At 38.6% G+C, this 72,089-nt stretch overlaps 1 protein-coding gene across 2 annotated transcripts; it reads right to left on the bottom strand.

Moving 5' to 3' along the window:
• Positions 1–22,936: 22,936 nt before the first annotated feature.
• On the bottom strand, positions 22,937–64,542 carry MTPN (myotrophin). Of its 2 annotated transcripts, none has more exons than XM_059816439.1 (4): positions 64,408–64,542; positions 39,855–39,968; positions 38,595–38,678; positions 22,937–26,143 (listed from the first exon to the last, which is right to left on the bottom strand). In XM_059816439.1, the coding sequence occupies exons 1-4, from the start codon at positions 64,477–64,479 to the stop codon at positions 26,057–26,059; spliced, it is 357 nt and encodes a 118-aa protein (XP_059672422.1). In that variant the 5' UTR covers positions 64,480–64,542; the 3' UTR covers positions 22,937–26,056. The 2 variants fall into 2 exon arrangements, with proteins under 2 accessions (XP_059672422.1, XP_059672423.1); XM_059816440.1 differs by having other exon boundaries at positions 64,429–64,542.
• Between the last annotated feature and the right edge of the window lie 7,547 nt (positions 64,543–72,089).

Raw genomic sequence — 72,089 nt, 5'->3', positions numbered from 1 at the left:
TGAACTTTCAACTTCAAAAGTTCTTACCTGGGAAAGAAAGAAGAAGAATGAACAAACAGATCAACAGCAACTGAAGTGGACAAGGTCCTAAGATCTTCCAAGGACATGAAGATGTAGGCCCAGAAAAATGTGTAGGGTACCAAAAACTAACTTTGTGAGGCTCCCAGAGCAGACCGCTGAATGAGGTGCCCAGATTTCTTGTACAGGCCCTGGTGAGCTCAGTAGTTCTCTGTAATTCTTTTCTTTAAGGCATTGTGAAGAAGAGGTTAGTATCATTATTCCCAGTTTACAGATGAGGAAACTGAGGCACAAGGAGGAGCCCTGACCAGGCCCTGATCCACCTACAAGCTTGCTCAAGCTTCTCTTCTCTCGTGAAAACAAAGGAGAGAACCATGCTGTTCAGGGTTAGGCATGCACAACTCAAACTCCCTTTAGGTTGTTCATCAGCAATAAAAACTGCAATGTCATCAGTATTGCTAATCTTTTCTGAAGGGTATGGTTTGAAGGGATGGGTAAAATGTTTTCTAAAATCAACTGAGTGCATTAAGAAAGAAAAAAGAAATAAGATCCAAGACATATAAATTTCCAACCAGGTCAGAAGCGGACAGAGCTAACGCTTCTACATCAACTGAGAAGGGGCAGAGTACTATCCTGCTAAGAGATAGTATGTTACTATATTAAACTTAACAATTTCAAAGAGGAATGGAAGGTAAGGTGTTTTCATTTGGTCCATGGTTTTATTCTGCAGCAATGCTATGAATGTAGGAATTCCTGAGCTTGTCCTGATGTCTCTGCAGAGTTGTGGCTTAGAGGTTAGAGATGGAGAGCTTAGAGGTGGAGAGCTTAGAGACGGAGGGCTGCTTTGTGCAAACTGTTCTTTCACCAGATTCTGGGTGTTGCTGGTTTCCGTTGTACTGGTTGTTTGGTTTCACATACCTCTTATCAGAAGAGTGTTGTCTACTCTGGCAGTATATGCAGATGTATAAAAAAGATCAGATTTTTCAAAATTAGTGTTCTTAATTTTTTTTTCCAGTATGCACATTGAAAAATACAGACACATTTCTGACTTCTAGTGTAAGTCAGATGATTCAGAACTGGAGCCAGGCTTTAATTAGAACATTTAACCTTCAAAAATGCCATTATATCAATATCATATCATTGCCCTAGGATATTTCCCAGAATGACATGAAGTTTTGAGGTTTTGAAATTACATACATATATACACATATATATATACACACACCCCTTTTTCTTAGGAGGGGTTCACTGTCTACACACTGTATATATGTCAGGAGAAGCATTCATTAGTGAAGATGTAAATGCTGAAAAATGAATGGAAAATGAGGGTGTCATTGCTAGGTCTCCACTTTTTAAAGCCAAGCTGGAAGAGAGATACCAGTTTCCAGGTAATGGTAATGGTGCAGAAAAGGGTGTCTTACGTGAAAGGCCTCTGGGGAGCAGCAGCAGTGGGTAGGGTGTTGGAGAGGTAAAGAAGTTGCCTCTTCTAAAACCTCTCAACCTAAATCACAATTGTTTTAATGCCTGTAACAGATTCTGCAGTCAGAACAGGAATGAACAACCTACTCACTGTTTACATTCCCTGAAGGTAATAGTGCAAACAACTCATTTTAATGTGGTTTTGCCTATTAATGTATAACCTTGGACCAGGATGTTACATACATAACATTACTCCCACAGAGAGATGTTGTGATATTGACATGCTAATTCTGGTGTCCTGCCAGGGAGGTGCTGAATCCACTTTTTAGGAAAACAAAGGGAGAGGTAACTTTAAAATATGCAAGGTTTTTGTAATTTTCTTTAAAGGCTGAAGAATCCCCAGGGGTTTATTTAAGCAGGGAGACAATGGGCAAAGCCATTTGAAATGCACAGAGGTATCAGTGCAGAATGGGAAATGAACAAGCAGTAGCTATAGGTCAGTGAAGGTTGCAACAGAAAAAACCCAAGTAATTATACTTTCTTTCCTAATTAACCCTTGCTTTCAGTTTCTGCCCAGCTTTCCAGCCCTGAGGGAGAATGTGTTTGCAAGACATACGCCAGGTGATCCAGTTCAAGGTGTCCCATCACTTCTGAAGCACAAGCAAATTGCCTGAACTTGAGAATAAGTTAGCAACTACAACAAAATCTGCTGTCACTTGTTATTTTTAGATCAAGGGAACAAGATATGTGACCACAAAGGAAACCCCACCTGTACACTTCACTTCTAAGCCTGAGGACACTTTTTTTCTCTTAAAAGGCACCACTCCTGTATGTAAGATAATTTTGACAATCTTTCAGAAAGGCAAGCTGCCCTCCGCAAGCCTGTGCAAACACTCTACTGAGTAATACTGAAACTTAAGTTTAGAAGCTAGCTCTCGCTGGTCTTCATAAAAGACAGCCCGTAGAACTGTGCTTTTCTGTGCTTTTTAACTGACCTCTATTTTTCTCTTTCCTTTAAATGGTCCTATCTAGCCAAATCACTGAGTTTTTTACTTACATGGACGAGAAATTCTTGTCTGGCATTCTCTAAAAAACACCAAAGCTTTCTGCAGAAAGAGTAACAGGCAAATGTGACTCGTAATTTACCAAATCCATGTTAGGCAGGAGCCAGCTATCCTGCAGGAAAAGTGGCAGTCAAAGGTTGATCTAATCTCCACTAACACCAGTCAGTGCATAAAATCTTCCAGCACCACCAGAGGTAGATTCTGAATCAGCAGAAAAAGGACTTTTCATGTTGCACCCAGCCTCTGACTTCATAACATGGAAATAATTCTTACATGTCACACAACATCAGAAAGAATAGCTTGAAAAAGACATGAAGCAATTAATGCTACAAGCTTTTTACAGCTGTCCACTTCTCAATCATTCCTCCAAGCCAAAGCCTCCTGGAAAAATTCAAATTTCTTTGCCATAGCTCAGACACGTATTATACAGAGCAGAAAGAATGATGGGAAAATTAAATCCACACATAAAGAGTGATGGGAAAATTAAATCCACACATTAGACTAAAGTGTTTCCCTGCTTGAGGACGATGTGTTACATCCACAACAGAAGAACAAGCAATTGATCACTGTGCGTCGCAGGGCAGGATGGGGCTGCTGAATTACTATTGAGCTGGAGTGTTCCTTCTCCTGCTAGGAAGCAAAGCTGTATTTCACAGATGTTGTTTATAATGAGGGACAAGATTTGCATTCATCTGCAGGTCAGGTCTTTAATGAGATTCACTTTCCTGGTCTATAAGTCACAATGAAATGACTAGAGGTCTCCAGCAGACAGTACATTAGCTCCCCAGCCACAGACCTTCCAAACGTCAAATGTAAAGTGCGCAGCGAAGCACCCTCTTGCTTTCCCTTATCATCACTGATTCACTTGGGATATGGCACATACTGTCACCCATACTGTCACTGCTCCTGCGCTGCTTATTTCTAGCATTTGCTGAAACAAAGTGCTGAAATATGTACAAAATAAGCTACACTATTTCTAGCCTAGCCAAAAATACTTGGAAATCAAAGCTTACCAAGCAACACTGTTGTCAGTAACCTCAGATGAAGATTAAAATCAGATTCAGCTTTTGGGAACCTTACTCAAATGAAATCTCCAAACCTAACAAAGTTTACTCATTGTCAGATATTCTACTCAAAACCATGGCAGTGGTGAAACTTCATGAAAAGACAACCCAAGATCCACCTTGCATAGAAAAATACCTGACACTGCAAATACAGAGATTCCTCTCCAGATCAAAATACGAGTTTCTTTGAATATAAGTTATTAATAGAGCCCACGTAGTTTTTCACACAGCTAACAGAGTTGTAGAAATAAAGTAAAATCTTAAAGTCAGGTTTTGTTTTCCTTATTTTGGTAACCATGGGTATGAGATGTCTCAGACACTTTGAGAAGTAGTCCAGACTTCTTTCACCTACAGGAATAATAATAATTAGTAGAACACCTGGGGAAATAATAATAGTAGTAGTAGTAGTATAAGAAGAAGAAGAAGAAGTAGTAGTAGTAGTAGTAGTAGTAGTAATAATGATAATAATACATAACAACACCACTAATGGCTTTTTTAGTATTGTATCTTTTTCAAAGAAAGAAATCCTAAAGCTTTGAGGTATTCTAAGGTTTCCTCTTGCCTTCCCCCCCTCCCCACTTGTTTCTTTTAATGTTAGTTATATAAAAAATGTCCATTTCAGCAGGTAGGACAGTTTACATTTCCCTAAAGCCCATTAACCAAGTGAGCTTTTTGCCCTTGAGGTATAGGAGGTCCTTTCTTCAGTTTCAGTCTTATTTGATGTCTTTTAGTGCCCCCACAGAGGCCTTCTGCAAAAGCAAACTAAATGTGTCTGAGCTAACAGGAAGCAAAAAACCTAGCTTGGGATAAACAAGGTAACTATGGTACCTTTGAGATTTTCTCTGTGTGTTTTTAGGAGGGCTCTCTAAAAATGAAAACAGCTTATCTCATAATAACTGAAACAGAGAACTTTCACTTCAGAACCATCAGACATTTAATATCACAGCATTAACTATTCATTATGAGGGTATATGGAACAGTTCAATAAATGATGAAATAACTTCTCAATACACCAAATCAAGAATACTGGAAAAAACATTCTCTTACACAGATCAACCACTGACAAGTCTGCTGTCAGAGGCCAAAATACTCTCAGCTCACTGAAGACTGTATGCGTATATCTAGGGTCTCATAACCATTTTTCCCAGGTTATGGGAAATGGGTTCCCCATTTTTCTCTTTGCCTCTCCTTTTGTCCCCTGTCTCTCCATTGATCCTCATCTCCTTTGTCAGCTTCAGAATGAAGAAATCTGTAATAAAAATGACACTGAGAGCTAGATGATTCAGATCATTCACTGTGTATCATGTGTGGCATGGAACATGTACACTAAAACGTTGCATTTTATAACATCAAGAGACTACAGTTACCACAGGCAAGTACAGCACAGAAGATCATTATTCTAGGAGGGGAATATGTTATAGCAGTGATGCTGTTTGGTGTTGAAACAAGTGTTTTATGTGTTACCAGTTGACAAGCAAGGTGAGAAGATGCTTAAAATTAAGTACAGTTAAAAGTCTTGCAGAATCAAAGCTTTATCATGTTTCCTGGCATTCCTAGAGCTGTAATTATTTGTATTTCTCTTTTGTAACTTAATAAAAACCTAGTAAGCATAGAAGAAAAGGAGTGGATTTGCTTGTAACACAATGAAATTAAGAATTAACTGATATTTTGTTGCAAGTACAGGAGAAATTACCTTTCTGATTGTTCACAGCTCATCTTTTTCTCCCTAATAATGCAGGAATAGCTTAAGGAAGCCACTTTTATGGTTGATGTGCTTATTCATATTGGAGCCCGTTGAGGATATGATATTTATTTGTAACCAGGGTTGCTCTTCAGGTTTTTATATTGTCTTATTATTTAAGAAACAAAATATCCAGAAACCTCCTGAATAGCTTGTACCCCACTCTCTTGTCTCTCCAGTAAACACTGGGGTGGTTGAAGTCTCCCATGAGGACCAGGGTCTTGATCATGAGGTTTCTTCCAGTTGCCTAAAGAAGGCCTCACCTACTTCTTCCTGTTCAGATGGGCTGCAGCAGACACACACCACAACATTGCCCATGTTGATCTCTAATCCTGACCTATAAGCTCTTCACTGGCTCATCATTCATCCTGTGGTATAGCTGCATGCATTTCCACTGCTTTCTCACGTAAAAGGCAACTCCCTGTCTCACCATGCTGGTCTGTCCTTCCTAAAAAGCCAGTACCCATCCATTGCAGCATGTTTCAGTGAGATCAGAACTCTGCAACTACTCGCGGACATCTAGTCCCTCCTGTTCGCTCCCCATGCTGCCTAGAGTTCCTCTGGAGTTACTGGTTTTAATTCCCAGCACTAATACCTCTGCAAAAAATTTGCAGCCCCAGTCTCTGAAATGTGTGTACTGTATGTATGCCCTTCTCCTGGGAGTACCTGGATAGCTAACACTGAAATAGAGTGGCCACATGCATCTTCCCATGCACCATGGAAAATAGATGCTTTTTCAAGCTTCTTCTGCCTCTGCCTTTTTGCCTCCTCTTGCATTTTTATGTAGGTCTTGGAACATAATCTTTGAAAAGAAATTGTGTAACCCCTTAGACAAATCTCTGGTCACTCTGCAGAATTAGGCAGGTGACTGCAACCAGTCAAGCCACTGTCATTTGCCAAAGCCCTTTTCAGTGGCTGAGCTATAAAAGCAGAATATAGGTTGGGTCCTGGCCACTTACAGTTACAAAGTGCTATTTAAAGTAATTGTGATCGTTTCACCTGTAAAATGGACAACCTGGATTAAAACTGGAAGCACATGTTTGACTGACTGAGCATGATTTGCACCACTGTAGCCCATTTACAAAGGACTGCTTTCTCAGCTGTAACAGTAGGATTTTTCTCTAATCATCTGATTATAATCTGCATTTTACTTGAAGACCTGGAAGTATACCATCCTACAACACATGAAGAAAGATTAGGATGATCAGGAAAATCTTACAAATTATTTCTTTTCTATGTGTATGAATTCAAACTATAAACAAATTAAATGCTAGCACTCCCTCAAAATGCAACATATAATCTGAATTATCCTGTGGGTCTAAGGGACTTCAGGAGATCCAGTCCAACCTCCATGAGAAACTTCAAACTACAAGCTGATGCAGCTGCAGCTTTGCAAACAGGAGGGATGTGATCTCTAATGGACATATTTGTCCATCAAAGCTGATGAAGTAAATCCTACCATACCAGTCCTTTTGCTGGTTTTGTGGGTTTTTTTTTGCTCAGGGTGATGGTTGGACTGATACAAAGGATAACTTTCCTATTGTAGCTGTGTTCACTCTTGCAGCATTTTTCTAGTATAGCACACTAGTAGTCCTGGTAATGTAGACATGTCCTGCAGCTAAAATTATCATCTTGGTTTCACATTCGAAAAACGTGAAGTTTACATGCAGACCATGATGTTTTTCTTTTATTTGCTCATTATTTGTTACAAAGACAATAATACTATTGGATTTGTACCATAAGCACAAACGATAACAGAAGATAAATTATCCTGAAATGGTATTTTTTGTAAGTCAGGGAACAATAGTCTTATAGCAGAGAGGAAAAAGTCTATTACAACCCAAATGTGTTTATCAAAAGATACTACAATACCCCAGGCCATGTTATTTCAAATTAATGGGGCCTGCAAACACACAAATAATATGTATCAAGAAAAGTATCTGCTGAAGTCATGTACAACTGTGAAGCATCGCCAGAAGTGGTACTCTGCAGAGAAATCTCTGCTTAGGAAGCTGCAGAATTTTCGTAATTTTTATTAACTAAAATGAATGGGGGAAATCTCTAAAGCCATTTGATAAGTGGTTTGTTTTGTATAAATCCCATTTTCCTGGGAGGAAAGATCCATTAATCAGCAATGCTACATCATGAAGCATTTAGTAGCATTTCATGCTACTAAAATCTATTTAAAAAAAAAAAAAAGAATAGCCCTATCTAGACCTGTATAATTACAGATGCACAATCTTAGTACTGTGGATGCAGTTAAATATGAAACTAGTGAAAAGGGGCTAGTGATGGCAGATAAAATTTCTAAGTGGGAATGGAAATAAACTCTACTGCTATAAGCTATTTTCACACTGGAGTACTAATACAGCTAGTGTGGAAACAAATAAAAAGAAAAAAAGTATTACACTTTTAACTGAAGTAATTATAGCAGCATGTAGCCTGTGCCTACGTAATGCATCAGAACTGGACTTCAATTGATTGAAGAGCTTTGTGATTTTGACACTATTCAGCATCCAACAATGCTCTCAGAGCCATTTTTTTATATTTTTCAGGCTGTTTGCAACTTCTTTTTCATAGACTGAGCTGTTACAGAGACTCAGTAGGATTCTGCAGAGTAGTCAGTGTTAGGATCAATACAAATAGTTGCAGGTGATGTGTCCTTGGAAAAAAGAAAAAAGACCCAAGGGTTTTTTTAGAATTTTCTTTTTAGAATTTCAAGCCTTTATTATTTTTCTTACCAAAGTCCATTATTTTTCAATAAGCTGTACAGAGGTGTTGCCTTGAATGAGCACAACATCTGATGAAAACACCTATGAAGTATGCTGAATGACTCCGTTTCAGAGGACACCAAATCCAAATTCATCCTTTAAATCTCCCAGAAAGACAACCTAACTAATCATTCTCAATATGACTAAAAATATTTAAATCCATATAAATTGCTTAAATATGTATTCCTTGTATGCATTCTTTTGATACACATGCATTTTAATGCTTTTTTCAGATATACTTATCTGTATTAAATATATATACCCCTCAAGTAGATGAAACTTCACAAAATTGCAGGCCTAGGAGGAGATTGGAAAAAGTGATCTAGACCTCACCATGTCCCAGAGGTTTACAAGAGCAATTTCTGACAAAAAAAATTTCACCGCATATCTGTTTTTAAAAGCATTTAGTGATGGACACTCCATGGACCTTCTCAGAAATCAGTTTCAGAACTTCACTGTTTCTTGATGTCAGACTCCTCGCTATAGTTTATTCCCATTTTATCTTGTCCACTGCAGACATGGAGGAAGATGGCTTCCCTTCCTCTTTGCAACAGTGTTTTACATATTGGAAGGTCTGTTATTGCATCTGTTTTCTGGACCTTTTATCATTCTTGCTGCTCTCCTCTGTTTGTGTGAAGAATGTTCAGACTTTATCTTACTGAAATTCAGGATTTTTGATCTCTCAGAGCTATTTGAAATAGCAGAAGATGTAAAACATTAGCTTTCTATAGCCTTTTTACCTGTTTGCATTGTATCACAGAAAAAAAGAGATGCCAGTCTTTGGCTGGGGCTTCTGGACTCCACCATAATACATTAAATAGATTTGGTAGCAGCAAGCTCCAGTGGACCTTCAGACTGAGACTTTGGAGATGTGAATTTTTCTTCTATTTCTATCCTTGACCATGACACTTTTATCTCAAAGTGTCTGCTTCCTCTGTAAAACCTCCCACATGCAAATGGTGTGTAAGAACCAGGCATTACTAATTATATTTTTCAGCTGTTTGCCCATGCTATCATTGTAGTGGTGAACTCTGGCAAAGATTATACATCATTTGAAGTGTTTGTTCAAATTCTAAAGGACTGTCTAGTATATTCACAGGATGATGATAAATTGAAATACAAGACAATCTGATGGGTTGTCACAGGCTGTTTGAACTGTCAGGCTGCTGGCAAAACTTGGATTTTCACTTGCAATGGATTTCTGAAAAACATTGCAGAGATGCAAGTTCACTCCATTCCTGGGCCTGCATTATTAACCATCTGTCCAAACTTAGTTTAGATGGAGATGAAGTCGTGTACTGAAGTTGCCTTAACAGTAGTTGGTAATTTGTTGTTTGCTACAAGAGGCAGGGGCAGGGAATTGATTAATTCATTCAGAAAAGGAATCGATTACTCCCCTAAGCTTATGTTTACCCTTGTAAAGAGCAGTTTATAGAGTAGGATGCTTCACAAGGACTTTGGGGAAAAACAGAACTTCTGGCTGGATTTTAATTGCCTGCCTATTTACGTGTTTGGGATGCTTGCATCCTCTGTTTCCTTTGAAGTTAGTCTAGAGCCCTGAAGAACTGTAAAGTTACAAGATAATTACTGATTATCAAGGGACTATGCTTTCTAAAAAAATTGCCTATATTGTTTCTTCTTTATTGCAATCCCCCCAATATCCAATTGATTTTAAATAGAGAAAGTTCTAGATAGAAAATGTTTAAACTTTCTAAAAACTTTTTACAACCTCCTTCACAAGAAGCTATTGAAGAAACCTGGCAACCAGCATGGGGAAAAGTCATGGCACAGTTTAAAAACTGAGCAAGACAGAATTAGACATAAGTAGCTATTTCTCACTGTTGATAGAGGTTAATGCTAGAATGACCTAGGGACAGCCTTAAGCCTGGACCAAGGACATTCAACCCACATATTAATGAACTGAAAGAGAAGGTGAACAGCAAGGTGACTATATCCCCTTAATTTTTCTAAATTTTTGTGGCCAGTGAGGATTACAAGAAACTTTGGAAAGACCTAGCAAGTCTGGGGAATGTGCCAGATGCAATGAATCCATACATAGCTATGTACAATTTTTGACACTGATGTAAATTAAGAAATAAAAATTTGCTTCTTCTCCCTAAGAAAGCTAAAATATTGTCTCAGGTTTATCATATTTTTGTTATTGCTCTTAGGCTACATTTTCTGCTGTTTCAACTCTCTTCAGGACCAGGTGAGCCTTAGTGCTAATGCAGGAAAAGAGTCTGGGGCTCAGCCCAAGACAGGGGAAAAAATCTGCCTTTTCAGCAGCATTTGCTACTTTTATTGTTCTGTCAAACTGCAGCATAAATGATTTGTCCAAAGATTAAACAAAATCTGTCACACAAGGAAATCAGCTCTCCTGAATCTGGAGACAGCCACTTAATCATTTGGAACATCCTCTTCTCAACAGGGGAAAGCAATGAACACCAATAATCTACTGGCTGTCCACTGTGTCTTTCTGTACTGTGGATATCTGTAATTCTCCCAACACTGCTGCAATGACAGCAACACACTTGTAAAAGCCATGACAGCTTACACCACTGTATCTCATACCACTTGCATAAGGATCCTTTACATCAGACCCCAATACATTACTCTTTGAATAGACACTTTCTTCCTCCGCCACTGTAGTTCACAGAAGCTCATCAACCAAGGCCTGCAAGATTATATACTAAAAAGGTGTTTAAGAGTGCTTAAAGCAAACCTAGAGGTGACAGCTGTGAAAAATGAAGTCATTTGCAGCCAACCTACACAGGCTTTCCTGCCACTGTCAGCTAGAAGACAGGAAGCTGCCTCAAGGACAGGACCCTAGCAGGAAAACCCAAAGCTTTGTCACACTGGATTAGCTAACCTTCAGCCAAAGAGATTTGTACTTTCCAACCTCTATCGGGATTGCTTATTACAAAATGGAAAGAGTTTAGTGCTTGTTTATTTTGTTGAAATGTGCATTTATCTTTGTTATTTCTGTATTAAGGATTACTGGATTGGGTGACTGGTTCTCAAACTTTTCTGTATGAGGAATCTACATCAAAACAGAAGAAAGTTTCACAACTTCCAACCAGCTATAAATAAATAAATGGAACTTGGTCATTCACAATAAGAAGAGAGACAGAGCCTGAAAGAGCAGAAAGTCTGTGGAAAGTAGTGCTTGGTAATTGTTGTTCACTTATATACTGCCAATTTTAAACACACTTTTGCATTTTAGAAGGGCTGCTGTGTTTGTTTATTTCAGGAATAAAAATTACAACTGCTTTCCTGTGCTTTTTGCAACACCATATTTCACAATACTATTTCAACCCTGCAGAATATAGTGGTTTTACAGTTTAAGATTAAATAATAGCACCATTTAGAAATCAAATATTGAGCCAAAGAGCTTCAAAGCTGCAACATTCACTTATTCAGCTTTCATGTATTTAAAACTGCCACTAAAATAAAACAAAAAGAAAACTGAATGAAAAAGCATAATTCATTAATATGAAAATAGGTTCCAATTAATATCCTCAAGTTTTGGCTTATTTCTTTCGCTCTCTCCTAAATTACAGCATAAAAAAACCCCTCAAACCTTTTTCACCTCTTGTATTACTTACTGAGCTAATGCCCTCTGGAGCAGAAACTATTGGGCTGAGTAAACCTGAAGTTTATCAGTGAATGCATTGCAACAGACTTTCATTGCTTTCCTTTCCTATAGAGTAAAAACTCTTTCTGCTGCCCTGGCCATAAAGATAGCTTTGCTGTAAGAATCATGGATATGAATGCTGGCCATATTTTTCCATTCTGTAATTTTTTTCCAAGTGTTGTTGCAATGCATACCTTGCATTATTTTTGCTCTTTCTTTATGTCACCCAATAATTTTCTATGTCCCCTAATAATGCTAAAAATATCCTGCTTTGCCCCTTTTATGTGTTACCTTTAGACATCTTCTTTGCAGCTGTCACTTTTCAATGTCATTTCCTCCAAAATTGACCAATTCATAATCAAAGAGAAAGAAATGGTTTGGACCCTTTCCACAAGCCAGGATGTCCATGTTTATTTTTGTGTTCCCAGATCTCACTGGTCTGAGTGAGACTCATTTCCACTCAGTCCTACATTTTTCTTCCTTGATTAGCAGGTACAATGAATACAGCTGAATGACTGCAGTCCTGGTACAATCCTTAGTTCCGGAAGGACGTTTACTCTCAGTGACAAGAGTCACAAGTCATGAAAAAGTGATATTCAGTCTAACCACCACCTACAAAGCACAGCTACTTTGACAGTATAGCCACAGGCACTGCATGTGATCTTCATGATTCTTCAGCTTTTTCTCTTGTGCTTGTCGAAAATTCCTCCCTGCCACTGGCTCCACTGTTTAACCATGTTTTATTTTCCAGCCAAATACCATTTCTTGGCATGCAAGCAGGACAAATTCAGAATTCTTCAACTTGGTAGCAATATCCTGGGCAGCTGTACTATGCAGGTTAACAGTGCTTAGACTCGTGAGTATTTCTTACTTTTGACTATCTCTTTCCAGATCGTAATTATAATTGGCAAGGTCAAACCCAATGTTTTCAAAGAGTGACTTACTAAATAACCATGAAACTGAAGGATGCACAGATTTTCTGAGGACTTAGCTTATTTGTATGTTGGAGAACCAAAAAGCAATAAAGTTATTTTTTTTCCCCCCTACATACTTCTTAGCTATGTTGTATCAGCCTGAGTTCCTTTACTGCAAAAATAACTTCTTGCAGGAACAACACTCAAAGCTCAACTTTAGTTTTACAAAAGCTAAACACTGCAGATGAAAAAGGTGAAACTATTTAACAGTCTCCCTAATATTTTCCCCTAACATTTCTGAAGAAAGGGAAGCACTACATCTCACAGAAATAGAATACAACATATCAAAGTTTTTGAGAAGACTTGGCCTCCTGTAGACACTTGGCCTGGCTATCGATTGAAAAAATGCCATGCGGAAACATTTGCCTGAAGACGCTGTGGAAAACAGAGAGCAGATTGCTAATACACAAACCTTTGAAGCCTAATATCTCATGATTCTGTGGCATGGTCACGTAACTTTGGGAAAACTGGTTTTAAGATGCTACAAGTACCAGCATAGGTATGGAGACTACGAGACCTTCTATTCATCATTCAAAACATATCAAAACACAGATAAGAAGCTGAGTAAATTGCGATTCTCAGCTTGGTGGACAAGACATTAATCTCCCAACTATCTCAGTCAGGAACAGAGAGCTCATTTTTGCTGTTAGGGGGGTTTTTTTGGTAGTTTTTTTGTTTGTGGTTTGGGTTTTTTTTTTTTGGGGGGGGTGTTTGTTTTTGTGGGGGTTTGGGTTTTTTGGGGGGGTTGTTTGTTTTGGGGGAGTTGCTTGTGTTTGGGGGGATTTGTTTGTGTTTGGGGGGTAGGTGGGTTGTTTTTGGGAGAGTGGTTTGTTTTGGGGGGGTGGTTTGTTTATTTGGGGGTTGGGATGATTTATTTGTTTGGGGGGTGTGGTTTATTTGGTTGGGGGGGTGTGGGGTGGTTTATTTGGTTAGGGTTTTTTGTTTGTTTTTTTAAGTTTTCAGGAGTACTTCCAGTCAGGCCTTCTCAAAGAAAGTGGAAGATTCCCATAGCTATTTCCACACCTGCTTATCAGCTGCCACTCAAAGCCAAGTACATTCATTTAACTCCTCATGACAGAGAAAGTGTTTGGAACAAATTGCCCTGAATTCTTCAATTCTCAAGAAGAAATTCTTATAGATTAGGTATCAGTTGTGATAACAAGGATCCATTTATGTAGAATTCAACTGGCAGAAAAATTCCATCAGTTGTTCTTGTTATACTAACCCTGCCAAAGATACACTAATGAAGGTATCAATTTTTAATCACAAAATTGTATCAAAGACCAGGGATCAGGGAAATGCCTACCTCTTATTACCTGGTGATCAATGGTCCATGACTAAGATAAATTACCTCTCTCTCTCTCTGAAAAGAAATCAAAGTAACTAAAAAAAAAAAGAAATCAACTTATATGCTAGATTTTACTCTGCCTCTCAGCGTATTTACATATACCAATGTTTCCCCCAGGCTACAAGGGATTATTATATTTTAATCAAAGGCCATACAAAGCATACATCCCAGCTTTAAAACAGAGAACTGAGAGACAGAATAATCAATTCATCTATCATTATGGGTAAATGAATTTGTGAACACAAGGAAAAAGCTGAATGAATGAATTTCTCATTATGACAAAAGAAAGCCTGAAAAAACCCTAACTGCTGATAAGACGTTAAAAAGTGTCAAAGTTTCTTACTATTAACCTGTCAAAAATAAATTTAGTGTAATTTCAAAACCTCTGTAAGACAAGCTTTATATTTTTATTTAGTCAAATACCTTAATAGGACAACACCCTTACTAGCTATTAGCCCTTATCACTGCTGCTCTTACACTAAATAAAACTTAAAAAGAAACTTGCTACCCTCTCAGTCATGCATCCACAGCAAGTATCATTGCTTTTCTTAATATGACTGCCATCAAGAATCGCAAAGGCAGCTTCAGGCTGCTGGTTTCAGCCATCAGCTTTTTAACAGCAGAATACAGAACATTTGAACAAATATTCTAAACCCTCAGTAAATGGATCAGAATACGTGACCAATCAGTAGGTGCATATAGCTACTACCTGGCAATGGTTTGAAGATTTCCTTGGGAGAGGATGAAGTAGAATACACTTTTTTCTATAGAAGGTTTACACTAGACAGGTCAAGCTCATATTACCTCTTTCAAATCATCCCTTCCTCACTCTGCTAAGTTGTCACTACATGAAAAGAAGAACAATCTGGTTGAAACCTTTTTTAAAAGGTGACAGTTTTCTGCCTAGATGGTCATGAAATTATTGATGGGTTTTCACAGCCACCAGTGGGAAAAATGCATTTGGAAGTCCACAACGTGTCACAGCTGTTCCCTGCTGCGAAAACGCTTGTGTGTGCAGCAGGCAGCTCTGCATTGACATGGGCCTCTGCTTCATAGCAAAACTCCAGTTCAATAGAACAGCATTTCAATAGAACAGCATTTCAAAAAAAAATTGAAAAATAGTAAAAAATTTCATAGAGCATGTTGCATCTATCATTTCGTAGCAGGAAGGCAATAAGCAACGTCTTCAGCATAAACACACAAAAGTGTTACAGAACATTGTAAGTCAAAATATTAATGATAAGAAAAGCCAACAAGTGTCAGTCATTGGGATTACAGATTATATCTCACAAATGCACACAAAAATCTTATTCATTAAAATCCCAAATGCTCAGGAAAACAGGCTGGTTTGTTGAACACAAAAACTGAATGTAATCCCTTTCTTTGCCTTATCACCTCAACAGCTATTACCTCCCTGCCTCCAGTCTGAAGCTCAGATGTTTATGAACTTGGCTTATAATTGTTATTGAAAAGTGTTTTGTCTCCAGTGGTAATTGTGAAGAAATAAGCTCAAAATAGAAAATGGTATATGAAAAACTACTCAGTCACTATGGGATCTTATTTTTATATTCTTCATTTGCCTGCCTTGTTTGTTGGTGCAAAATTCTAAAATACTGCACAGCCTACTCCAGCTCCTCTCCGGCTTCTAGATCTGTCTTTTTACCCTTCTGTATTACAGCTGGTCTTTTAAATCCTGATCTTTACAGTTTTGTCTAGTTAATTAAAAATAAGACATCTGTTGCTGAGTCAACCTGCTACTAAAATGTCTGATCTTGGAGGGGTGCATTTGCCCAGGTATATTTTGAATTATGCTGTATCACAACTAACAAGAAAATTGGAGTTGCAAGGCCAACCAACTACACTGTAAAAAGCAGTAGGACCAAAACACTGATAATGTCTTCTACTGCTGCCACCAGTATGATGTATTAACCATCAGCAGTTCAGTATGTAAATTAAGTACCTTGCAGGTTTAAGAAAATTATCTTGCTCCAAAGGTTGAAACAAAATAAAGAGTCATTTACATTTTTCCTACCAACCTGTAGCATTATGAAAGCAGTCAAAAGGGCATCAAGAACTCATTATTTCAGGGTATCACAGACTCACAGAATCACTACGGTTGGAAAAGACCTGTAGGATCATCAAGTCCAACCATCAACCCAACACCACCATGCCCACTAAACCATGTCCCACAATGCCACGTCCACACATTCCTTAAACACCTCCAGTGAGGGTGACTCCACCACCTCCCTGGGCAGCCTGTTCCAGTGTTTCACCACTCTCTCAGTAAAGGAATTTCTCCTAATATCCAGCCTAAACCTCTCCTGGCACAACTTGAGGCCATTTCCTCTTGTCCTGTCACTTGTCACTTGCGAGAAGAGACCAACACCCACCTCTCTGCAACCCCCTTTCAGGTAATTGTAGAGAGCAATAAGGTCTCCCCTCAGCCTCCTCTTCTCCAGGCTAAACAACCCCAGCTCCCTCAGCCGCTCCTCACAGGACTTGTGCTCCAGACCCCTCACCAGCTTCGTCGCCCTTCTCTGGACACGCTCCAGCACCTCAATGTCCTTCTTGTAGTGAGGTCCCCAAAACTGAACACAGTATTCGAGGTGTGGCCTCACCAGAGCCGAGTACAGGGGCACGATCACCTCCCTGCTCCTGCTGGCCACACTATTTCTGATACAGGCCAGGATGCTGTTGGCCTTCTTGGCCACTTGGGCACACTGCTGGCTCATATTCAGCCAGCTGTCAATCAACACCCCCAGGTCCTTTTCTTCCTGACAGCTTTCCAGTCCACTCTTCCACCAAGCCTGTAGCATTGCATGGGGTTGTTGTGGCCAAAGTGTAGAACCCGGAACTTGGCCTTCTTGAACTGCATACAATTGGCCTGGGCCCATCGATCCAGCCTGTCCAGATCCCTCTGCAGAGCCTTCCGACCCTCAAGCAGATCAACACTCCCGCCCAACTTGGTGTTGTCTGCAAACTTACTGAAGGAGCACTCAATCCCCTCATCCAGATCATCGATAAGTATATTAAACAAGACCAGTCCCAAAACTGAGCCCTGGGGGACACTGCTCGTGACCGGCCACCGGCTGGATTTGACTCCATTCACCACGACTCTTTGAGCTCGGCCGCCCAGCCAGTTTTTCATCCAGCGAAGAGTGCACCTGTCTAAGCCATGAGTCGCCAGCTTCTCCAGGAGAATACTGTGGGGAACAGTGTCGAAGGCTTTGCTGAAGTCCAGGTAGACAACACCGACAGCCTTTCCCTCATCCACTAGGCAGGTCACCTGGTCATAGAAGGAGATCAGGTTGGTCAAGCAGGACCTCCCTTTCATGAACCCGTGCTGGCTGGGCCTGATCCCTTGGTTGTCCTGCACGTGCCCTGTGAGCGCCCTCACCATCAACCTTTCCATAATCTTCCCCGGCACTGGGGTCAGGCGGACAGGCCTGTAGTTCCCTGGATCCTCCTTCCGGCCCTTCTTGTAGATGGGCATCATGTTGGCAATCCTCCAGTCATTCGGGACCTCCCCTGTTAACCAGGACTGTTGATAAATGATGGAGATTGTCTTGGCAAGCTCCTCCGCCAGCTCCCTCAGCACCCTTGGGTGGATGCCATCAGACCCCATAGACTGGTGAGCATCCAGGTGGCATAGCAGGTCGTTAACTGCTTCCTCCTGGATCATGGGGAGTTTATTTTGCCCTCCATCCTTGTCTTCCAGCTCAGGGAGCTGAATACCCTGAGGATACCTGGTCTGGCTATTAAAGACTGAGGCAAAGAAGACATTAAGTACCTCAGCCTTTTCCTCATCCTTGGTGACAATGTTCCCGCCCGCATCCAGTAAAGGATGGAGATTCTCCTTGTCTCTCTTTTTGTTGTTAATGTATTTGTAAAAACATTTTTTGTTGTCCCTCACGACCGTGGCCAGATTGAGCTCTAGCTGGGCTTTTGCCTTTCTAATTCCCTCTCTGCATGTCCTAACAAGATCTTTGTACTCTTCAGTTGCCTGCCCCTTCTTCCAAAAGTGATAAACTCTCCTTTTCTTCCTGAGTCCCAGCAACAGCTCCCTGTTCAGCCAGGCCGGTTGTCTTCCCCACTGGCTCTTCTTACGGCACATGGGGACTGCCTGCTCCTGCGCCTTTAAGATTTTTTTCTTGAAGAAGGTCCAGCCTTCCTGGATCCCTTTGCCCCTCAGGACCGTCTCCCAAGGGACCCTCTCAACCAGTGTCCTGAACAGGCCGAAGTCTGCCCTCAGGAAGTCCATGGTAGTGGTTTTGCTGACCCCCCTCCTTACTTCATCAAGAATTGAGAATTCTATCATTTCGTGGTCGCTAAGCCCAAGACGGCCTCCGACCTTCACTTCTCCCACCAATCCTTCTCTGTTCATAAACAGCAGGTCAAGCAGGGCACCTCCCCTGGTAGGCTCATTTACCAGCTGTGTCGGGAAGTTATCTTCCACACACTCCAGGAACTTCCGGGACTGTTTCCTCTTGGCTGTGTCATACTTCCAGCAGATGTCCGATAAGTTGAAGTCCCCCCACAAGAACAAGAGCTTGTGATTGTGAGACTTCTGCCAGTTGCTTGTAGAATGCTTCATCCACCTCTTCATCCTGGTTGGGTGGTCTATAACAGACACCCAGCAGGATATCTGCCTTGGTCGCCTTCCCTCTCATCCCTACCCATAAGCACTCGACATTGTCATCACAATTTTTGAGCTCTATACAATCAAAACACTCCCTAACATACAGAGCCACCCCACCGCCTCTCCTTCCTTGCCTATCCCTCCTGAAGAGCTTATAGCCATCCATTGCAGCACTCCAGTCAGGCGAGTCGTCCCACCATGTTTCTGTGATGGCGACTACGTCATAGCTGTCGTGCTGCACAACAGCTTCCAGCTCCTCCTGCTTGCTGCCCATGCTGAGGGCATTGGAGTAGATGCACTTGAGCTGGGCTACCGATTTTGCACCTGACATCGGCATGCCACCCCTAGGGCTCATCTCTAGGCAGCCTGGTTTCATCCCCTTCCCCCTTCAAAACTACTTTAAAGTCCTTTCGATGAGACTTGCCAGCTCATAAGCAAGAATGCTTAGGGCAGCACCAAGGATCTCTGTGGCACTACTGATATTACTGTATTTTGCAACTCCTTTGTCTTCTAGTAGCTTTCAGAAAAAAACAAGGAGAAAGTAAATCATATTATTCCAATCCTACAACTATTCAGTGTACATCTGATGTGAACAAAAGCAGTAAGGAGATAAAGCATCCAATAAAAGAAAAGGAATAGGACTTACTACCATAATATTTAAAGTGGAGAACAAGCCTGTTGTAGCAAGGAGATATGATGGAAAAAGTCTTTAATTTACTTAATTTCTCCTCAGTCTTTCCTCCTGTGATTTTAATTCCTCCTTTCCTGTTGTAGATGACTGACAGATGGAGTATTTTCCAGTAACATGTACAAACAAGTTCTCTGCCTACTTTCAAGGCACCTATTAAAAAGAGAAAGCGGCAATGGGGGTACAGTACAGCTTTTGAAAGCTATACATTCAGGAAGGGGAGATAAAGGTGAGATAATGGAAGCATGTGTCACAGGCCAGCTCTGGCATGTGGAGAACAAATGCGATTGACAGAATGTGATCTTTAAAAACCACTCAGGGAAGTTTTGACATTAATTTATAGTACATTTCACTCTCTGTACATATTTGTAAATCTCACCTCTGACAGTAAAAAAACCTTCAAACCCAAGCTCTGAGCTTTGCAAATTGGGGAAAAAGGGAATCCTCTTTTCTCTAAAGCAACCATCTGCTAAGTGGCAATTTCTTTTTTTTAAAAAAAAAAACAACAGACAAGAGAGAATGGCCTATATATATCCAGCTGTTTGTAATGAGAACACAGCCTTAGAAGCACCTCCTTATTAAGTATACAGGTTATGAAACTTTATTGCTGTAGGCTGGGTCTTCTTTCTTCTGAGTTGTTTAATGTATGTTTGTAAATATTTAACTTATAACTATCTTCAGAAATTTCATTAATTTATAAGCTTAGGTTTTGTTCCTACATTTTAAACCTCTGACACTGGAAAGTGGTGTGCTTCTCATCTGTTTCATCTCTCTTTAAAAAAGCTCTTTTGTGCTTTTGAGAAGGTTATTGACACTGACTACAAAACACACAGGAAAAAAAACCTTTAAGGTGTGTCAGGTCCTGAAAGATAATCCTTCAATCAGTTTACAGGCTAAGTGCACAAAAAACAAGGAAAGAAATTAAGTTTTCCTATTGAGAAGTGAAATACAGAGAGGTTTGTGCACGGTCACAAAACAAATCTGTTGCAGTTGTATTGATCCCAGTTCTAATGATATCTCATCCAATGCCTCCCATATTCTACTCATGCTGACTGTTCAGGATTTGCCTACATGTAGATATTGGCATCAGGTGTAGGACTAGGTTTTCATAGCAATTTATCAAAAGTACAGGTGGGAAGTATCCTTCACCACAAGTGTCTTATTATATAAGACGACACAAACATTATTTTTAATGAAAAACATAGCCAACGTAAAAGATACGTTTCTGCTGTAAAAGGTAAATTTACAGCTTTGCTTTATGCATAGGAGCAATGAAAGAAAACTAAAAAGCATTCTTGTTTGGGGAAGCTTCCTAAAGCACATGCAAGACAAAACCCCTCCAAAATAAAATATATACAAGTAACAAGAATAAACTTTGGGAAAGAATTTTGAAACCTAACATTAGAATGTATTTGCTCTTTCTAGAAGGCTACCATATTATAATGGCCATAGCTCATCCAGTATAATGACAAACTGCTGTTTAACAGTCTTTAACAATGGCAGCTATCCTCACTCTCTGCATGACAGGAGATAGATACTGGCAAGTCTTCTGCATTGCAGAAAAAAGTAATTTTGTGTCAACCTGGAACATATCTGTTGGTTTTCCACTGAAAATAAAGAAACGGGTGGTTAAGTTTTTGTCACAATATGCTGCCATTCTTTAAATACAAACTGAAGTTTCTTCTGAATGTACTGAGGAATTATTTTCAGTTAGAGGAAAATTATAAGAAACACATACGAAGAAATGTTTGAAAGGTAAATAATCTTATATATGCAGCAAACTTGAGTTTATTGTAGGTCAAGAAATGATTTTTGAGACTGAGTTTTGTATCCTTCAAATTTATGCTCAGCTTAAGACAACTGAAAGAAATTTTCCTTTAATGAATTTTAAGTTTGATAGACAAATTGAAACACGCAGTCTATTGTGGTTTTGGCACACTGTCCTGCCTCTCAACATTAATGGCCATGGGGTGAAACTCAGTGCATGAAAAGGCCAGCCTCTATTCATAATTTTGAAATGTTGCAAAATTAAGGTATGTCTGTGGAAAACAGGAACTCACTGAAGAGTACAAAAGAATCCTGTATCCTGTAGCAGCCTGCAGTATTCCTGAAAACAGAGACATTTAGGACACAGGAGAATGCAGATGTGCACACAGGTGCTTTCCAAATGCAATTTGAAGAGTGAAGAATCAAGAGATTCCAGGACTTCTATTTGAAGGAAGCCTTCTCCAAATTACCATTAGATCACAATATCAAGCAATGGTATCTAAATGCAACTTTTCTTAGTTTAAAATCATTAGAAACATTGTTTTGACTGCTAAGGCAGTGAGAGAGGAGTGCTGCTCCTAGGAAAAATGCTCATTCACTTCCCAAGCAGGCAAACACTATACACTTTTGAAGCCTTTCAAGGCACTACATGAAACAAAGTGATTTCCAAACAACACATCTAGTAAGTTTATGGCATAACTTAGTTGAAAGCTGTTCCAAGGTGTCAGATTATAAGTAGAACAAAAATATTTTGAGGAGAGCTTTGAGAATATACTTTACTCAAAACAGAGAAACTATCAAGTGATCCAATTGAAAAAATTGCTTTCTTGGGCCAACTTCCTTTTGGAAGGCAGCTGAGAAATCCAGTTATTCCAAAAGATCAGCCATAAACAAATATTAGGAAAAATGATTACATGTATAGATGAGTTTGGCTAGCCAGGCACTGAGGAATGTGAGTGAAAGAAATCTGTGTTCTGAACCTTAGCTAGTATTTTCTCCTACAGAAAAGCTGTCCATTAAAAACAAACAGAATGATGAACACAGGAACTGAAGCACACACATCAGTTGCCACTAGCCATCACACTGTTTGAGCTGCTCTGGTATTAATGACAAACATGTCCTTTTTTCCAATATTTGACTGAAAGGTTGTGCATACAGCATTACAAGTCCCTGTTTTCAAAGTTTAGCACAGAAAAACAGAAAAATTGTTTCTTTTGAAATTTTTTCCATATTTATGGTTTTCCCACTTTGACACAACACCTTCCTGTACTTTTTCTTTAAAAGTGTGTATTTTAAAATAAATCACATCAAACAATTCAAGCAATTGGACAAATTCACCATAAATACAGAACAAAAATAATGAATACACATTTTATTTATACTTCAGCTGTGCTTTTTGTAAATAACTGTTTCAGTTTCTTTGATGAAGTAGAGAATAAATTGCTTGAGTCTTCACAGGTAATGGGAGGAACATCCCTCTATCTACAAACTGTCTCTTAGACTTTAACATGAATAAGAGATCTTCAACATTATGCATTACCATTTAAGCAGAAAATGCAGACTACAAGACCAGAGAATTAATCAAAACCTCTTTTACATGGATGTAATTAAAAAAATACAAAACCAACTTCACATATTTAGTTCTCAAAGCAGCTCCCATTCCACATTTAAGTCTTACAAGTATCTGAAGATTTTAATCACTGTACACGTGAGTTGGAGCTTAGATGCGTTCCAGGCAAGTAAAAAGTTGTAGCCAGAGATTAATAAAGCACAGGAGCAGAAAGGGAAATAAAACTCCACATTCTCATATCGCACAATTCAAGTTTATTCCATTCATTCTTGCAACATAAACTTAAAAATACAGTATCATTTAGCATTCTGATGTCATAAACCATGATAATGATGAACCCAACTGTGTCAAAACATTTAACAATGGTGAAAAGAGGAAGTCAAATATCAAAATGCACAGAGCACTAATTTTCTTCTGTCACTGTGTAGAAAGATGATTGTTTATCCATTTACAAAATATAATTAAGACAAGTTCATTTTGAAATTTTGCATGCAACACTGCAATTGCTTGACCAGGACACTCCATTCTTACCAGCCTCTTCTACAAATAATTCAATGTTATGTTCAAGGATAAAGTTCCATTTAACTATCATACTCCTTTTCCCGTTTGCTCCCCCTTAAGAAAAAGGAGCAGAGGGTACAAAATCCAAAATATACTTTAGGTTATAACTTATTCAGCACAAATTTCAAAGGAAAAGGTTTAAAAACAGAGTAGATTTCCAACTATATGTTATTTCAGTCTGATAAAGTATTTAAATTCTGCTTACAGAATGTAAAAAAAAAATTATAGTTTGGTATTTTTCATCTAGTTAGGACCTACTCAAAGACACAGGCAGCCACCCATTATTTTTTCCACAATATAGCTAGGGAACACATGAACAAGCCCAGTTTCTAGAAAATTACAAAAGCATAAGCTTTTATTATTACTTTTTTTTTAAAATGCTGGGCAAAATGATCAATCACCTCTTATGTAGTGCAAAAAGCAAAAAAGTATTTCTTCTTTATGAGCCAAACATTAAATGCCATCTTCTAACTATCTCAAAAGGCAGCTTGGGTATGTATTACAGCCAAATTAACACATGTCTCACTGAAGTTTGTTTGCATTTTTTTCCTCATGTGAAGTAAGAAAAAAATAAAGTGTCCACATAATTCTAGAAAAAGGGAGGCAAAATTGCCTCAGTGAATCACCAGAAGAGTTAGTACAAAGATGATGTTTCTTTACTATGATAATGTTCACTTCAATGAGAGTTGAAGGGAAGGGCAGGAAAGAATACAGAGAAAAAACCCCAAAACACTATGGCCAGACAACCTGACACTAATCAACACAAAAAACTTGAATAATCAAGTCTTCCACATAAAAACAGATTGCAGTTTTCTAGACTAGTATTTTAATAGCAACGTATTTAATAGCATAACATGGAGGCAAATTTATGCCAAAGATGGCTATTTTCATAGCTGAATAAAGAGTTAAACCTATAGTTTGTGTTCACACTATTACAATGACATGACAATCCAGCACTGATCAGAGATAAGGTTAAAGAGTTGTCTTTAAATAGTCATTAAAAGCACTGTTCAACAAACATGCTTGTTCTTTTATCAGCAGCACACCAATTGATTTATCACTGACTTCCACCCCTTCTACTCTTCCTTGCCACCCATCTCCAAGAAGTAAAGAGTAATTGCACTGTACAGTTTATGGCCAGAGTTGATTGTTTTCTCCAGTGCTTTTCTTATGGGATGTGTACATGCAAATCCATTTCTACTCCTCTTTTACAGTCTAAATGCAAGGCTTTTTATAGCTGAGACATTCAATCATAATATGCAACATGATTCAAGTAAAACTAAGTCTCCATTAAATGAGTGGCAATCACCAGCCTACTTGTACATATCCTCTAAATTTCGACAGTGATATCAAAATAATATCAGCTACTTTTGTTTAAGAATTCAGCATGAGACATTATATACATTTGTTTTCTGTATTGTGTATGCTATCAGAAAATTTGAAATCTGTATTCCAAAAAAGAGGAAGATGTATAGTTTGTGGCACACACTCTTCTGTTATAAAACCTGTTATTCAGTTTTGGGTGAATCAGCAGTCTAATGAAAATTTTGAAGATGAAAGCCAGAAGATCAGACATTCCTGAAAACCGTAAGATGTGACAGGAATCCCTACAACATCATTAAATATTTTCCCATGAATTATCAAGGCTGTCATAGTACTGTCATACTGGTATAGTAAGCCTTATCTAAAAGTCAATGGTTAACATGGTTGCACCAGGAACTTTCAGAACAAGCCCCATGCCTTAAAGAAATTTAAGAGGTTCATTCAGCCAACAATGAAACACTGAATCAAAAGACATGCACAATTAAAAGTTGGTTTCTTTTCCTCCAGTAGTTAAAGCAAGTTAAGACTTCTACTTGTACGTCTTCCTGTTCCTAGCACCTGAACTTAGGAAGCTTACATGTATTTTAAAAGTTTACCAGAGAAGTTTAGCAACAATATTCACCTGATAGGAATGTCTAAATAATTACTGTTCATTTTCCACATTTGACTTGATTATCCAAACAGCCTGTAGCTTTCGCACGTGTCTATAAATTTTATGCTGATATGGTGAGTAAAGAAATTTCATCTTACAATCCTTTCAGAAATAACTATACAGTGACATTTTGAAGTCTCAAAAACAGTTGCTTGAAATGTCTGTCCTGGACTGGAACAAACATGGAAAAGAAAAACCTCAAATTCAAGCATCCAAAAGTATCTTGGCAGATATTCTGGAGTGTAACACCACCATGCCTCAACTGATCTTTCCTGGTTTGCTCAAGAGTCAGAAAAATAGCTCCAGTAACTGGTATCAAAAGTCCTCAAAACTGCAACGTAAGCTTTAGGCAGCAGCTACCCACTGAGAGAGAAGAGAGAAAAGCAACTCAGCCACCTACATTACTACATTTCAGATTATGGCAGACACTAATAGCATAGGACTATTGTTTCCTTCACAATTAGTTTCAGGTACATAGCACAGTACTTTCATCTAAAGCAATCTTTCAACAAAAATCTTACTACTAACCTAGGAGGTTTACAAGCCAAAAATTCAAGATCATGGTCTGTCTTCCTTCTTCCATTTTCACTAGAAATGGGAAGAGATTGTGCACTGAAAAGAAGTCCTAGAGGGACACTGTTCATAATAGTTTTCAACCCTCTCCAAACAGATTATCTTCGATATAAGCCCCTAACTAGTCTGATTCATAAAGAATTTCCCTCCCCCCAAAGTATTTAGCTGAAGAAGCTGGAAGATGCAAAGAGTGACAGACAGGCAGCAGTGTGAGGCCACAGGAGAGACATTTAAGATATCAGTCCATCCGTCACTGAAGAAGAGTTTTGATTGCCTGGTTGTCAGTGGCTTCAAAGGCAGTTAGTCCATCTGGGCCTTTCACAGTCTTATCAGCACCCTGTAAAGACATTGAGAAGGACTGTCAATTCATAAAGGCAGGCTGTATTAATATTAAGTGTGTCACAAAAGTTACTTACCTTGGATAATTATATTCATTACATACTGCTTTTTAGTGCAGCACATTGTTTTTGATTTAGAAACTAAACAGGCAAGATTTATGTACAAAACTATTCGGCACGCAGTTAATCTAGACTTCAAAATTTACTTTAGAACTAAAAAGAGTCACATAACATTTATCACACAGCAAGTTGCAAGATCAACAAATTATCAATTATCGTGGATGCAAACAGAAAGATTTTTTTTTTGTTTATTTGTTTCCAGAAACTACTCATATGACTGCAAGAATTCAGTATTACACACTTACATGAAATCTATAGTGCAGCAAGCTTTTTCACATGCTAAATTAATCAAGTAACCTCTGGAAGAGCTTACTTATTAATAAATAGTACTATTTTCTTTCTATATTGTAGAAGACTACATCCATCTAGGACTGTGTTTCTCTCTCCCCCATTTTGAAAAAATCCCTATTGCTACACAGAAAAAAAGCCCAAATCATTCCAAGTCCCAAACTGATAAAGTTCGTTTTTGAATAAGCTATGCCTACACCTAAAAGGCAACAACACAGAATAGGGAGGCAACAGGAGGATAGGGGGTAACAGAAATGCACCAACTAGACAAACTGCATAATAGTCAGCACAAACACAGTCTCAGTGACAGAATTACGGAAGAAGAGCAAAAGAAAATCAAAGAGTGATTAACTAGTCGTGTTTGTTTTGGGCACTGTGTAGTCATATGCATAAAAGTGAAAAAACAAGACTAAATTGTAAATAGGGTAGTTAAATAAAGGGATAAAAGTTATTAGAGAGCACAGGACTGACTACAGAGATCAAGAGAGATGTTTCCTGAAAATAAGTTAGATTCCAGAGCACGTCCTCTTGAGAAGATATGCAAGTCTCACTTTAAAACATGTGTATTTGCTCAATCAGGTGATGGGAAAAACACTGTGGATGGCAAGAGCATGTACTGCAGAGGTTTGTGTTTAGTTTTACATATAAACTCTCCATTGAATAAGTACAAATCTTTTCTCAATTACAAGAAAGGAAGTGCACAGATCAATAGTAAAGGACACCCAGTAGTTTTCTAAGAACATAATGGACCTAGAATCCAAGAGCTTCTTTACTGATAAAAGATTATACACATAAAACCCCACTAAACTTCCATACATAATACCATGTCTGTTCCCAAGACAACTCTCAGCCCACTAAACTTCCCATTGTAACTGTTTCTAACTGTCTAATAAACAGGATCTGATATTACTATGATCTGCTGCCAATACTACTTTTCATAACATTGAATATTTCCATCTTTGAAACCTCTACCCTCTTTACTTGTAAATATGCGATCTGTCATTCTAAAAAGATGGCTTTACAGTGGTTTCTAAGGCAGCGGTGCTCATCCTGTGGTCTACTGGCCAAATTGGTCCTGTTGCAGCCGTTCATCTTCCTGGCAGCCCCTAGAGACCCTCAGTGCAAGACATGACCTGAACAGACTGTTTTGCTGGGTGGCAGTCAGCTGTGGGGCAGGGAGACAGGCTTCTGCTCTCAGGGAAAGAGCCTGGAAAATAAAATTGTCCCGACAACTCCAGTAAAGAATTCAGAGAGGGATACTTATAATTGCAATAACTCCTTCCAGGCAGCTCACTTTCTCTAGTACCTTTCAGGTAGCAGAATATAGGCATACATTTGTGCATGTGCAATAAATTCACTCCAGTGACAGGAGCAATCATAACACTTCTCTCCTGTCCCTATGTAACATCCTTGGCCAAAACAGTATCCTGCTGTATTACTGTTCTGTTGGGTATGAAGGTGAGCTGAATCAGTCTGTTCCCAAGAAATGATTAGTTCTTCATTGCAAACACACACTTAGGCTGAAACCGTTGAAACCCATTGCTTGTGAAACATTTATTTTTCCCCTAAAGAAACCTGAGAGATTTAACAAGTATTTGACAGTTATTATCTTAGTTGTCCTGGGAGAAGAAAGGCTTCCTTTGCAGGTGTTGATAATTTCTACTGCTTAGATAGCACTCTCGGATTAGAGTCCATGTGGAAATCAAAAGGGCTTCAAAGCTGTTTTTTGATGTTAAACTCAGAAAACCTGAAGGAACTTAGCCTTGAAGAAAAATGGAACTATGCAGTAACTGACCTACCAGTATTCATCTTGAATCATAATTTAGAGAACTTTAACTTATAAAACTCTCCACCAATGTATCAGTGTATTGGGTCTGGCTGAGATGGAGTTTATTTTCCCCATAGCACCCTCAGCGCTGTGTTTTGTATTGGTAGCTAGAAAGGTGTTGATAACACTCCAGTATTTTGGCTACTGCTGAGCAGTACTCACACAGCATCAAGGCTGTCTCTCCAACATTTCCCCCTCTCCAGTAGGCTGGGGGTGGGCAAGATCTTGGGAGGGGACATAGCCAGGACAGCTGACCCAAACTGACCAAAGGGATATTCCATACTATATGATGTCTGCTCAGCAATAAAAGCTAAGAGAAGAAGGAAAGGGGGGGGGCATTGGTTATTTATGACATTTGTCTTCTGGAGCAACCACTACACATACTGAAGCCTTGCTTCCCGGGAAGTGGCTGGACATCGCCAGCTGTGGGTAATAAAGAATAAATCTTTCCTTTTCCTTTGCTTCATGTGCAGCCTTTGCTTTTGCTGTATTAAACTGCCTTTATCTTGACCCATGACGTTATTTTTCTTATTTTCTCTCACCATGTCCTGCTGAGGAGAGGAGTGATAGAGCGACTTGGTGGCACCTTGCATCCAGCCAAGGTCAACCCACCACAATCAGCATTTAGAGTATAAAAGATAAAACTTAACTGAAGTAACTTCAAAGTATAAAGAGAACTTTTAGTTTAGACATAGGACTGCTTTCCACCCTCATGCACATTTAGTACTTCAGAAAAGTTACAGACTCGCAAGACCTGAGTTTCTAAGGAAAATGTCCCCTTAGCTAGGCAGAAAGATTCCTGCCTGTATTCAATAGAACAAGGAGGAAAGAATAAATAAAGTTCAGGTCAAGAGGACTCCAATTTTCAGAAACACAACACTGCCTGGAAGCAAGTTTAATGAAAAGTGCATAAAAGTAAGAAGATTCCACAGTATTCTCTACTTCCCCAAAGTAAAAGCTAATAGCATTTTATGTTTATGTTCTTTTCTTAAAATACACACACAAAAATATATATGAACTCTCTTTCTTTGGCAGGGTAATAACAAACAGAACATTTGCCCTCTTAAGTGACTGGGCAACGCACAAATATGTTAAACATGCTCTGAAGGCAGCACAGTAGCTATTAGGGTACAATTGCAGTTCAGAAAAAAACCCCACCAACTGTGAATGCACCAGATAAAGGCAATGCAGAGCTGTCACCAAGCCCTGGGAAACTGGAACTACTTCTTGTAGCCATAACACCTTAAGATTGAATTCATTCCACTTCAGTAAGTTCACCCATCCCTTGTTGAGGGCAGTAAAAACCATATTCACCCATTGTGTATTTCAGTACTTGGGATCTTTCCATTTTTGAGGATTAATATGATGTTGAATTATTACCTACTGGTAATAGTAGGTTAATGAAGTTTTTGCAGGCTGATCTAGCATACACATAGCACCTGTTTGTTAATCTAAACATTAAAGTCCTGTGCCGAAATGGAAGATAAAGTCTTTCGTAATATACAGAAAAGTTTCAAGTATAAAACCTCACATTTTAATATTTTTTTCCCACTTAAGTACATTTTACAGTTTTATAACATATGGGTGATTCCATAGGATCATAGAATATCTCAAGTTGGAAGGGACCCATAAGGATCAGAGTCCAACTCCCTGATCCTTGCAGGACAACACTGGAGCTTTAATCCCTATAGTTTTGGAAGGAGTGATGCTATTTGAATATTTTAAACATGCCAACAGAAACTTTGGTTTTGATCTTTAAGTTTAATTTACCACATTATCAATGTTTTGGTTTAGTTGCTATTGGGCAGGCCTGAACCATCACAGATGACCACAGCTGGGCTATGGTGAAAGCCATTTAACAAATCCAATCTGTCAAAATCATGATAGTAATTGATTATGGCTGATCACTATGATTAGCACAACAGCAGTGCTTGAAAACACTCAATCATTTGTAATCTCAACTTCTGAAGTTTTCAAACTGCATTTAAGTTTCTCACAGTGTAATAAATAGAACCAAGCATTGCTGAGTCCAAAACTAAAAGATCTGAACAAGGCATCAGGAAGTCCTCACTGAAATGCTGAATTCAGAAGAAAGTGTGTAGTAATGGCCCTTTTGAGCCATACCTTTGGAACAGTATAATATAGCTACACTTAAGTCATGTTAGGTGTTTATCAGTAATCCTATGTATGCACTGTAATTATGACAGCAAAGTCATACCTATTTCATTTTGTTTTAAACAATGCAAGTCGTTTTATTTATGCAAAACAACTGTATGTTGTTATATCTGGTTTTCATATTGGAAGAAATGTCTGAACTTGAATACCAACACAAATTATGGTGATGTGTGAAGCTACAGTTCTAAGTACTTTAATCATAAAACCATAGTTCAAGAAAATGTTTTTTGCTATGCTTCATGAATAGAAAAACACAAATAAAACCAAAATATTGGGGGTTATATCCATGCAACCATTACAATAGGTCAAAACTTGGGAAAAAACCCGAAAAGCTAAACCTAAAACATTGTTGACAACTTCAATACCGAACAAAGGATTTACCAAAGAGTAAAAACAGCATTATACAGCTGTTTGCTTTCCAAAGCTGCAAAATTACTACTTAAACCTGCTGGAGTAATCATTTGCAACCACTAATGAATATTAAAATCACATTTCAAATACTTCCTGTAAAATACACCAGGAAATTTCATCAAATGATTCTTCACAGTACTTGATTCACCATTTTTGATGAATGTACTTTCTAAGGTCAAACCAAATGTTAAGGGATTACCTGCCTTTCACAGAAGATCACACTTTAAATGCTTGCAGGGATTCTAAGAAGAAACTTAGAGCTAAATCACTTGGTTTAGGGAGCTCTTAATACCCCTCTAGAGACAGCAATTTGAAAACCTAGAATAAGTGTTACAACACACAAGATTAAGGAAGGAGCTCTTCTGCAGTTTTCATATCGCTCCAGTTTTAATATATAGCCAAATGCTACAGGATCACCAGATAGTTTAGAAAATGTTAACTATGTCATAATTTGGAGGCATGGTTGACTCAAGACAGAATTTAGTGCATTCTTAGGGGGGTGGTAAGAGGGAAGAGGCAGGAAATAAGATCTATGAAAACTAAACTTATCCAGAATTAATCCGTTCCAATTCCCTGAAAATGCACAAGAGAGGTAGCAGCCTGTTTTGGCAGGTGTAACATTCTAGACTTTCTTACTTCTTCCAGTGAAACCCCTTCTCATTGAGCATGCAGCTACAGCTCCTTTTTCAAGCACCTATTTCACTTTACTTCTGACCTCCTTAAAGTTTCACCCCCTTAAAATTATAGCTGAATGTTACTTTCCATACAAAGGTCAAAACCATTGTTATTAACCCAAATCGGTATTAGATTTTGCCCAGCCTATTTCTTCATAAAGACTTTTAGTATTTTTTATTTTCATTGCTAAAATGAAGTAATGAGAAGCTTTCTTTTCTTAGAAAATGCATATATTTAGTTACAAATACATTTCCCAGGCAAGGAAACTTTGCACGCAGACAGCACGATTTCCTGTGATCTGGTACTTCCAAACAGAGGCCTCACAATATAAGTTTCTAGCCATATTTAAACTTCCACAGATCTTATACTGCACAGCTAAGGAATACAGACTTGCATGGAAACAAAAAGAAAAAGGAACACAGCTGTGGCAGAAGTTAGGCAAGGGCTAGATAAACTTTAGCCTTGACTTTTTTTTTTTCCCCGTAGAAAACACATTGTAAGGATTCATTAATCCTTCAGATACAACAATATCCCAGGTACCTGCTGTCAAATTACAATAGCTGGTGGTTTTTTAGCTTATCAAAACAAACAAAAACAAACCAAGCTTTCAAATTGGTGATGAATAGGCTTGCAAAAATATTTTCCCCATAGTTCTTCAAGAATAAACATGAAGTATGGTAATCAAGGGAAGGAGACCACTTGTGGCTTTGTAACTAAAAGTGTAAGACAAGTGTGGTTATAAGGAACACTACAGTAGTAACTAAAGGCACTTCAGCTTCATCCTTCCCATCTGTTCCATTTCTCTTATTCTCAAGTTTCATCTGAAATTCATCCATCCCCTACAAAAACAGGGCCACAGAGACAGCTGAGCAAGCATTTAGCACGTGGCACAAGTAAACATCACCGGCCATTTACAAAGGAACACCACAGAGACTAGGCGAGCAGTAAACCAGAGAAACTGGGTTCTATTGTTCATCTACAAAAACTGTAATCAAACCCAGGAGACCACCCTCTGGAACAGGTAGGTCATGCTGCAAAAGCACTGAAAGAATTTCCAAGGCAGCAGCTGAAGTGAAACTGAAGATACCTCAGTTCTGTCTCTTGATTTAGCACCAGTGTTTCTCCAATTCCATAAACTTAACTTAAGGAACTAAATCCGCAACAGAACTTTAATCTGGAGGCCTCAATTGGTAGGAAACTAACTACAGAAAATTAACTTGCAATAGGGACAAATGAATAGAGGAGATGCCAGGCCTGTTGCAAGGAAGGAGTAGTAATATGCAGATAAGAGTATCAAAAGACTGATGAACATCACCTGTTCTGCAGGCAACTAACCTTTGCATTGGCTTAGCTGTAACATGGGACTGCAGCCTAATGTTGGCAGACAGCGTGCTCATCTCACTCACTGATGGGACAGTATGGCAAGGAAGACTGCGTACAAGCACTCCTTCACTCTTATGTGATTAAAACTGCTGCAGAACACCACAAATTAAACTTCTGAAGAGAACTCAAGTATCTGGCTGGGCAGATTTAAACATGACTGCACATTGGCTGTATGTTACAAAGCATCCAGTGGCAATGGCTGCTTAATTAGGTCCTCCCGTCATCTCCATAGACCCATATCAATCCTGACAAGGCTACTCATGAGGTTTTTTTTTTTTGTAAGGTCTTGCTAGATTCCTCATCCATTTCCAAATGCTGCCATACATAATACATTTTAGGACTCTCTATCACCAGTCCCCCTATACCACTGAATGTTTTGACTTGTCAAACTACAGCCTCAAAAACTGCTTTAACACTAGAATACTTTAAATTGCCCAAGGAAAGGGCCATTTATGGATCACACTCCACACTTTTCCACTTTGTTTCTTCAGAAAGCAGCATGTTAAATTATATCTCCCTACAGTTATGAATGCCCAAAACAAAGTTACTCAAGTTAATAGTTAAGGATGCTCGTAAGATCTTTTGGATTTTCAGAAAGGAGCTTATTTTATATATGGTCAAAGCCCCTGAGAGCCACAAGATTTAGATACAGCGTATGCAAGGCAACACAACTCTCTCAGCAACAGTAATTTTATTCAGAAGCTGACCAAACCTAGCCACAACTTCCATAATGGTGGTGATACTACAACTTGACAAACAATGTACAGTTCTATTCCAGAGACTTGAACTCTAGCATGATGGAAAGTTTAATATATTAAAGAATGGCAGACACTGAGGTTGGCTGATGAAAAGTCTTCGAGACCAAGTCAGACAGTCATCTACTACAACAGCAGCATTCTTAAAAATGACTTGAAGATAACCTCTTGGGGTCTCTTCCGGACTTTTAAAAGTTACTTAATCTGCATGTTAGCTGTAGTCCAACCTGATTTACCTATGCTTTTCCTCAACATATTCCCACAAATACTGCAGAATAAAGTAGAAAGTTCTGCTTCTGAGATGGAGGGCTTCTCCAAGGTATCACCCTGCTATGGTACTGTCAAACTAGATCGGTGCTTCAGGGAGCTCTTGAGAATTTGAAACATCTCTCCCTCCACTGTCTTCACATAAAACTTCGCATGTAGGCAGTTCCCAGAGTAAGCCTGCTTCCTCAGAAGCTGTGAAACCATTTGATTCTGACACATTGCTAACCCCAGCGAACAGGAACTGGTTAGCTGATTGGGGCTATAGCAAGAATGGCTGGGAGCACTATTTGAAAGTTAGAATTGGCTTTCTACCATTTCTCAGAAGACATCAGAAGATAAAAGCTAGTAGTTTAGGATTAAAAGCAACATCTTTAGTTTTGTTCCTCCTGTAGTCACTCCACGTGTAGTGTAACAGTTGCTTCATAATAACTGAGCTTTTCAGGAGAAAGGGAGCATCTTGTCTCCAAACAAATGAAAGAACTATTTTTTAACTTGTCTTTACAGTGTCCATTCTGAACTCTTATGCTGAAAAGGGTAATAAGGAACAGAATTATTTCAAGTCATTCTAGCACCCTATGCTAACCTTAGAAATTTTCCCCCCAACTTACCAGTAAAACAGCAATGTATATGAAGGATGAAGTTTTACACATCACATCCAGTGGATCAGCTAGATTTTAATGGATTATTAAAAGCTTTGTAGCCCAGATGTCATAACTACATGCCTAAAAAATACTAATACTCAACCTTTCTTTTTATGACCTTAAATATTCCACCACATTTCAAATGCAGATCTGTGTAAAGTCATCACAGGTGCTGAAGCACATCCAAAGAAAAGCAACACAGCTGGTGAAGGTCTAAAGAACAAGTCCTATGAGGAACAGCTGAAGGAACTGGGGTTGTTTAGTTTGGAGAAAAGGAGGCTGAGGGGACACCTTATCACTCTCTACAACTACTTGAAAGGAGGTTGTAGCAAGGTGGGTGTTGGTCTCTTCTCCCAAGTGACTAGTGATAGGACAAGGGGAAATGGCCTCAAGTTGCACCAGGGGAGGTTTAGGCTGGATATTAGGAGAAATTTCTTCACTGAAAGGGTTTTCAAGCATTGGAACCAGCTGCCCAGGGAAGTGATTGAGTCACCATCCCTGGAGGTATTTAAAAGACACATAGACATGGCGCTTCGTGACATGGTTTAGGGGTGGACTTGATAGCGTAAGGTTTACGGTTGGACTCAATAATCTTAAGGGTCTCTTCCAACATAAATGATTCTATGTTTCTATCAGTTTGGTTGTATGCAGGCTGCCAGTGATTCCCAGATAAACCACCAGCCTTCACTATTCCAAAAAGTCATTTGTATTTTACACAGTATCATCACAGCATTCAACTTCTATGCGTTATAAGCATTAGCTAAGAACCCCAAAAAAGTCCTTTCTGAGGAATAACAAGAGTAACAAACTGTGCTTTATCATAGGAAAGCCTTGTTGAAAGTTACTTGAAATGCCATGAAACAAATTGCTGCTTTTTAAGGGACAACAGTTGGTGTAATGGCTTCAACTATTAGTATAATCTACAGAAAATTGTATTAGTCATGTGACATGTACATTAAAAATTTTTGTAGAGACTGAACTGCTAAGAGCCAGCGTAGGTCCCCCAGTACTTTTTAAGATAAGCTCTTACGAGTGCAAACTGTTTCTAATACGAGCTTAGAAGAAGCTTGTTTCACTGTGCAACTGCATGATGACCACTATCAACAACAGAAAGGACAGGTTTGCAGCAGCCCAGGCTACTTCAGCTTAACATCAAGGGGCCACTCTAATCATTCTAGTCAGTTTAAGAGCTTAGAATCTTGATTCAATGTCTCTACTATTTATACGTATTTATTATCTTCTGAAAGTAAATTATGCCCAAATACTTTTAATGCTTTTACTGCTTTCAGTGGAAGATTGTTTAAAGAATGCTCTGTGGTCACACTACATCAAAGAGTAACCAGCTTGCTTCCAACAGATGAATGAATCCTCTACAGTAACAGAAAGTTTACCAAAATCCTGGAGGTCACCTTGACTAAGCTAACCTTTTTCATATTCAGTACTTTTATTAAGGTATGTTTTTTTCATTTTTATGTCTAATTAATGTCTGAAACATTTCTTAGAACATCCCTACTCCTCTCAATAGCTCAAAGCTCTCACATGAAAGGTTTATGAACATCCCCACAATTCATATACTGTAGAAGGCAGTACAGAATTTTAGCTTAAAACAACGCAATTTCCAAATCAACAACTGCATCCAACATAGAATTATTAATATTAAATCTAATCTTGGCAGGTGAAGAGGAACAATCTCTTATTCCTTACATAATTTTAACTTGATCAAACTGTTAACTTTTTTATATCTGTGGCAAACAGTCTAAGGAGATATGCACCACTGTTCATCAGTTCTTAAAACTTGTGAAAGTAGAGAAAATAGTAATTATTTTTGTTTTCCTGTTTAAAAATATGTTAAGGAGGTTATTGACTTCTACTCCAACAGCTTAAGGGGTATTCTATGACAGAGGCCACATATGCAAGGGATCAAGTAATAGGGTAAATTAAGGCAGCTGAAAGTAGGTACATATAAAATAATGAAGCTTCTTACCAATAAGTAGAAGTGTAGTATTTACAAAAGCAACAAAGAACAGCTTTGAAGAAAAATCTTAAATATATTGGTCTATCATTTGCATTTACAGTTCCACTATTTACATACACTAACACCAGACATCCAATATTTGTCCTGCATTTGGAGCAACAATAAAATACACCCCAGTCCAGAAGTGACTAGGAAGAACATTAAAGAATCAAAGTTAAACAGTCAGTAATTTTTAGAATTTTCAATAAGGGTTGAACAACCTGATCTCCCTGGTATCTGTTGTCAAAGAACATGTGAAATCAGACTATGTTACAAACAAGGTGCAACAACGGATGTTCAAACAAGGGTCATAGTTTGTTCTCTCTCTTAATACAGTTATATTAATGGAAGATCTGCCTCAAACAGAGTGAGCTGATGAGCAAACTTCCAGTTCATAAATATTCCATCAGCTAGCCCATGTGAATGGAAGCAAGTAGATGTGGTACAACATTTAGCTCTGCATGAAGAAATATGAAAATAATATAAGCTTTTCCAAACTATCCAATTGCAGTAACATAAGCTTTTCCAAACTATCCAATTGCAGTAACATAAGCTTTTCCAAACTATCCAATTGCAGTAACATAAGCTTTTCCAAACTATCCAATTGCAGTAACATTTTTCTAATCTCATCTCTAGTCTAAGTTCACTTTCTTATAACATTCTGCACATCTTTGCAAGATTACCTCATCTTTATGACTGTTCAACTTAAGCAATTCCATTCAAATTGTACCAAGCATAGAGATTAATACATTCTCACAAGCTGCGTGAAAAGTAGCTGGTTCAGGAAAGACTTTAATGCCCCCGCTGACAGACACTACAATGAATGCACAAACCTTACTAGTTGCCAGACAATTCATGTGTGAACTCAAGTTCTGAGGCATACTATTTATTACTTGAGGAACTTCTTTAGAATGCAGAACACTTCAAAACAGAAATGGAAAAAAAATAAAGGATACCTCTCTTTTGTAACATGTATACAATGATCCTAAATGAAGGATCAGTCCTCACAACAAATTTAATCAAGTTGGATGTACCATTTGAATCCTAAATTAACAGTCACAGCATTTCTTCACAGAAGGGCATAACTAACATTAGACAGGATCAGAGGAGTGAAGAAAAATGAAATTAATGCAGCATTAAGGCAGTTAAGGAAAACCATTTTACTTTGGAAGTGGCATATGAAAACATTAGACAGCATGAAATCCTTTGGCCAAATGATTTAGGTGGGTTCATATACTGGAAATGCACTGTTAACCTCCTCTTTTCCAAGTAAACAAGGTGTAACAAGGAGAAGCACATATGAATAGAGACAAAACATTGCTTGAATTAACTACTGCTTTGTAAAATGGAACACCTTTGTATCACAAATCAAAGGGAGAACAGAAACAGATTAAGCTTATTCTCCCCAGGACAAAATTTACAAGCTGTATAACAGAGAAAGCTTCTCTTCCTACTTTTATTTTCCCTCACTGTCCTAATCCAGATGGGTTTTCAGTCATCTGGGAAAAGCAGAGGGAAACCACACCTCCGAGCAACTTCACACTGGAGATTCCATCACATGAAACACTTAAGCAGCTGCCAAAGCTAAATCCCACACCCCCATCTGTTGAAAGAATGCATTTTTTCTTCCCTGATTTGCTGTTAATTGCTCTATAGCTGGAGCTCAGAATACTCTCTTAGTGGTCACTATTACTTTTGCTACACAGCAAAAGTCCCAGAACTTTCCCCTTCAACTATCTTCTCCATAATCAGAGTACTCTCTCCAGTTTAGCAACATAAACAGCATTTGTTTGATGTTCTGAACTTATTGGGAGAATCATAATCTTACTAAAAAAAAAATCATAGTAATACACTTTGTTAATAGATAACTTGTTCCAAACATTTGTACCTCACCTTTGACAGAAGCAATTTCACACAGGAAACATGGCCCTCATAGACTGCTGATAGGAGTGGTGTGATATTATGTTTGTCTGGAGCCTGTAAATTAAGACACAGTTACTTGAAGCACAACTTCACATAGCATTAAAAGGTTTCACTTAACTTTTTAATTTTGTTTTTTTAACAGTAGAGTGAAGGTAAAGATTTAAGAATATTATCCAGAAATGCATTCCCTCAATTTTTTACTCTCCTTTTAAAAATAAAAGTCATTGTTTAAAAACAGTCCACAAACAGCAAGATATTTCTTCTGTAAGACTTCCAGGTATGCCAAAGTTTGTCTTTCTTTTTTTAGGCCAATTATAGAAATTGCAGGGTTTCAGCTGACAAATTTTGCCTAATTTAAAAACAGTACTCCTAATTCTCCCATTTCTCAACTAGCCTGACTTCGGAAACCAGTTTTGACTGAAACATTGTTTGGGCTGTCTTCTCTCTAAACTATAGTCCTGGAAAGAATAAGAAATGGAGCAACTGAAATGTTCTTATTTTTTCCTCCATTTTTTCCCTCCTCTCCAGTTACAACTCCTGAAGAAGAGATAATCTTTCCAGACACGAAGTAAAAAATTCAAGCCATTTTGTTAAGGACTAAAGCTAAGATGTGCTGTACATTAACTTTCAGTCAAGTATTCTAGCCATATACCCCAAATGCTGTGCTTCAAAGTGTTTAGAAACTTCACTTTATGGCGAACTACACTATTTTGAAGTGCCAATACAGCACAGCCAAGTCTTTTCATGACAAAAAGCATGCATTTCAAGCTACAGCTAAATGACTAAGTTTGTACAAGTAAGAATGTCTCCAAAAAGAGAGAGAAGCACACCAATTTAAACAGAGTTGATCCTGCCCTGGCCAAGGATGCATTGCACTGTCTTCTGAAGTCCCTTCCAACAAATATAGTACGTATTGCATGCAAACTTTCTTTAGATGTGATTACTGGATTTATTTTTCTAATCATGGTCAAATTAAGTTTAACTTTTTATAGCTACAAACAACTTTTCCTAGTGTGTCGAAAAAGAATAAAAACATCCTCTAGCAGACCACCTCTCAAATATTTTTAAATGTATCAAACTGTTTCATTTGATTTAAGTCTTTCAGTAACCATTCAGGCACTCATACCAATCCCTTGGGGGGGGGTGTGGCGGGGAGGCACGGGGGCTGGGGGGTAAGGTGCAGGGAGGAGGGGAAGACGCCAACATCAGTTTGCAAATTGATGTACATACATTAATATCAGCTCCTTTCAATAGCAGAAATTCCAGAATCTCAAGCTGTCCACAGTCTGCTGCATAGTGAAGAGGCTTCCTCCCACCTTCAAGTGTCCGGTTGACATCTTCACCCTTCAATGTAAACATAATCTAATAAGCAAAATTTTAGAGCTAACACACCAAGATGAGCTTGAAAAAAATCCAACACCTTCAACTATGCTGAAGAATGTTCCATCCAAATATTTAAGTAATTACCCAAGGAAAATGAAAATTAAGTTGCTCTATTTCCTTTCCCTCATCTATGCATTTAAGACTAAGACAACCTTGGTCCCTCCTTCCACACTGCATCTCAAGTGTGGTGAGTACCGAAGTGCACTAGGTAACTCACGTGGTAAAAAAGTTATAAAAATAAAATCAGAGCTCGTAAAAAATGCTCACATTGGCTCATCTTGCTTCTCCTTCCCCCCAACGGGGTTCCTAGTTATCCGGCTAAGTTACTTTACCTGCTTCTACACATATTCAAGTTTTGCACACCGAGAAAACAGATGCAGGAGAAATAAGTCAGCATCGTAACTACTAGCAAGTAAGTACAGACCATCCATAACTTAAAACCCAATTATGAAACTGTCCATTGTGTTTTACAAATAGCATCTGCCAATTCTACATGACACAAAAAAGTCTGAAGCCAGTCAATCAAATCAGGACACAAGAAGTTGTATTACAATGCCACTCATACTAGGGGATTGAGACATCTCTTAAGACATAAACAAAATTTAATTTAGTGAGTGCCTAATCAGCTGTTTCTTCACCTTGGGTTGTGCAACTAAGGATGAACTGATTTGCTGCACTTCAGTAATGACAAGAAGTTACTGGAAACCAAATACTGACAAGCTATGCGGTAAGTGACTTCTTGTTTGTATGTGCAAGTAATGTTAGTATTTTAGGGAGTGGCTAAATTTAGCATCATACCTCAAGTCCTGCATCTCCACAGAAAAACAATCAGAAGAACTTCAGCTGGAGCACCAATTCATACTTCTCTACTGAGCCCCTGCAGTTCACCCACTCCTGCCCCAAAACTCTAGGAAGTTCACAGAATAGAGGGCTTGACATATATCTTCCAGACATCACCTCCCTTCTAAGAATGGAAGAGGAGATTGTCAGAGGGAAATCTTATTCTGCATTTGATGTTCTATGTTATCAGATTTTTATACTATCAGCCATATAACAACCTCAGAATTCTCCTATCAATACAATATTCAATTCTTCTCATAATATACCCTGCTGAAAGTCAAAGCAACACAACAGTGTCTAACTTCAGGTGTTTAACTAAAACACTGTACATTCTGTGATCTCAGAGGTCAGTACCTGGTTCTCACACTATTGAAGGTTCTGGCTTCAAAGTAGCATGAAGTAGCAGCAAGTAGCACAACGAAAAAAAATTTGCAACTGCTGTTACTGAGCCTAAAATGGCTATGGATTCTTAAGCATGTTAGACATCAGGAAAAAGATAGCTTTACTTCTATCTATGATTTTCAGAACAGCAACAAACTGTACGTCTAAACGAAGTCCACCACAGCTTTGGCTATGTGGACTATTAACACTGTACAATAGTTTAAAATGTAAAATTCCAGTATGACTAACTGAAGGTCTAACTCTGTATCTGCAACAACTTTACAGTAAACAGTACCGTGATGTAACTTCTCTTCTCTTTTGCTGAATTTCAGTTCAAAATGTTGGTGGGGATATGTTAACAACTGTGTTCCAATAAAAAAAATCATCCAGATCACAGTACACTACCAGCATACAAATAGACACACTGGTCTGAAAAGTGTGTAAGGAAGCAGTGTATACTTAGCTTATCTGGGAAGTTAAGCTCCACTCATATTCTTATTTGCACCTTGCCACTTCCCATCAATTTAAAAACAACTGGCATTTAAATAACATGATGTTTGCAGATACATAAGGATTGGGATGCTAGGAAGCCAACCATGTAAAAGCCACTCAATTGCTACCCCAAAACAGGCTCTAAAAACTCCTGTGATGTCTGACACATGCTAAGGCATGGTAAATAAGGAGGTAATGGAGAAGGACAAGCAAGCTAACTGCTGGGACAGCACACAGTAAAGCTACAAAGGTCACATTCAAAAAGAAATTTAGACTCAAGATTAGGACAGTCCAACAAAGCTCCCCCTCCTTAAGCTTATAATTTGGCTCATTGGCTTACACTATAGGATTTAAAGAATATACCACAGATCCCCCTGTTCTCTCCTAAGCTAGTTGTGGAACAAATTCCTGATGGTCAACAAACTTTTGGAAGGAAAAAACCCAACACCCAAACAACAAGTTTTCTAAGTGTTCCTTAAAGACAATTGAAGCTTTTTTATAGGGGAATACCTAGCAAAAAGTCTGCAAACAAAGATGTCCCAAACACAGACTACGTGGATTTGAATACTAGCACTGAGAAAATGTATCAACAGCATTCAAAGTCAAACATCAGAACATTTTAGTCCAAATTAACAGAACAAAGATATCTGCTAAGTTACAAAAATAAAAAAGCTCAAGTACTCCTAGGTTCTGCAATAAACAGTCAGATACCCAGTTGTTTCATGGGTGTGAAAAGCCACTGTAAAACAGACCACTGAATGTTATAAAACTTCATTTGTCCTTTCCTATTCCCAGTCCAAGACATATAGAAGTAGGAAGGGAAGACAAATCAATCCATTTCATATACAGGGATCAAACCCTGGCACAAGCACCTGCTTTAAATGCAGTCTCTAACACACGTATGTCAGAAAACTTGCAGGACTCTTCATAGATAATTTCTCTCTGGCCTTTAGATCTCCTATTTATATTGCCTGGGGCATGTCCCCATAGGAAGAGCAGTGGTCTCCACAGTGGGGTGTGAAAACCTGGAGAGGTATGCAAGACAATCCATTGAGGTGTGAAAAGAAAGTATTTTTTGCACTGTAAAAACAGTGCTTACTTAAACTTTTTCTCATCTTTAATTTCCATTTTTGGGTATGTTTTATAATGCATGTAATAGATTAGTACAGTAGTACATGTATACAATTTATAAATATATATATTGGTGGTGCATGCTCAATTTTTTTTTACTGATAGGGGTGCATGATCAAAAAGGTTTGGAGACCACCAGTCTAGACCTCTATCTTTACCCATGGAAACAATAAATTCATTCTTTTTCAGAGGGAGTTTCATGCTGGAAGACTAAACAGTTTCAGCAGAAATTTTATAGGTCAACTAAAACACCCCTAAGCATTACCCCTACACACAAATTACTCAGATTAAAGATGAGCTGTTACAGAAGTCACAAGAATATCCTTATAGTTACACTTTTGCAAGGAGAAAGTGCCTTTAGGCACTTGTGAAATATCGATTTTTAACAGAATTTCAATTAAAGACATAAATTTTCAATCTTTATCTACACCAGCTGCCATTTATGTGCTTAATTAAGTCTCCAAGACACAAGTTGCATATAAAAGCACCTATAAAATGGGAAAGTCAGAAAACTGCTTGAATCCTCATGATCCAAATTGGTAGTACTCCAGTGCCAAAGACAGTAGTTACCACAGCTGCAACAATAAACCTTTTACTTAGCTAGACAGTGATGTGAAACACATCTAACATCCTAGATAAGGTTGTCAAATATTATCTGAAGAAGCTGCTGTTCTCCTTTAAGCTTAGTATATACAATCTTGTGAGTGTTGATTTTTGTCTTCAGTGAATGAGCACTCCAAGTTGGATTCTCTTGCTCTTCCACTTGAAGTATCCTGTTCAACTAAGCCAGGGAGAGATGTTGACTTATGTGGGCAGTTGGGTTCTCAGTTTTGACAGACTGGCCAGCCATGACAGATCACATTTCATACAGGAAACGCATCTTCTCTACATGGTGGCATCTAAAAAGTAAATCACTAGAGAATGCACTAGAGAATTCAAGTATTCACATTAGCAAAGAAATTAGATATTGTAGCTATAGCAACAAGCTCTAAATGATGATTCACATCTTCATACAATAAAAAAATATCTAAGCATAAGGTCAAGATTTGAGCCCCTCTCATAAATAAGCCATACCCTTGCCAGAGCTGCCTAATTATGTCGACAGAATGAGACAGAGTGGTCTCTCAAACCCTGTAACAGGCTGAGGCAGGAAACAGCACAGGAAGTAAAGATTCAAAGAAAAGAGTTATCTCCATGTAAAGTTCTCTGAAATTACTGTCATTTTGAGTAATATTGGCCAAAGACATCATACTGAATGTTATGAACTTGGGTATCAGCAATGTTATTGCTAACAATTCTCAATACTGACCTCTGAGGCAGCAAAGTAACCAATATTTTGGTAGGCTGAAACTAAGGCTGTACTAAATAGCTGCTAAAGGTTTTCTTTAAAAAAGACCATACTCTACATAGGCATATGGTCAGAACCCACATGAACTGCTGAAGAGCAGCATGATTTTTCTTTTATGCCCACAGGAACAAAATCTTATGTATATTAGACAAAGAGGTGACAGAACAACTCTCCCAGGAATTTTTATGGGACCTTTGCCATCTTCTAGAGTCTAACAGAGCAGCAACAAGGTTAATAGTTATGAGGGTACTTTGAAGGAGACATGATTAAGTCAGAATCAAAGAATCACATCAACTTTAAAATAAAATATACCTTCAGTCAAAGGCCATACCTATCCTGAAAGATAATTTATTTTCACTTTCTAGAGTAGACCTACAAATTCACTGACAATTGTGCAAATGTTTGTGCAAATCCTCAGAAAAGAATTTGCCCTTGCAAAAGGAAAGACACTATCACCTCTTTAATGACCTTCCAGAATACACTGAGTTTACTTAGTCAGACATTTAAGGCTAAGTCTGGCATAAACCACATCATTAATGTTTTTCTTTGCAGATCAAAGACCTAGAGCACCAGCTATGCAATAACACTAAAAACCTGTTCAACACATGAAACATCAGAACCAGCAGTTAGCAAGTATCTGCTTTAATCCCCTCTTAAAATCTGATTACAGGTAAAGAAAAGCCTCTCTGTGAATCTCCAATTACTAAACAACACAGCATGAAAGAAGATTTTTAACACATTGATCTTATGTCCTACTTAGAAAACTCACATACATGGATAACTGCAGAATATTCATTTAGAACGACTTTATGTATCAGCTTCAGTTGAAAGGTGGTTATCAACTTCTCACTGAAGGAAAGGAAAACAAAAACTTGAAACTCCATTTAAATACGTTCAAGAGCTTTCTCTGCTTTTTAAATAACTAATAGTAGGGTTCATTATAGCATCCTCTGAATGCAGGTATCACCCACTTTCTGTAATGGAGCAATTAAATCCATAAAAAGATCTGTTCTAACTAATCTCTTAAGTGACTACTGTCAAAATTAGTTACTCTTGAACTTAATTCTTCCACTACCCTCTATCACACACATCTTCCTTGCTCTACCTTTTCTTGCCAATATACCTACACAAAAACCCTGGTTGTGTCTCATGTCCTTTTCCAGGTTAACTCCAGTCAAGCTTTGGCTCTTTTAGTTCCATCCCTGTACACCCTGGGAAAGGGCCTACATTATTCCTGGGTACCCACCCCTAAATTCCACTTTTCATTTTCCCCTTCTTTGTATCTGAGCTCAGAGAGGAGTTCCCTGACAGCCAAGACGTCCTCCTGTCAAGTCTGCCGGATGTCCCAGAGTAATCTGGAAGGATCTTCACCTTAACAGCTGCCCTGAATAAGTTCTGCCAAATTTAATTCCTTATTGTTCTGCAACCCTAGTTAAAAGAATGAATCAGATTTCACTGACTTTGTCCCTAATGCACATTATGACATCAGCTCATTGAAAACATTGAATGAACAAGTTTAGTCATAAATTACAAGTTCTAAAGCTCATTATTTCCCAGGCAGATTATTTAACCACACCAAACTGACACTGTCCTTGAACAGCCCCTGCCTTTTCTTTAGGCTCTATTACAGACTGTATTCCATACCTCACTTGGTCTAGCTTTACCTGCTAACTCTCTCTTTTCCCAGCTCCTGCCAGTTTCAAAAGCATCAACACTTAAAGCCAAATGAGCTAAACTAGAGTCATCTAGTGCCACTCTAGCATCCCTACAGCATACTCCATGTGCTTCAATCACAGGCTTACTTTGCAGTGGCACACCAACGAATCTGAGCCAGCTATTCCATTGGGCACTGTTTTTTGTCAGTAGTGTTGCTCTAGAACATTATTGCCATGCTATTAATGTCACAGCTCACCCATCAGTTTAGCACTGATTTTCTCCTGTGTAGCAGTTACAGTACCACTACTCCTAGCCACAGTTTGATCTCTCCCACCCCTGCATCAGAATTAGTGGCTGAACAATGAATCCAATAAGGGAACTAATCAGTCTGAGAATTAACTTGATCATTTTCTTCTTTCCAGCTAAATCTATTCCTTCATCTGATTCACCACTTGGCACCTGAACACACCAGAAATCAGTAGCTGGGATTTACACTGCAGTTCTACCACAGGAATAGAAACTGAAAATTGTGACCTCATTAAATCCTATTGCATAGGTTAACTGTATTAGTAGAGCAGTATCTGTAATACTGGTGGCATTAAAATGCTCTTTCAGATTTAGAAACAACTCCATATCCCCATCTGTGCTTACCCTGTCCTGCAGAAATAACTTCATCTCCACATTTCATGCACTCCTTTCATTCCGGTTTTAATGAAGGAAAACAGATTCCATCCAGTCAGATGTCCTAGAGTGCAGAGAAGCATCCTACAGGAGCTACACTACTGGGTAATTCCTGTCTCCATTATTCTGGAAAAAGATTAACTCACTGCACAGTCTGTTGCATTACTTCCATCTCTTTGCATACAAACGATGGCCATTCTTACAGAGTATTAGATAACTCTGACATTTTAAATACAGCAATAACTTTATTGCTGTTATCTGAGTAGGAAAGAGGAAGAGAGAAAAAAACCCTTTCTTTATAGAAAGAGGATAAGTCCTATGGATGAGATATTTGGAATATCTTACTGCATATTGAGAATACTACTTCTGAACACTTCATCTTTTACTGTCTTACCCACAGGCCTTTGTTCATACTGGTTATATTTGTTTTTAAAAATTCAACAAAGATATTAAGTGAGATAGTTCATCAGAAGTATTTCCAAACAATCTCACTGTACAGATCTAGAGCAAAAGATGTTAAGAATCCAACTTGCAGAAAGCAGGAGCGTCTTGGGTTTTGAGCATTTATATTCCTCAGATGTAGGAACAATAGGCAAATATGTGTGGGTGAAAGAGAAAAGTAAAATTTAGGATTGTATCTTTTTGTTTCTTTGTCACGTCACAGTGCATGGCCTTTATATCAGAAGGATCACATTTGTAATATTCCTTTATGTAACGTTAGTAGCATTCTTCACTTTAAAGTGCACAGTGTAACCAAAAAATAAGGTCCTTGGATTTTATGCTAGAAGAAACATTTGAAAATAAACAGGTGAAATTCAGTGTAGCATCTGCTTTCTATGTTCATCTTCATGAAATGTCTTTAAAAAAAAAGAAGAAATTCCTAGTAGATAGCTGGGTAAGCTTTGATACACCCAACAGCAATGACAGAGGTGTAACTAAAATGTAAAATCTTTCTTACTTTGTGATATTCTGAATCCAGAGATCCCCCTCTAATTGATAATACCATGGTCAGGTGTCCCAATTTAATTTTAACTTCGTAAAATGAAACTGGCAGAAATAAACTGTGATTTATGCTGTTGGATACAATCTGAAGACATGTTTTGCCATAATACAAACTATATTGGTATCCACTGAATGAAATCTTTCCTTCCATCTAACTCATTTTTCATTTTCACACCTAATTGCCTGAAAGAGTAAGTTTTAGGGTTTTTTTAAGTGGAACATAGATAACCTGAGCTTTGAAACCACTTAAGAGCAATGAATTCCTTAGGCTTCTGAAGGGAGAGCAAGCTTGGACAAACCACACCCTGAAAAAAGTTATTAGCCATATACTCAAAACAGGGTTTAGCAGACAATCTTGCAGCTTCCACAATGGGGCTGTGGGCGATATGGAGGAAGTAATGTGTATTAATCTTCCCCTAATACTCTCCTTCTTTTTCTTGAAGTTTGAGTCACCTCACACCCCTTCAATCATTCTCCAATGTAGCTTTTTCCAGATTCATCCATCTCTGGAAAGACTTTAAAAAAACCAACAAAACCAAACAACATATAAGGACTCTGAAGATAAAAATACACTTAGCTATCTTTGTCATTCTACTTGTATTCTCAAAATGGTTGTACTCTAAGTATATAAGCCAAAGTTCACTGCTTAACCTGTGTTTGCTTCTGTTGTATGTTCATAAACTTTTCAACTGTTTATTGCTGTCACATGTCAGCTCTGGGCTCATATAATCCAAAAGTTACTTCTAGCACTGCAGATCTAAACACCTTGATTGAGAACCCTTAAAAACAATACAGCAGGAACAACTGAAAAAAACCTATTTTCTACACACTTTTATTTTTCAAGGTCAATCATTCTACAATTTCTAAAATAATTGTGAGCTTAAGAATACTGTAAATCAAACAAAAACTTCTGCCCTTATTCTACTTGCTGTAACAGTAAAAACAGAATCTTCTGTTTTTACATAACTAATCCATGGGTCATAAACATTGGCAGTAATGAGGGAAAACTCAAATACCATTCTTCCTGAGATCTGTCTAATAATCTAAAAATGTAAGGACAGTTTAATTCTACAAGCTTGTAGGTCTATGACTCATGGAATCACAGACTATTTAAGGCTGAAAGGGAACTCTTGAGGTTAGCTAGTTCAACATCTGCTCAAAGTAGGTCCAATCAGATCAGGCTACTCAGGACATTGCCCAGCTGAGTTCCATATACCTCCGAGGATGGAGGATTTCACAAGCTCTCTAGGCGAAAGCCCTTCCCAGGGCTTGATCATCCTCACAGTGAAATATTTTTCTCTCATATCTAACTGGAATTTCTCACATTCCAACTGGAACTGTTGCCTCTTACACTTTCACTGTGCACCTCTAAGCAAACTTCTCTGTATCCTGCCCTTGGTACAGACAGACAACAATAAAATCCTCCCTTTATCTTCTCTTCTTCAGGAAAAAAGAAAAAAACAAAAAACAAACCACCGCAATTCTAACAGCATCTCCTTGTATGTCCTCAGCAATCCTGATGGCCCCAAACTCTTGACTCTGATCATGTTCCAGTATGTCAATGTCCTTCTTGTAGTAGGAAGCCCAGAACTGGACACAGTACTCACATGCAGCCTCAGAATTGGTAAGGCAGCAAAAATTGTTTTCAGCCTGCTGGCTGTTTTCTTGCAAATACAGCCCAGTATGCTGCCAGCCTTCAATAATGCAAGGGCACACTGCAGACTCATCTGCAGCTTGATGTCCATCAGGACCCTGAAGTCCTTTTCTAAAAAGCTCCTACCTAGCCAATTAGTCTCCAGCTTGTACAGGTACATGGGTGTACTTCTTTCTATCCTATTGTCCTGACTGGTAAAGACATCCCATTTCCTTAGTCACCAATAAAAATATTACGCAATACTACCAATACCAACCCCCGATAGACGCCACTGGTAACCAGGCACCACTTAGAAGTGATGTTGCCGATCGCAACCCTTTGAGTCCAACAGCCCAGTCAATTTTCCCACCAACTTTACAGTCCACTTATCCAGTCCATATACCACAAACTTTGACTTGGTCTCTCACTGTATCCTTACAGTGTCAAATGGATTCTAGGAAGAGGAGGAGGATTTACTCCACAGCCTTCCCATGGACCGAGGCTAAGCTGACCTACCTACAGTTCCCCAGGTATTCTTTCTCACCATTCTTGAATATGAGTGTGATGTTTGCTTTCTCAGATTCATCAAGAACATTCCCCTTTTTTCCTTTGCATTCCCTTCATTATCAGTGCACTAGCCCCTTCTACTGCCCTTGAGATTCCTTGCTAGTTTCAACTTCAACTGAATTTCAGCTGTCATACCTCCACCCCTGCACATTTGTGCAATGTTTCTACATTCCTTCCAGTGGACCATTTTGCTTTCACCTTCTGTGTAACTCTGTGTATTGGTTATAGATGCCTCAAAATACGTGACCAGGGACATAAGTTGTATGTCCAAGTAATAGCCTTGAAAAGCACTCTCTCAACTCAACATTTCTCATGCTTCATAAGTGAGTCCCAGAATGCAAAGAAAGGCCCCTGAAGCATCTTAACCTTCTTTACTTTAGACAGGCTGCAGTATCATCTCATCTGTATTCAAATAACACCAAAAAAAGGCAATCTGATCTTCCGTCATGGAAACAGAATTTTATAGCTTGCCTCCCCTGAATTCTTCTTCCACCAATCAGTTGCTTAAGCACAGAACTGGAGCCTCAAATACCCTGGTTTTCAAAGACTCAAGAAGAACTAAAATTGAATGCTATAAGTTCAAACTCAAAAAAAGCTCTCATTTTTTTACTTTTGCCAGCACAAAAAACTAAGCTGAGGTTTACCACTGAAAAATCAAGTGCTACTACCTCAGTTTTCTTACTATTGAAATTCTCACTATTGAAACATTCCTTCGGCTTATTTGCAGAGAGACCTCATATGATGTGATGGAGAGTGCTTTCATCCTCCTCAGTCTGCCTCTGGAGTAGTTCCATATGTATCCCATTCTGTAACCCTAGTTCTCCCCTTTTGACTGCCAAAGAGCTGATTCACATACTGCTAACCTGAACTCAAAGTTGGATTTGTAGGTATCTTTTGTTCCAATATATCTATCTCTAAAATATGTTTAAGAAATCTGGCAGCATTATAGAACACCAGTTCTTAACAGAGCTCACTATATATAAAAGTATTCACCTGGTCTGCACTTTGGGCCTTCAATTCAACAATCCCACAATGTTCCAGTTTTTTGAAGTGGTGGTGTAGTTCAGCTGACTTTTTCTCCCCTATAGAATACTCTCAGGGTCTAAAAAGCAGCATTGACTTTGAAGAAGCAGTTTTCGTTCCTGCCAAGATATAAACTGATTTAGCCAACCAAAATCCACACTAGCACTTTCACAGGTCCTTGGAAATTATCAATAGAAACACCCTTAAAATCAATTCAGGCCTACTGGCTTTTCCTAAAAAACTTATTTCTAGTTTTTAAGTGTTAATATTAACACTACTCAAAACACCTTTGAGTAGCGGGGACAATAAATTAATCTCTTCTTCCAAGCTGGTTATACAATTTTCTCCAGAAACTTTGTTATGGTAACTGAAACGGAGCACTAGCCTGAAGCAGTTTCTACTGGGTAGAGCAGAGAGGTTAAATATCTTCATACACTACTGAAACTGACTCAGTTTTAAATTGCTATAGTAGACATACCCTCACATCAGCTATCTTAATACAAACCTGAAGACAACTGAACCACTACTCTAGTACTTTAGACATGGAAACCATCATCATAACCCTAGACTAACATGCCATTTTCACATCCCTGTCCGTTTTTATTAATTAGAAACAAGAACAATTCAAATAACCAGCTTGTAACACAAGGCAGCACAGCATATTATTTAAACTATTGTACTTTTTTTTCCTTTAAGAGGAAGAAAACCTCTTGACATATGATGCTTCAGGGATTACGGAACTAAGAATTGGGCAGAGCAGATGAAAAAGATAAACTCCACAGTTCCACTCAACCTGATGTATTGAAAAACCTACTCAAACAATGCAGGAGGCCTAAGGAGAAGCAACAGTTTTCTATATATTCTGCTCAGCAAGATTACAGAGTCTCAAGTTTTCTTGTCTGTATCTTCTGATTCACAAGAAAAATGACCCTGTTGCCCCTGGTGAACACTCAGCCTAAGAGCAAGAGTGGAACATGGTGAAGTAACTAATAACTCAAAGGCTGGGTTAAGTCCAAAGAGCAGAAAGGGAAGGAAAAAGTGTTGTAACTTGTGAATTGTTTATGATTTTGAAGCATATTTCTTCAGTTAAAAACCAGCAGTAAGTTCCTGCCAAAGCTGAGAAATCAACTCATTGTAACTGCAAGTAGGCAGTTTCCCATAGCAACTGCAAAAATTTTGTGCAAGATCCAAGTTTTCATTTAAATCCTATGTATTTTCAAAAATTACTTACTTTCAGTCCACTAAATAAATTAACATAACCCTATCTCATTCAGCCTGCCACAGAGAGACTGCTGCTGCTATTGCTCAGTGGTTCAGCAAATTCTCACCATTCCAGTAATTTTCCAACTGCAGCCTGAGTGGACCACAGTTGTCTGTGGACAATTGAACAGAAGCAAATGACCTATATTTATTGTATGGGATAACTACTTTCCACTTACAGAATTTCAGAAGATCTAGAAGTTCTTTGGGTTTTGTTTAATGGCTGAGAGCAACTGCATTAGCTAGGCCTTTCTACTGATTATCTTTGTGTTCAAGGTAAGACATATTTAACAATGCTTTTTTGACACTGGAGCAACAAGGAATTTTCTCCCAGCTGTCTTCTTTCTACCCTGTATGCTTTGGGGAATATTTGGGACAAGCTGTCTTTACACTTTCCTTTTATCATATCTTACTGAAACAAAGAGACATAGCAGAAGTGTCCATAAGAAATCCTGTAGATGATGATCAAAAAGCAAAATCAAGTTAACAGATGTTGAGAAGGGAACTTCTTGAATACAGAAAGTTAAATCTCTGTGGAAGAGGCTGCAGACATCAGTAGCAAGTTTTCATTGCTGTTCTGGATCCCCATCTTTGCTATTAGTTTTGCTTGCCACATACATCTGAGCTTCAGTACTTAAAAAGCTGAAAAAAAGGCTACTCAAAGAATTTCAGCATAACATTCCCACTAGAAGACCCTCACTGATTTATCAAAAAGACCTATCTGTTCTGATGATAGCATGAGTCTCTCCAGTTGGCATTTTGCAACAAGTTCTACAACCAGAGCAGACAGATGTAGATGTCCTTTTTTTAAAAAAAATGGGTATCTACTTTGCAATTCTCTACTTTGATAGAAGCCTCAACTGCTACTGATAACACCAATACTTGCTCTGCACAAGTTAAGAAAACTAATTATGAAACTTATGCTGGATTTTGCCTGTCTTGATATGGTATTTAAAGTACTCTGAAAAGCTTTTATAAGCACCCCTACACTTATTTGGCTTAAGCCAATAAAAAGGTATTTAACAAGCATACTTTTCAGGTTTTACTTGTTTACCACTAACAAATATCTAGCTTATCCACCATAATCAGATGCAATCTGAAGTCCTTTGTCTCAGTCAAAAGAATATGATTCCAGAAACAACTGCTAAATAAACTGAACTACTGAGCCATCTGTGCTACAGTTGTTGTATCAGCATTTTTAGAGACAAACAAACCTGACACACAAGTTGTTCTGTAGAACAGTAATGAACCTACTGTTTCCTAGCTACAGCTTTTAGAAACTTGTGCTACAATCCCAGCTTCAGAGATGTATCAAATATATGCGTTATTGAAAACAGTTGTTTTCCCCTCTAAATCCTTAATCTGTCCAAGAGTTGAGTGAGAAATAGTGGAAACTACTCACTATTTGCATTAGCAAGTGATGAAACAGGAATGAAGGGACCAATTTTGCAGCTTCTCTTAGCTCTTATGAATTCCTATTTAAAAGTTTTATCCAAAAGCACTTGCCTCTTAGTTAGGCAACAGCTCAGAGTAACGGCAGCAACTAGTTCTGACAGAATAAGCTGTTGCAGACAAAGGTATTACTACTTCTAACAAGAGACTCTCTGTCCAGAGTACTACTTCAATTGATCAACGTTAGTGTGCTAACTATTTTAGATCATGAACCAAAACAGCTAATAATTAGACACGCTTTCTTAGCTACCTCTGCTTAAAAGAATTGTTAGAATTTGGAATTAAAGTTAAAATCTTTAAGCACCAAGGCTTGTCTATCAGACACAATACAGGGGACCCAAACAAAAATAAAACCATTTAACTACTAATTCTTAAGGGATTACAGCCAGATCTAATGACTGTATACCTGCACTTGACATAAAACTAATGTTCAGTCTAAAAGGATTTGTTAAGTATTTTATCCATTGAACACAGCACAGTGTCCATTTTCACAGGCAACACTGGGCTGGCCTAAAAGGGTTTTTCCTCTAGAAGTGATTGGCCAGACTCTATGTTTTAACACTGCCGCATTTTGATCTGATTTGGACAATACCCACTCTAAGGGTATACAAAGCAGAAATATTCCAGCCCACATGCATGCCAGATGATTGCTAAACAGCAGACATTAACCATACTTAAACCAGAAGTCAGATGAGGTCTCAGTAATTCAGTACTACACCATCAGCAGACTGACAACAGATGACACTATCAAAATAGAAAAAAATCTACAGAACACCTGGTCATGTAGTTTCAAACAAACTTAAGTTTAATATGTCAGATCATCTAGTCACGGAATTCTGAAAGCAAGTTTGGACAAATAAAAATACACTGTACCATGCTTCACTTCCTTGGTGCCACTAAGTTTGTATTAGAGTAAAATACTACGTTCAAGTATAAAGCAATCCAAAGATTTAGTAATAGGATTCAGGCTATTTCCATCATTAGATCATTGCTCCAAAAGTTAACCAACTGAGCAAAGAATAAAAGCCATTACCATCCAATCTGCACTTAGTTGCCAGCTTTGAATTAAAGCATTTTCAGTTACTCTAAGAGCCCCAACATTAACACTGTATTAAAATCCTCAGTACATGTTGTCCAAAGAATGCACAGGAAGTAACTGTTTTCCTTCTAGGAGAACAGCAGGCACCAGCTATTAGGTTTCAGTTTCAATAGATACCAGCTGGATATTTTGACTTCTATGCATGATCTAAAAACTAACAATAATTAACGCCCCCCCAATAATCAATATGAGTTCACAAAGTCAAAGTTGTACTCAATCATGAAGATATGAGAGGATAAACAGGAAGATATGTACTATCTTCCAGAAATTACTGCTATAGTTTAAACAAATACTGAATTTGTGTTATAATTGGGGCTTAGCATCATAAGCATCACTCACTTCTCTTAGAATCTGAACAAAGGATATGTCCAAGGCAAGATCAAGTGTTCTGTCAAGCCCAAAGCAATGAAGCTTAGCTTCTAAATCAGTTTTCATCTAAGATTAACAGGCATTATTTTCCTGTGCACTTTGAGTTTACATTTTCTTCACACATCAATGCATAAAAAGATATGAATTATCAAAATGAGTATTAACAAGTCCTAGAAGTTTTGTGCCTTAACGCAGATTTTTGTTGACATGCTGAAGCAGCTGATGATTGGAATAATGGAAAAAAAAAAGCATGGAAGTAAAAAACTTGATCAGAAAAGCTATTCTTAAATCCATAAAATAAATGCTGCTTTGTAAGCAGTATATACTTAAAAAACCCATATGCATTAACATCCACAGTATGGCTCTGTAAACTAATTATATACACTTGGAGTATTTAGCTTCCCTGTAATACTTCCATTAAAACTTAATCGTGATATTGCACTTTTATAGTTTAAATAATCCATCTACAAACGTTAAGCTATTTTCTCCAGATTTCACCAGGAATTACTGTATTTACTAAAGCATCTTCAACAGTCTACTAACTTGTCACAAGAACTGAACTAAAGACTGTATTTCATGTTACACTCTAATTAAAGGAACATTCTTTGAAATTAAATGTATTTACTGTTGAGTTACTATCTCCAAGACAAATTTAAGTAACAGATAATTAACGCTTTATTACAGGCCAAATTCAAGTTTTTTTAAACCATGCTAAATATCCATCCCTTTAGCCAAGGAAGAATTAATACTATTATTGAAGTTATTGAGAAGTCAGCAATTGCAAAAAAAAAAAAAGATTCTCCCAAATGACTCACCTGAATACAAAGGATCCTGTGAAATATATATATAATATATAGGGGTTTTTTTTGTTTTTGTTACACAGGGCATACACAGAAATGCAGATCTCACCTCACAGGAACTCTCCTAACCATCTTTTTTACACAAGGACTTGAAACCTCCTCCTCCCAAATGCATTACCTGATTCAAGTACTGGAATTGTTTTTGAACAAACATAAAAACCTTTTTAAACATTTATTGCTTATGGTATTTGCATTTATAGCATCATTAACAAATCAGTTTACAAGAGAGATGCTAATGGTAACTGTTCTATGGACAGCGCTCTCTTGTCTCAAATGGCATTCCAGCTCATCCTTCCTCCTTGAAGCTAATCACTGATTTGTAGACCACAAGTGTGTTAAAAAGCAAGTTCATAAATTACTGCAGCTTGGGGAAAGAAAGCATCAGTCATTCAACAATAATTATCAAGACTTGATCTTAGTTCACAAGAAGCTTTGAGCACACAACTCTGTTTTATAAACTGACTCCATAATTAGATACACTTTAGAATATTCTTTGAACTTTGGCTGGAAGTATGACAGGCAAATCTCCAGAATACCTTTCTAGTGATGCTTTAGTCTGTTCAGCTTACTAGCCACTGCATGCAATTACTCTATTTGATTTTCAAAGTGTAGCTGGAGGCTAAGTAAAATGATTTCACCATTTCCCTTTTGGCCTGAAACCAGTGAGGAAGGCAGCAATGTATATAAGCAAAGACAAAAATCTAGACCATACTTTAATTCTTGTTGCAGCAAGAAAGTTACAAAAATTCTTTCTTTGGAGAAATGCAATAACCCTTGGCATACTATGTATCTGTACTGAACTACAGAATTAGACTGCATACAGAAGACTAATAAAGACCATAAAAATGGGCAAAGTCCTAAAAAGCACCAAAACCCAAGTCCCCCAAGCTACTTCAAAGCCATATTCACGTGCATGTGCATTATGAGTTTACAAGACCATATTTCTCTTTCCCTTACTACTTTCCCTCATCAGGATTTCAACAGCTTTCAGGATAACATCAAATTATTTGCTGTCCTTTTCTTCATTTTAAAAAAACCCAAACACCAAAAAACCAAAGCACAAGTACATTCCAGTCAAACTGAGAATTAAGACAAGAACTGTAGCTTGTTCAATAGGACTTATTAATACTGATTGCTTTCTGAGTCAGAGAGCTACAGATCTTCACTGCATGACAGCAACACAGATACTAGTCCCTTAAACATTTAAAGGGAAATATTCCCCCCCCCCCCCCCCCCCCCCCCCGCCATCTCTGGCATGGGATTGCAGAACTTGCCATTGGTGGTCACAGTCAACATAGGCTTTAGCATCAATTTGCATTAAAAAGAGCCAATAGCATGTCCAGCATTCAATGAAGATTTCAAACTCTTTTTAGTATCAACTGTGCTAACTTGTATCTACGCCTCCTCATAACAAGCTAAAGTAGAAAAACAGCTAATTGTTCAAAACTGATGAAACTGCAACTTGTAAGAAAAACAATTGTTGTGTAACTGACTGGTCAGTTATTGGCACTTAATTCCAGCTAATGCTTTTGTCCTAGTAACAGGAGATCTATCTACACAAATGACAACTGTCTCTTTCCACAGAATTGTATTGGCTGGTAAATACAACATTCAAGGTGGAGCTTTTGCTGGGGGTGGGGGGGCAGAAATACTAAGAATAACTTAATACAAACCTTCAACTTTGGAAGTGTGCAAATTAGGTACAAAGAAGTAACTTTGTTCACACTTTTGTCTGGACACATTCAGAAGTGCAAACAAGAATAATCATAAAGCCATAAAAAAACCTGCTAAGAACACTCAGCTGGGGATGCATATAAAAAAATGAACATGTGACTTAAGCAATACAATTTTATACATTCCCTGGCTTTCTGTATCTTTCCTAAGTTTTCTCTTCTGACCTTTTATCTACACCTTTAAGTGCCTGTCAGTCTCAAAAATTCTTGGACTTGAGAATCCTCCATTTCTAAGTCTGCTTAAACTTGGGTAGAATATTTGACCTTCAAGCCCTGATACCTTAACAGCTAAGCATATGCTCCTTCAGAATAAGCAAATAGAAGTTGTTTGGTCTATTGCGAACTGTACAGGGGATTCTTTATTTATGCATTTTGACACTGCTGCAAGATCCATTCATACAGTATTTTTACTTTTGTGGCCCACATGACTCACCAGTTCCATGGTATCCAAGTGAACATTCAATGCATAACCTTCACAACACAACTTTCCACCTATTATTCCAAATGGAGCCAGAATACAAACCACTGCAGAACTGTTCTCTTTGACTTTTAGAAAGCTTAACTCATTGTCTATATGCCCTCCTGTTGAAATAAAAATTAACTAACTGAACTGGAAGACATGACCTAGGCTTGGAAAACAAGGGATTTAGTAAAGATAAAACTGAGACAAGAAGGAAAACTGAGGTTAGAATAAGGGAGGGTAGGAAGAAAAGGAGGAGTACTAAAAGTAAATATTTTCCTCACACCACTGAATTCTCTGCTTGTTATTCATAACCTATTCCTAACTTTGTACTGTCATACTTAGTAAAGCATACGCTAAAGACCACAAACTCAGACAAAACAGGATATATTCACGGCAGAGGTAAAATTTGCTTTCAATTTAGGGAATGGAATACGTTAGTAAAACTTTCATCAGCAAAAATTTACATTCAATGTCTTATTAAAATCTGATTTTTATCACACTCTACTTTCTGCAGCGAACACCAATTAGACACAGGATAAGTCAGCATAACAAGAACAGCCCAAACAGAAACAAATAAGGAACTACTTAATTTTTTATTTAAGCATAAAAAAAGTGAAACATGAGTCACATACTTAGACAATCTCTTAAAGCCACTAAGAGTTTCAGAGCACAGAAGCCAGCTGAACGAACAAAATGATCATAGGCCTAACATCAACATGTCAGAAAGATACTACCATATTTAGAAGTTCCAGATTTGTGATCAGTCTTATCATGAACTCCACTTACATTTCAGATGAAAATGGCTTCAGAATCAGTTATAACTGTACCTTCACAAAAAGGACAGATTTGAGAATTCTGGGATGTTCATTCGGTAAGCAAGTCATACATTCCATCACAATGCCAGGTTTACAGGCGAGTTTGTTACTCCATGCTGTTCCTATAAACTACTTAAAGAACTGATGCATAAACTATTAATATTGGTGAGCAATCCTTTGCCACATGTCCTCAGACTCTTTTGGATCAGACTGGGGAAATTAATTAGCCATCCCAAAAAGGTGTTTTTCATCAACCTCATACATCTTATTGTACCCACTACTAAAAAGTAGCTGCCATGCTGTGTTCTTCTCAAAGTTTTTCTAGTACATTCAAGGGCATTTTAGTTAAGAGTAGCTCTACATGAATATGGAACCTGCTAACAGCAGGTTACAGTAGCAAGCAACTGTCTTGTTTCATAAAAGAAAGGTTTAGCTCATCATGTTTAAATTTACAAAATGTAAACTTGGTGTTCAATTTAAATAGAACTAAGCAGTAAAACAAACCTGTATCTTTAGCAATGACACTCCTGCACACTCAACAGTAATAAAGAGAAAAATAACAGAAGGCCTATAATACTCCAGATAAAGAAAAACTCACATAGTACAAGTATTGGCATAAGACTGAGGAGTTACAATACAGAGATATCCAAGAGGCTCCACAGGGGATAAACTCAGTCCAGCAGCTCCCAGGTCAACTCTAGGCCTGATATGCTCCTGGAAAAACTATGAGGTATAGTTACACTGCACTGTAATCCAGCAATGCTTTCATGCTCTCTGTCACTTAAGAGCAAGAAAACTGTTTCCAAACCAGAGGCAGTCCAGGTATGAATGTAGCCCTAATAATGAAGTGCACTTCAGCATTCAACGTAGTGAGACGAGGTAAATTTCAATGTATCCATGGTATGGTTAATCTGTAACTCAAGTAATCCACCCACATATTGTGATCATTTGTTTGTTTTCATTTAGTGTGTTGCGGAAGGAGTAGAAGTCATTTCAATGGACGCTCAAAAGAATAGAGGTTACCCCTCAAAAGTTAAAAGCTATTTATTTCTCCATTCTAATCATTCTTCTTACAGACATATTTAAGTCTCGTCTCTTTTTCACAAGACTTAGACCTTAACTATACCCAACTGCTACCTCTTTTTCAAAAAGGTATTTCTAAACAATGTTTTTGTTTTATTCTTCCCATTTAGTTTTGCAGTAGTCAAGTTTTCCACATTTCTCAAGACATATTCAAACATCATTATATCCCAAAGAACTGCAAGACTGTACTATCACAATTTTGTGAAGGATGCATAGGTAGTTGCTGTTTTCTTGCTGAGTTATTGAAGGTCCTCTAGGGTTTTGGTGTTGTTTGTTTTGTTATTCAAAAAACCAAGACTGCACACCAGAAATGCCTACTGGGCAAGCATAGCGTATACATACTTTCTAAAACATTTATTTCACAGCCTACCATCACTTCAACCTCCCAGTCCTCTCAGCAGTAAAAATCTGAGGCTTCCAGTTTTGTTGACTGTCCTATCTTCTTATAGTATTAGGTTAGTTGAGTTACCAAACATAACTGTAAGCAGTGGTATGTTTAGGAAGCAGTGATGTAAAGGGATTAGAGCAGCTCATGAAGTGAGGAATTCTCAGTTACGCTATGGGAGATGAAATTACTTTAGCACAAACATTTATTGTAACCTCTTTCTTACAAATCCAAGTTTATCTTGCCAAAAACTTTGTGCCTAGTGACCAAACAGGAATTATACTTAGCCTGAAAAATCTACTGCTGATTGGAAACATTGTATGTACCTGTTGATACAGAAGTCTTTAAAAAAATTGTACAGCTTCTCATTCCACTAGGGAAGGAGGATAAGTAAAAGGAAAAAGAGCAAACACTATTCACATTAAGAAGTTCTGCAGGCTTAATATACCCTGCTCTTCTTCTACCTAGTACTTTTTAACCCCCTGTTCCCTGCCTTGAGGGAAGCAAATTTATCTAATCTGCGTAGGTCCTCCTCACCGATTTAACTGCACATTCTAATCATCTGTTCCCATGAAAGCTTCTGCTTTCTTGAGGAATTTTAAAAATTTGCGTGGATGTATGTGGGAAGAGTGCAGAATTCCTTCAATCCCTTCAATTCCTGCAAAGACACCTCTGAAGCCAACATATGTTGGCTATATTCAAAAGACGACATCTTTTGAAGACATCAAAGGAAGCAAACAGTAAAAACTACTTTTTAATCTAGTCATCATAAAAATAGATGACACCATACTTAACTGCTAGCATAGCACACTAACTACAGCACTTCAGTAGAAATTAACACTTACCATAAAGAAAAAGTTGACATGATTACAAGTTGAGAAATGCAGAGACTGATGTTTCTTACAAAAAAAAGTAAGTCTTACAGGACTATTCAAACTATACAAATAATCTTTTGCAGTTCTATCAAGTAGAAGCCAACAATGTCTTCCAAATGCGCAGGCTGGCAGCACTAAGATCTCTTTTGCTAATCAACAAAGCAGTATCATTTCGCATTTGTCTATTCCATTGCCACCCCTCAGAACTACTGACTCCATGAAAGATTCTTTCTGAAGAAAGTATCTTTAGGAGAATGCAAGATCTTTTTACATGGAAATACATAAAATGCAAATGGAGACTCTTCCTTCTGCCTCTGCACCCTTTCTTTATCCAAGAACTGCTGAAGTGGCAGAAACTTTCTCTACTTAAAGAGGTTAAACCATGTCATTGAACAGAAAGGTTTTCACATTATACTTCAAGTTTCGCCTGCTGTTTGAATCAGTCTTAGAGCCATTAACCTATATTCCTCTTGGTAGCTACTAACCAAATCTGAGATGAAAAAGAGATACTAATGACTCCAAAAACAGAACCTCCACAGCTTATTACACACAAGTGAAGAAAAGCCATGACTGATTATCAGAGTTCAACTCTTATAGCCTCACTGATGACATCCATTTATACTACTATTTTTAAAGTGCCCAGGGTCATCTAGTTAGCATTTCAAACCGTGCCATTCAGATATGAAACAAAATCAGAGGTCAAACCCTTTATGTTGTAATTGGCAGCAAAACTGCAAGTTTATAGTTAAAAGCTGTATGTTTCCAATCAACTAATGAGGAAACAAGGCTAAAACAAGAAACAAAACAAATGAGAATTTGGAAATCCAAAGTTTCAGGAAGACAGACAAGAAAGAATTTTATGAAGATGCAGACTCTGAGATATATAAGACTTCCTCTCCCTGTAATGTGGGATGCAATTTCTACTACTGCAAAGTTTATATAAGTAAAATTCCTGAACATTAAATCATACTTAGAACAGGAAAGCAGCAGGGAGCAGAAGCCATATAACTGATAAGGAAGACATTCGAAAGAGAACATGCAGCACAGAAAAGATACTTTTCTGAGAACTACAAATATCAAAGCATGACTTGCCCTCACATATTTCATTAATTTAGGAACCAAGGTTGTAAAGTTCCATCTGAGGCTTCTCCTACAGTCACAGGATTTATAGAGTTCTCTTGCCCCTCCTCAACACACGTTCCCTGTTGCGAGGTAAACATAAGCTCATTCCTGTACTCTTTTCTTCCCTGAAGGTACCTCCCTCTACTTCATTTAGTATCACAAAACCCACCAGTATCTACCTGTACCCCTGTAAAACTTACTGAAAATTAGCCAGAAAGTTAGCAAACCATTAGGAAGGAAGAGGGTCAATCAAAACTTGCTCATTTAAGTCTTGTTTCCACAGGAAACCAGGCTAAGAGTTTACTAGTTCACAATCTGTCAAGAAAACGTAATGGACTGAAAAGAAAACATTAGACTTCTTATGTTACTGGCAAGTAGGATGCTTAACAGCTGATGATAGAAAGCATATTTGCAAGTGGGGGAAAAAATGAACAAGATTAGGTCACAAATAAGCAGAAAATTCCCATAGTTTATTCACCTTCTACATTAGAAACAGTTCATTGTTCAAGGATTGTAGGCTTCTTTTACTGTAATCATCTAACCAGAGACAGTATCTCTCTATTAAGGATTTCTACCTCATTAGCACAGTTAGATGACGCCCTTCAGCCTCTTTACTACAGCATCATCCAGGCAGGCTCAATCATCTTTCAGTAGCAGATGGAACTAAGTATTTGACTTTGCACTGAAGCGGATGAAGAATGATCACATAAATCCATTTGCTACATGAGTTGCAGTGCCACTCAGGAAGAGTGGAATATAAAAAAAGCTTTGTAATTAGTACTGCAGTGATCTTGTAGATATAAACTGACTTAAGATGCTTACTGCCAAAGTTTTTGCCTCAGCAATAGATACACAAGGATCCATTAATCACTAGTGTGCAGTAAGTTCTCCAGATAGATATGGAATTCCTGTAAAAGCTGTAGCTAGAATCTGAATCTGCTGCTGAAACACTCTGGAGGCCCCCAAAGCTGAGAAGAAATAAGACACATCAATGTAGTATCCAATTTTATTACATAGACTTAGGTACCTGACCCTTAACAAACAGCTGAAGTGGCATAATTATATTATTCCCAGTTATTACCTCTAGTGCTTTACAGACAGAGCAGAGCATGTGAGTGCACAGCCACTTTGATGCAAAGTCCAGTAGCTTAGCTGAAACTGTCAGAGAAGACTGTTCAAACTAAGCTGTTGGACTTTGTACTAAAGCAGCTGGAAGTACTTGCACACATTTCTTTTTGCCAAGAGCACTGCAAGTTTGGGTAACTTTCAACCAAAGCTGACAAGTGGAGTAGGAAGAACTTAAGTCATCACAGCAAGATATGTCAGCATGTGTCAAGCTCCCGAAGACAATCACTAACTTGTTCAGAGATTTAAGTAATTATAGCTAAATTCCATGTAAACCTCTGCTCTGATGTAACAGTTTCTAGACAATATTCCTGAACACTAAGGAGTCACTGAAACAGAATCTTGCCCTTATGTACATGCACTTTTCCCACAAACCTCACTGACAATTGAAGGCAAACGAGGACAGAATCCAGTCTCCAAAAATACTACAATGTAGCTGAAGACTTTTTACCCATTACACAGGTGTCTACCATTCCTGTAGCACTCGCCCTAACTAGGTATTCACAAAAGGTTAATGAATTAAGCCTCAACACAACCGGTAGCTTAGCATCACCCTATTAAGGATGAGCCCTGAGGCACAGAGAAGGAGGATAACAAAACCGAGGCCACGCATATGCATATACACATCAGATCAGCGAGGCAGGACTAAGATATTGGCTGTCAACCCGGAAAGTTTCACGTACTGACATATAATAACCTCAGCAGCATGCAGGAGGGTCGAGTGGGGGGCAGGAGGGCAGCATTGCAGCGGGTGAGAAAAGGAGGAAGCCCAGGAACCGAGCGGGCCGCGAGGAGGGGGAGGGGAAGCGCGCCCTACCGCCTGGACCCTCACCACCATCCAAAGTTCCTAAAGTCTGTCCCCAGGCAGGTCGCGGTTCCTGCCACCCCCACCGGGCCAACCCCCGAACTGAGGGCCCTGAAGGCTCCAAGCACACCCCTCCCTCCTCAGCCCACAGCGTCGCGTCGCCTCGCCCAGCCCAGGCCCTCGACGACGACACCTCCTACCTTGGCCACATAGTCCTTCACCTCATCCAAGTCTCCATTTTTGAGGGCCCACATGAATTCCTTGTCAGACATCGCGGCCGCCTAGCAGAGACACGGGCAGGCGAGGCGGCGAGGGGCCAGCAGCACCTCCACGGAGCGAGGGCGGCGGCGCGGAGGGCAGGAGCCCCTCCTCGACTGGCGGCCGCTCGCTCGCTGCCTGCCGGCGGGCGGGCGGTTGGGCTGGGCGGGGCCGCGGGCCGACGGCAGTTAGGGCGGTTGGGGCTCGGCTCGGCGCCGCGGAGCGAGGCCGGGCACGAGGGCAGACGGAAGCACGAGAGAATCCGCCTGACTGAAGGGAAAAGCGGTTTACTTGCGCGCGGCGCTTCCGCTTCCGGTTTCCATTCAGCTCCCCTCCCCCGCCCCCCGCGGTCCCCTACCCACCCCACCGAGGCACCCAAGGGGGAGAGGGGGGCGCAGGGCGCATGCGCCGTCCGCGCCGCCCGCAGACTGCCACCGAATCCACTTTGCGCGTGCGCCCACCGTAAGCGTCCCTCTGTTCCCGGAGATACCGCGGGAGGGGGTATGACGGCTCCGGGGTCGGGGGGGAGGCGCGGGTGGTGGGGGTGGCAGAAGAGGCGCCGCGCATGCGCTCTAAGTTCCCGCGGCCTCGCCCCGCCGGCGGCCCCGCCCCCGGTTGCCCCGGGGTTGCCATGGTGCCGCGGCCTGCGCCTGGCCCTGCCAACCGTCTCGCCAGCTCGCCGGCGGGGTCACTGAGCCTGCCGCGGGCTGGGAGGTGAGCCCTGTGAAACTCAGCCCTGGGTAACCCTACACTTACCTCACCCGGTGCCCGGGACCCTGCGGAAGATGTGTGGGGGGCGTTGCGTCTCTGCCCGGGACGGTGCGGCATGCCGGGGACGCGGCAGGCCGCGCTGGGCTCGCGAGGGCGGCGGGTCGCTGGCTCCTGCCTGCAAACCGGCTGAGGAACTGTGTGTTTAAGTATCTGTTCCCACTGAGGAACTAAATGTCTAAATAGCTGTTGTACAAAACCCGAGGCACTGAACATGCTGTGAATAATTATCATAATGCTTCTGAAACATGAGCGGGGAGACATAAAAGGGAGTATATGATAATTAATTAATATGTTGGCACTTGGTGGTTGCATCTGTTTTTTGGAACCACATGTTTTGCGTATGGAACATGCAGCCTGTTGTGTGAATCATGCTTGACTGCTAACAGGCAGCTGCTCTTCCTAACCCCCTCTGGCAAGCATCATCCTGAACACCCTTGGAGCTAGAGCTGTTCTGCTGTGACTCTGGCAACAGTATGAAAATGTACAGATACTGTTTAAGGGCAGGAATGCTCTTAATGAGAAGGAGGGGGCACTCCACCATACAGCCAAAGAAAATCTGTAAGGGGGGGGTGGTGGTGCCATACAGCTCATGATTTTTCTGTGTTTTCTTTGTATTTCTGAACCACAGAAATGTTAAATATGTAGGACTTTGCGGATTCCTGTCAGGGATTAAATGGTATTCAGTTGAAATAGCTAGAACGTTACTTGCAAGGACATAAAAACCTATACCCTTTCAAGTTGGATTAATTACTGATTTCACTTATAAACTGAGAAGTTTTGAAACACATGCTTTTGTCCTTGTTCCTTTTCCTAATGTCATTAAAGAAAAAGAAAACAAAAAACTGTGAAAGACAAATTGTCAAGTGTGCTTGCATTGTTTTGTAAATGCTCCCAGTACATGCATAAATATTAATTTTTCAGCGCTTAATTTTCAGTCTGCAGAAATGATAAGTGAGTTTGGATTTTTTTAATAAGCTAAATCAAATTTCTTTCTTTTTTAGAGAGACTAAACAGTCCTAAGTTAATAAGTCCAGTGAAAACATATTTAAAACTCTGGATACTTACTTAGATATTTGAATATGCATCAAGGAGCCAAGTTGTTCCCATAGTTTTTAAAACGATGCTGGACACTTCTGTTGCCATATTTGTACTCACTAGCCTGTGAATCCAGCCTTTTGATTTTAGCAACAGTTTGCCTATGTTATCTTACTCCTGTCTCATCATTGAAGCAGAAAAACTTTCACAGTTCCCTCTTTCTCTACAAGTTCTGTTACCTAAAGTACATGGTTTAGTTGGACATTTCTCCCCTTCAATCTGATACATGCTTATTCTAGAAGTACAGCCATCGGTTAGCTTCAGGCCCAAATTCTAAATGGCTTTTGTCTGCTTAGCGACTAATACTGGATCTCTCAGGCATGCATCCAGAAATAAAAACCCATACCTGATACCATTTTCTAACTGTGGGATGCTGTCATACATGCCTTAAAAGCTGCATGCACTGCCTTAGCCCTCTTTCTTTTACGTTTTTCGAGCTTAGTTCCGACTCCTAGAAGTCTGTTTGCATGTAAGAACTTTGGTTCTTAGACATACTAATCAGAAAAAAAATGTGAAAGAAATGCAGTGAATACATGTTTAGCAAAGGGGTTTCTTAAACAGAATTTTTTCTCTTGAAAGCACTATAAAATTACAGATATTTGAAAGAAATGCAGTACTAAACATACAAAGTCTATGAGAACTGTGTTTGATTATAATCCTTAAACTAGGAACTGCTTTCACACATATCTCTACTTACCTTGTCTGCCTTGTAAGCTGTAGTAGAATCACTTTCCATTTGTGGATAGGATCTCCTCTTTGTACTGTCTTTAACCATACTAGCCAAAGCTGTAGGCCAACTGCAATTTCACTGTTTGGAGAATTAGTTCATTGTTGAGAGGGAGACCTAATTGTTAGCCGTGAAGTTTACACTGGCTTCTCAGATATATGCCTTTACCTGGTGACATTACCCACTTCAAAATAGTATTTCAGTCTCATCAGCAGAAGTTTCAACACAACATGTAAGTCATGCTCCAGAAGAGTTATAGTATAAAGAAGACCCCTAAACAAAGTGCCATTTTATTTTGATAGAGATATAAGCCAAATGTATTATAAGCAAGAACAAACATTATCCCAGTCAGCATAGCATATCTTTGTATGTTCTCTGTGAATCTGTGCTTAATTTTCTGGTTAAAAACTGGTTATTTCTATTCTGCATCCTCCAGAAAATTTGAGAGGCAGCACAAGGTTCATTGCCCCATCATTCAAATGGCTGGAGGAGACAGTGAGTGATAATGACTTAAGGTGTAGGAAGACCACTAGATCAACAAACTGTGCCTTCTTTAGCCCAGTTATTCATGTTGAGATGAAATTCATCTATATCTGCCCTGTTTTGAAGGCCTACATAACTGCTAAACTGTCCCATAGACTCATCCTGCTCTGCTGACCAGAGCTTCATTTCCGTAAGTGAATCTCAAGGTATATAAACTTCAGTATTTTTTTGCAAATGTATTCATATATTTGCCCATACACTTTTGCATATAAATATAGTTTTGCATTTATCTGTTTCAACAAAGAAATCGTAACCCATTGTTGTATTCAGTTATACAATGTTACTATTATATAATGCATATGCTTGTATAAATCATAAATGCAGTACACAAATAGTCTAGAATACAAGACAATCCAATGAATTTAGCTATCAAAATTAAAAAAAAAAAAAAACACAAAACAAAAAAACCAACAACACAAAAACCCAAGAAAGAGACTTGAATAGACACTGGTACCCTTGCAGGTTTTATTTAAAAACGCGTGTTTGATCTCCTATTTACTATATTCCCTTTGTGTAATGCCAAACAATTCATACACAACAGCCGTTAGTTCAGGAACAATAGCCAAGCAGTAATATAAAATATCACCATATAGAACGCATTCTATTGAGGAGAAAATAATAAAGTTAACAGATACCAGACTAGAAAAAGTTATGGAACTGACACAAGAGATACAGGTATGACAGGTGAAAATTGGACAATTGATTTGCTTTCTGTTTATTAGTTGGTCATATTTATACTATTTGATGCAGTTTGTCTGCCATGGAGATTACCGGAGAAGAAACACTAATTGAATCCAGCAACAGTTTTACTTCATCTTAGCCAAAAAAGTTTTGGGTTTTGGTCCATGCATCTCAAACCTCATTGTACCAGATATGAAAGACAAGTATCTCCTGTCTCCCTGAGTTCTTTCTTTAGCTGTGTGAATATTTGATGAAATAGTTTAATATTTGCTGAGGTTACTGCAAATAAATTTCTTCCTAACCTTTAGAAAATCTGTGTAAATATTTGAAAATTAAATATATATACATAGGACCAGGTTTTGCTTTGCCCGTCTGTGATATGAAGTGTCTGAAGGAAGAGGGAGTGGAAAGAAAAAGGAAGTAAGAGTTATTTTTTCTCTCCTGTGGTCAAGCAGGATTGCAGCCAGGGAAACCCAACAACTGTTGACTGTACTTGTTGTGGTACTTGAAATAGCAGGGGAAGCAGACAAAGTCAGACATATAGCTCCAGTTCTTTGGTACTTGTTCATGAATCCCAATGAGGCTGGACCTTGGGAAGTAATGCAGTAACTTGGGTGCCAGCCTTGGTAGTGAGGAAGGGTGACATGCTGTGGAAATACGTCTTCCCATGGAGTGGAACTGCCTGTTCCTTGGATGCTATTTAGGAAACATGATTGAGCAGTCAGTTTAGCAATTGCTAAGCAAGGGGCTGACTCTGAAAACTGAAGGAAGGAGGGTATCATTGTTGACAAATACTCTCAGCAAGTTCGGAAGGTGAATAATGATTTGGAGGTTTGAGCCATAAATAACCAGACTGAGCTTATTTATTAGCACAGAGTACAAATCTCCTTTTGTCTGTAGGCCTTCTCTCTTTCAGTATCATTTGCAGATTCCAGTAGGTTTTTATAGTTTTCTTTGTTTATTTTATATTTAAGTACTGTACCTTCTCTTCTTTTATTTACAAGAGTATGGGTATAAGTCATTATTATGGTCTCCATGACTAAAACGAACTAAAATCTTTGTACCTTCACGCAAGAGAAGATACCTTTTTTCTATAACTTTAATTCTTTTTCCAGGAGCAGTTCATAGGAAATGGAAGTTCAAGAAATTATCTCTCGATAATCTCAGTTATTTCTCTAAATTTTTCTAAATTAAAATCATGAAATTATAGAAACACAGAATAATTTAGGTTGGAAGGTACCTCTAGAGGTCATCTGATCTAATCCCTAATCTCAAAGCAGGGCTAATTTAGATGAGGTTGCTCAGGGCCTTTTCCAGTCAAGTTCTGAATATCTCAAAATGTGACAAAACCGCAACTTTTCCTGGCAACTTGTTTGACTGCTTTCACAAAACAAACAAACAAAAAATTCTTATATCTAATAAAAATTTCTCTGTTGTACCTTTCTATTTGTTACCCCTTATCCTATATCTTATCCTGTCATATATCCTTCAAGAAGAGTTCGGCTCTGTCTTCTCTCTATATTCTCATGAGGTAGTTGAAGACAGCAGTAAGATCCCCCTCCCCCACCTTAACCTTGTAATCTCAGGGCTGAAAAAGCCAATTTCTTTCAGCTTTTTGTCATATGTCATGTGCTTAAGTCAGCTTATCATCTTGTTTGTCTTCTGATGGACTCACTCAAGTATGTCCATGTCTTTTTTACTTGGGGGAGCCCAAAACTGAAAGCAGTACTCCATCTGCAGCCTCACAAGTGATAACTAGAAAGAATCACTCACTCACTACTGATTATTCCTTTGAAGGCTGAAATTGCCTTCAGGCAGACTGTTGCAATGAAGGGTTAAACACCAGAGAGCTAATGCTGGCATCAGTGACAGCACAGTCTGGGTTCCAAAGCAAGGGACTGTTCACTATAGCTGAGCATCACAATCAGGAGAACTTAGCCCAAAGCTTTGCTGATGATGCAAGAGTCTGAATAAGTTGCAGTTTGCTTTTTCACAACAGTATGGGCTTTGCAGTGCTGACAAAGGTGAAATCTTTTGCTAGTAAGCAAATGAGAGTTGGGCGCATTAGGGACTGATACTAACAAAAAGAAAACATAAGCAACATTGTTTTTCTCACAGTACTGGTTGTTAAAGCAATAAACAACTGACTACTAAAAGTGATACCAATGTAATTTTCTAGTTAAATGAAAATAAATTATTATTGAACTTGTTGAGCTGCATAGAGATAACTCTACATTATAATACTGTAGGTGAAATTCTAGGACTTTAAAAAAAGTCAGAAAACTGAAATTGCCCGGCTCTAAAGGGAAGAATTGCAGACAGCAAAATTCTCCCTTTTGTAGAAATTACAGCCATTGAGAAAAAAATGACATCTATTCATGCATTTTTACCCTAATTCAGAGAAGGTGTCTGTGTGAAAGTTACGGTTTGGAAAGTGAGTGTAAATCAGTGTAACTTGTATGTTGGGTGAATGAATGACTGGAGAGGTTGGGTAATACCAGAAGTAGAACAAACAAACAAAAAATGTTTAAAAGCTTCAACATAAGCCAGAATAAAACATTTTATACTTAAACCTTTATTTGCTGCCATTTGCATTTCCATCCAGATCAGTGCCTTGAAATAGCAGACAGTTGTGTTTATTATTTAGAGAATAGTCATAGGTCTGCTTTTAGTAGGAAACAGCTCTGTCTGAAAAAACTACAAAGATGTTGCTGAACCCTTCAGGTTTCTACACAGCAGAGAAAGCTGCTTCTGGAGCTTTTGCTTGTTAGATCTGCAATTTTCCACTCATGGACTGTGTACTTCAGCATGTGTTAAGGTTTCCTTACCCTTACTAAGCTGAGAATTTCCTGGGACCCCCTTCTTTCATGGTAGCAAGATTTTGCAACCAGGAGAGACATTGACCTCTGGCTTCCAAATCTTGTTCATTTTGGAACAGTCTTATAATTTTTTTAGTGCTTTAATAAGCACTGTCTGAAACCCTCCAATTTCAGCCCAAAACACAAAATGAATAACCTTAGTTCAGCATCCCAAGTTACAAAATGAAACTTAAACGTGAGCATTTATATCATCCACATAAAAAAACTGAAATATGCTGTATTTCTGCCCTTTGAATGTTTTATGGAACAGTATTTATGGATCTAGCTGTGAGCAGTAGAAGCAAATGCAACTGCCTGAGTATTGTACACATATTTTACAGTGTATATAGTCTGTGAGTTTACTGTAAGCTATTATTGCTCTAGGAAGTACATAGGTTGCGATTACGAAGCATGGAATAAATATTCTTTAATCAAACCCACATTTTTCAAGTTTAGAATGTCCAAATTAATCATACAATTTATATATAGGGAATTTAGTGTTTGAACATTTGAAAACACTGATGAAACACACATGTAATATTCCATTCAGTACCATAATAAAATCAGGACCACTGGTTCCACCCTCAGATGTACCATTTCAGACCAGTATGGTCCTTGCTTTATGTAGGTTGTTCGTAGGTACACTGGCTGTCCTGTGAGCATCAAAGGAGAAACAAAAGACCTTCAATATAATATAGCAAAACTCATTCAGTTATGTATGTTTGTGCTGATTTAAATACTCTAATACTTTAAGGAATATTTTGTATATTCTAATGTGTTTGATAAACCATCTCTGCTTATAAATATAAGGGCAAGGACAATAACTTCCTTATTTTCTTGGGTTTTGCATTGTTGACTAGTGACGTTTAACAAACAACAAGCAATAACAGTAACAGTCACGGTGCCACAGGGAGACACTGTTGTCCAAACCATCATTTCCTATGCCTTC

Source organism: Gavia stellata, chromosome 4 (assembly GCF_030936135.1).
Source record: "Gavia stellata isolate bGavSte3 chromosome 4, bGavSte3.hap2, whole genome shotgun sequence".
NCBI classification, from domain to species: domain Eukaryota; kingdom Metazoa; phylum Chordata; class Aves; order Gaviiformes; family Gaviidae; genus Gavia; species Gavia stellata.
The sequence above is the reverse complement of the archived record's forward strand: the minus strand, read 5'-3'. Positions and strand labels throughout refer to the sequence as shown.

What these genes read in the sequence shown, in the direction of transcription:
- MTPN (XM_059816439.1), bottom strand. Translation starts at nt 64,479, where the DNA reads ATGTCTGACAAGGAATTCATGTGGGCCCTCAAAAATGGAGACTTGGAT. An exon ending in TGAAGGACTATGTGGCCAAG is followed by an intron (nt 39,969 to 64,407) that starts GTAGGAGGTGTC and finishes TTTACATTGAAG; the next exon opens with GGTGAAGATGTCAACCGGAC. An exon ending in TGAAAGGAGCTGATATTAAT is followed by an intron (nt 38,679 to 39,854) that starts GTATGTACATCA and finishes CTTAATTTACAG; the next exon opens with GCTCCAGACAAACATAATAT.